Source organism: Mytilus californianus, unplaced genomic scaffold (genome assembly GCF_021869535.1).
Source record: "Mytilus californianus isolate M0D057914Y unplaced genomic scaffold, xbMytCali1.0.p SCAF_6, whole genome shotgun sequence".
Taxonomy (NCBI): Eukaryota; Metazoa; Mollusca; class Bivalvia; order Mytilida; family Mytilidae; genus Mytilus; species Mytilus californianus.
This window is the reverse complement of record NW_026262712.1, coordinates 78,719,311-78,781,939: the sequence shown is the minus strand read 5'-3', so window position 1 is coordinate 78,781,939 and position 62,629 is coordinate 78,719,311. Positions and strand designations below refer to the sequence as shown.

The following is a 62,629-nucleotide window of genomic DNA, read 5'->3' as shown; positions in this document are numbered from 1 at the left end:
AAAGAAAAACTATGTCGATGGTTGCTCTCCATCATATTTGTTTTTAGGTTTATGTTTTATCTCTTTATAATTTTTTTTTTTTTATTTTATTATACCGTGTATAGCCTAATCTAACGGGATTGGTTTTGCTTATTGTTAAATGTCGTTGGTTCTTATGGAAATGCTGAAACACTTTATCTTAACGTCAGAAATATGTTGTGAATAAAAATAATCATGCATCTTGACTGCATCTTGAATAAAATACAAAAATAAGTAAGCAATGAACGAGGTTGTTAAATGTGATATATGCTTTTTTGTGCTTCTTTGTTAAATATTTGTTTGTTTTTGTTGTGATTAAGATTGTGACACGGTGTTGACTGCTGTACCCCTATTTTGACATTTTTACCTATTATGTCTGTTTGTTTTATTCACGCATCAATGTCAATGGATGGAATTTGATGCGACTGTCATACAAGTGAGAGGTTTAGCGCTATAAAACCAGGTTCAATCCACCATTTTCGACATAAGAAAATGCCTGTACCAAGTCAGGAAAATGACAGTTGTTGTCCATTTGTTTGATGTGTTTGTGCTTTTGATTTTGCCATTGATTAGGGACTTTCCGTTTTGAATTTTCCTCGGAGTTCAGTATTTTTGTGATTTAACTTTTGACTATGCTAGATTTAGCTTGTTTTTTCAGATAAGAATTAATCCTTTTCTAAAACAAGAAATTTGTTTCTACTTTGGCCATTCTTTTTTATAAAAAAAATATTTAATTTGTATTTAGGTTTAGAATGAGGAATACTTTTGTAAAAGGAAGAGAGGTCAGATTTTTTATATATAGACAGAAGGAATGAGCGTGAGATTTATATATTCTAAATAAATCGTTCGATCTGTTTGTATCCACATCTGATTTACACCTTCCAATGAGTAGATAGTTTCACAGTTGTGATTGCTGATGAAACAGATGTTAACAATTTGGAAAGAGATTTCTTGGAGCATTTGGAATACCCAGCAAAATCAAGTCGTTCGTAACATGTATGTAATTTGACTATGCAGTGCAATGAACTTTCAAGATCAAGTTCTTTATCTTCGGTTGCAGTTCTAAACAACAATAATACAGACATTAATTATGATTGTTTACCACTGCCTCGTTAGTAGATGTCCCGAAAGTTTATGTTGGGGGCAAGAATATAATTCTCATGGAGGGTAGACAAGGTTTAAGCAACATTCGGGTCGCTTAAGATTGATGCAGTATGACTGATCATAGACCTATTACACGGTAGGTATAGCGCTGGTTTGCATCATATAGTGTCTAATTGAGATCGTATTTTTTTCTAGAGAATTATTCGTGTTTTTATCGAGTGTGACCAGGTTTTTTTCGTGTGAATAAGATGCGAAATTTAATCAAATCGACATCTTTTCTTATAAGGCGTGAAACCGAAATCTAAAATAAATAAAGGTCCTTAGAACATGTGCTAAAAAGTTCTTAACAACCACACATTATTTGAAGTTATATAAGTTGAATATATCTTTAGAATGCTTTTATTCCTAAATGGGAAATAAAGCCATTTTGATACGCATACGAATGTTCAAATAAAATAAAATTGCGTTCATAGAATTTATATATCCTTACATTTACACACACTTTACAGAAACACTTGTAATTTGATGAATAAGAGATTAAGGACATTTTGTGATTGATTACATTAATATCTATATTCCCGGGTTTCGTTCGAGAACAATTGGGGTTTTTAGTAGCATCCAGGTTTTATCGAGTTTATCTTTACGACGTTTGTCGTTTTGACCAGGGTGTTGTCAGTTTCTATTGGACTTATGATTTTTATTGACCCCTTGGTGTTTTCTTTTTTTCTAACAATTGAAAAGGATACATTTCTGTATTATTTTTTTTTAGAAATCAAACTTTAAGTGTGCGACAAACAATTTATAAGAAACATTAATGATAACAAGTTAAAAACAAAGCAAATTTACAACGAACTATGAGTTCCCGGTCGTTAGTTCTATTGACCGTTATGGCTTCATCATATTGATAGGTTATGGTAAAATGTACTCATGGACAGTTGGCATTACATTGAAAAGGGTTACATAACATAAGCAACACGACGGGTGCCACATGTGGAGCAGGATCTGCTTACCCTTCCGGAGCACCTGAGATCACCCCCAGTTTTTGGTGGGGTTCGTGTTGCTTAGTCTTTAGTTTTCTATGTTGTGTCATCTGTACTATTATTTGTCTGTTTGTCTTTTTATTTTTGGCCATGGCGTTGTCAGTTTGTTTTCGATCTATGAGTTTGACTGTCCCTCTGGTATCTTTCGTCCCTCTTTTACATTTGATGAACATTATAGATATATGTTTTAGGTTATTGTCCTTCACTTAATTACAGAAATGAAATGTAAAAAGGTCAGTTTTAAAGGTCAAGAAAGCCTTATTTCATGATCGTAGTCTAAAAAAAAAAACGCGGACCAGTTTTGAAACAAATCCGGAAAATATGACCTATAGTACTCCAAACAAACCGAAAGATGTAAAAAGCTTGAATGTAAATGAAATAGAAGACACTTACATGTATGCGTAGTTTGTGTTCAAAAATGGAACATTGATAAAGATAAGTTGGGAAATATTGAATAAAACTGATATATTTGCGAAAAAAGAGTACATCGATTTGACCGTTAGCAATTTTACTCGAAAAACACTGTTCTACACAAAAAAAGTGTCAAAATTCACAAACAAAAAAAAAACAAAATCCCAACCGCACACTATACGTACCGTGTATTAAGTTTTTGAATTATGATTTGTATTCCATTCTCAGTTTAATATATTATTACAGTTTGAAAACGTTCAATTTGTGTGTAGTTAGTTACCACCTAAACAATTATAAGTTGATGTATCAAGATGTATTTTTTGATAGTATTTATCCCTGTCCGACAACAGCATTTCCTCAATTTTATTCAGCACACGAAATTTATCAATACGAACATCATCATACAAGTTCAAAATTTCAGTGATTGCAAATTGGCAGTGTACTCTTTACTTCGAATTCTTACATATCTAATGCAATCAAAGTTGTCCCTTGCCCAGTTTTGAAATATACTATCGCATCAAATTTTATAATAAATAAGGTGTGTTCCCATTTCGCCATTTCTCAGGTAAAAACGTAAAAGAGCACTGAGGCTATACAGCAAGATTATAAACAAGTCTAAATTGAAAACAACGTTCAAACCTATGATTGCGTTGGATAAAAACCGCAATTTTTATACGTGTGCATGCAAAACAAATTTCTTGGTAGAGGGGTCTAAATACAGTACACACAACATTTTCCAAAAGACCAAAAAGTGAAAAAGTATATTTAACAAAACGCATTTGACTAGCAGGTCGAACAATGGATGTTCTTAAACCCTGCTGACTGCCATGGCGATTGCCAAATAAACAGATCACCAGATGTAACAAAATGGATCTTAATTATTAATTAAATACCAAACAGAAAACAATAAACTTGCGGAAAAGATGGTATACCCCAAACATGAGGTGCAAAAATTGGTACACCATATCCGGATTTCGACAATTAATGTCTCTTCTGTGATGTTAGGAATCGAAACAGTATTTGGAAGGCCATAAAATTTACCTCAATTTAGGATAGACTCTTGAATTTTGAAGAGTCAAAATAGGATGAACGGATTATATAAACCCGAAGGCAAACATAATACAAGCCGAAACGAAAAAATATAAACAAGTCTAAATTGAAAACAACGTTCACACCTATGATTGCGTTGGATAAAAACCGCAATTTTTATACGTGTGCATGCAAAACAAATTTCTTGGTAGAGGAGTATAAATACAGAACAAACAACATTTTCCAAAAGACCAAAAAAGTGAAAAAGTATATTTTAACAAAACGCATTTTACTAGCAGGTCGACCAACGGATGTTCTAAAACCCAACAAGATTATATATATATATATATATATATATAAACCTTTGCACCTTTTGTTTGCGGTATATCATCTTTTCCGCAAGTTTATCGTTTTCTGTTTAGTATGAAATTTATAATTAAGATCCATTTATTACATCGGTGATCCGTTTATTTGGCAATCGCCAATGGCAGTCAGCAGGGTTTAAGAACATTTGTTGTTCGACCTGTTAGTCAAATGCGTTTTGTTAAAATATACTTTTTCACTTTTTTGGTCTTTTGGAAAATGTTGTTTGTGCTGTATTTAGACCCCTCTAACAAGAAATTTGTTTTGCATGCACACGTATAAACATTGCGGTTTTTATCCAACGCAATCATAGGTTTGAACGTTGTTTTCAATTTAGACTTGTATATATATATATATATATATATATAACAACAGGGTTCGAGCAATTCCATCGTAGGCTTTGCAATAAATGATGAAATCCTAATACAAAGACTGAGTCAGATGTTTAAGCTTAACAAACACAAGGACAGTGGGCATACATGTGTCAGTGTTGATTAAGAATATGATATTTTTATTGCAACCCCCAATGATGGTATGTATCCATTCCTGTGAAACGCATAAATGCTATCTAATTCGTTAGGCGGTAAATGGTCCATAGTAAACAAACCTACAATTTTACATTTGACATCTTCTTAACAGTATGCAATGTAATATAGGAAACTATGGAATAATAAAGTTACCATACTAAACGTATCGAGAACTACTTGCCAGTGGTATTGGTATGTTGGATTCTTATAATATCAGAACTGCAGGACAGTAAGAAATCATTGGTGTAGTTGTACATGCTAATTTGTTATTAGTATCATATATCAACATCTGACAACTTGATAACATTGTATGTTTATAAATTATTACTTGAAGCCTCCGGGAATCCAATTGTGTTTTATTCGGACTTTGGTCCTTGGTAAAATATATAGAATGTGGTAATAAGTATATACAATGTATGGACCTGTAATCGAGTAAACCAAATAACTAATTAGAATGTAACTGTTTGAAACAAACAGTGCGAATATCTTTCGTTTTAAAGTAAAATTAGAAAACAACTCATCAAAGATACCAGGCTTATAATGTTGTACGCCAAACACGTGTTCCGTCTACAAAGATACCAGGCTTATAATGTTGTACGCCAAACACGTGTTCCGTCTACAAAGATACCAGGCTTATAATGATGTACGCCAAACACGTGTTCCGTCTACAAAGATACCAGGCTTATAATGTTGTACGCCAAACACGCGTTTCGTCTACAAAGATACCAGGCTTATAATGTTGTACGCCAAACACGTGTTCCGTCTACAAAGATACCAGGCTAATAATGATGTACGCCAAACACGTGTTCCGTCTACAAAGATACCAGGCTTATAATGTTGTACGCCAAACACGCGTTTCGTCTACATAGATACCAGGCTTATAATGATGTACGCCAAACACGTGTTCCGTCTACAAAGATACCAGGCTTATAATGTTGTACGCCAAACACGCGTTTCGTCTACATAGATACCAGGCTTATAATGATGTACGCCAAACACGTGTTCCGTCTACAAAGATACCAGGCTTATAATGTTGTACGCCAAACACGCGTTTCGTCTACATAGATACCAGGCTTATAATGATGTACGCCAGACACGCGTTTCGTCTACAAAGATAACAGGCTTATAATGTTGTACGCCAAACACGCGTTTCGTCTACAAAGATACCAGGCTTATAATGTTGTACGCCAGACACGCGTTTCGTCTACAAAGATAACAGGCTTATAATGTTGTACGCCAAACACGCGTTTCGTCTACAAAGATACCAGGCTTATAATGTTGTACGCCAGACACGCGTTTCGTCTACAAAGATAACAGGCTTATAACGTTGTACGCCAAACACGCGTTTCGTCTACAAAGATACCAGGCTTATAATGTTGTACGCCAGACACGCGTTTCATCTACAAAGATTCCAGGCATATAATGTTGTACCCCAAACACGCGTTTCGTCTACAAAGATACCAGGCTTATAATGTTGTACGCCAGACACGTGTTTCTTCTACAAAGGACACTATCAGTGACGCTCTAAAAAAAAAGTGTATCAGATAATCGAATTATATTTTTACATTGGAGGCGCTACGTTGCATCCCTCTTAGCTCCGAAAAAGATTTTTGATAATAAAATACCATACTTTTAAGGGTTAATTTGAATTTAGAAAATATGTAATGTTATGTTATAAGTTTCATGTACCGTCCAAATTTGAAATGGGAGGCAACTTGTGTGAAAATTTTATCAAGTTTTGCTGGCCTTATTTGTAGACTCAAAATACAACAAACTACATATTATGAAAAAACTAAATGTTTAAAAAAAGGGTGAGAAGACGTACGGGTATATAAAGGGGATAAACAATTTACGATTAATAAAATAAAAACTTAATATTTTGCTTTTTGTATTTAATTTGTACAGAAGATATATCATTTATCCATATAGAAATGATCAACTAAAACAAGTATAGTGTTATCCTTCGTGATATAAAATAACTAGTTGTTGCATAATTGCGATTGAGAACTATCCACTAGAGTTCAAATGACGCGGAAGTAAGCAATTAAGTGATAGTTAATGTTTCACCAAGTAAAATATTATCCATATTGAGATTTTCAGCCTCAATCAACCTTCCATTGTGAAAACACATTATACGGTCTATTTCACGCAATTTGTTTTTCTAATGTATTAGAACGTTGAAAAGATTACATAAAAATAGCAAGCAATGACCAAAAAGATCTGAACTCCCAGACATCCTCCTCTAGGAAGCATACAACGTAAATTACGAAATACAGTGTCGAAGACAACTAAAACATAACCCTTGGCTGTCTTAGATTTCTTTTTCAAATTCATTCTGATATCATATTTTTCATTTCTTATTCAGAGAAACTGGTCAATTTGTATGTGATAAAAAAGACGAATTGGATTAACTATCGATTGAAACTTTTCTCTTGTGGTAGTGAAAAAATAAAAGAAATGTTTATTGTTTTAGTTCTGGAAATATAAACGATATTTATATTGTAATTGAAATATACTTCAGTTCATACTCCTACAAAATCATCACTTTAAATGATTATTTTCTTTTAGAACAGACTCATTTTGATTTTCCATAGAAAGTTCTAATCCCCTAAAGTCAAAAAATAAATATAAAGTAATACATATTTCATCTTTGAACAAAAATGAATTTCTATAATTTATCTTTTGACGGAATCAGCAGAACTGAATATGACATGTATTTTGGAATCGGTTAGGCGTTATTATGATCCTATCACTGATGTTCAGTTCAATTTTCTAAATGGTTGTTCTTTCATAACGCTGGTTTGCTAAAAGTAAAATTTTGAATTCAGCTTATCAGCAGTTTTTGTATCAATAATTTCAATAAAGTGAGTAACGTTTCTGCTAAAAGGCCATGTCAGCGCTTCACAACAAATCTTAGTAATACTATAAAAATTGGTAGTACCTCATGATCAATTTAGTGTACTAACGATAAATTTCAGTCGTAAGATTTTGTGTTCAAACGTAGGCCAGGCATGAATCAGATGTTTGACACGTATAGGTAATTGAACACAAGTTTATAAATTCAGTCAAAGATTATGACAGGCAATGGGGCGAAACGAGAAAAAGATGACGTAGATACTCTTTCCGAATGAGTTTAGACAGTGAGGTCGTTGCTACAGAACTGTGAACTAAGTATTCTATTGCAACGGAGAGGATGATCAGTTAAGTTGCGTCTCTAATCTCTAATCACTAATGATTGTTTTATAGGTGATGCCAAGATCAAAATAGAGGAATATGTATTGACGGAATGTACGGTATATGATTATTTACGAGAACCTAAATTTTAATCTTTAAGCCAATTTTGAGAAGATGATCATTTATTTATTTAAAAATGACAATATTAACGCTGTTCAGAAGTGTGTCAAAACCTATTTTAAAGACCCTTAAAGTTATGTGTTTTTTATATGTAAATATTCCCTTTACGAACAAAACTGTTGTTTAGTTACTGTAAAAAATAATTAGCTCCTCATAATTCTGTTAGAATGACATTAAGAAATTTTAAAGATGTTTTTATTTCTATTGTCTTACTATAATGTATTATTAATGGCGATACGTAAATGAAATACCATGTTATGTTATGTTATGTCCGCTCATATAACTAATAAAGTAAAAGCGATTATATCTGTATAGCGTCAGCTATATAGTTGTTCGAGCTGTCCATTACTGGTTATTTCTTTTTGTTACTGAAAAGTAATTTTATCGACTACAACCGATATATCATACCTAGATATAGGAAGATGTGGTATGAGTGCCAATGAGACAACTCTCCATCCAAGTAACAATTTATAAAAGTAAACCATTATAGGTCAAGGTACGGCCTTCAACACAGAGCATTGGCTCACACCGAACATCAAGCTATAAAGGGCTTCAAAAATTACTAGTGTAAAACCGTTCAAACGGGAAAACCAACGGTCTAATCTATATAAAAAACGAGAAACGAGAAACACTTATGAACTACATAAACAGACGACAACTACTGTACATCAGATTCCTGACTTAGGACAGGTGCAAACATTTGCAGTGGAATTAAACGTTTTAATGGTACCAAACCTTCTCCATTTTTCTGAAACAATAGTATAACATCACAACATAGAAAGACACACTATAAAATATCAATTGGAAGGCTTAACTCAATCAAAAAACGTAAATTAACACACAATGAACGAAAAACTTTGATCTGTGATACCTGAATGCAAATACATAGTTAATAAAAATTATAAGGGATAAATAACTAAGGTCAAAAGTAAATAAACAGGTTGAAACAAAGTTAAAGTATGATACCACTGTGAAATGTTAAACAATATTTAGAAAATCATCACTGTTGAGAATACCTGCGTCATATTATACACAGGTAAATGAAAATAATTTTGTTGTTAAGTATACTTCTTCTTCTGTGTGTATAAAATCTTCCGTTTAGGAATACCAAGAAATTTCTTTAATATCAATAAAACTAATCTAACACTTGGTACATATGGGGTGAATATCAAAAATAAAACTATACAATTAGTGCTAGATAAAATTTCCTGTACAGGTGCAAGAACATTATTTAAGGAGAAATGAAATAATTTTGATGTTCATAGTACGAAGAAGTGAAAATTTGTAGTAATTCCAAATAATCACAGCTGGTATATAGACAAGATCCATGGTAACATTCAATCAAAAAAGCATTACAACTAGTATCAACAGGTCAAATTAACAAGAAAGTACGATTTGAGAGTGCTCGCAGAAACTGACAGATAGTTAAAAGCCAAAACAATTAATAATTAAAAATCATGCATCAGAGACTGAAATCAACTAAAACACATCACAGGGATTTCTTATTTTAACTGTATGTTTTACTTTTGACATACAATAAAACAGGGCCGTGGTGGCTATTTCACTGGTTGGTACGAATACAAAACACCTTCAAAGACCTTCAAATTTTTATATGAAAGAGTTTCAAACACTAATTGACAATAACAGCTCAGCAGAAAGACAAATATTCGTTGACAACTTTAGTATGACACTCTTTCAAGCTGAACACAGAATTTATGATTCTTAATAAGAACATTAAAAAAAAGATAAACTCTAACAAGACGCTTTGTCTCACATCTTCGACTGTCCCAACTTCTTGCTGCAAAAGTGAACCAGGGGATTAAATGAAGAATAGAAATCGTTTGAACGATTTTATCACCCGTTTTTATGAATACAGTCGAAGTTTTGGAAGTAACATAGCTTCTGTTTCACATTAGTGCTTAAAAGGCTTTCAAAAAATACAAACTCTGCACTGAAATAAAGAGTTATCGCCCTGAACTCAGGTCTACCTATTTGAATGAGTCAAGACTACATAAAAATAATTTCTCGGTAAAAATTACCTATAATAGTTGATTTTGGATAATCAATACGCATATTTGATAAGGTGTTTCAGTACGTCTGTATTACCAAGAGCATATGCAGTAAAGTGTGATAACATAAGGTAGAAACGTTTTGTTTGCAGAAAATTAAACATCAGTTATACTTTGGTTGCAGTTGTCTTCTAAATTTGGCAACAGTCCAACGAAACATATGTACTAGTATGTTGCGATATTGGATTCGTATCAGCATAAACATTACAAAAGTTGTAAATAGTAAATAATTCTCATATAATATCATTGCAAATCTATTGTGTTTAACCATGTACTTTCTATCTCTGAATTTTATTTTTGTTACTTTTAGAAGAATCTTTGAAAGCATTTTTTGGTACTGACATGATAGAGTAGTACATTTTGTCTGTAGATTTTTTGTTCATCAAGAAGGTGATTGTAATAACACTCACTAGTAGCAAGATTTGAGTCTGAAATAGTCATTTTGGTCTGATCAAGTCTTAATCGACTGTATTAACCTGAGGATTTCAAACCATAACATTATAAAATGAAATCGGACTCATTTTAAAAATTAGCTTAGCTGATACATCGAATTTTAAAAAATCAAATAAATACATATCAAACGAAATGACAAAAGCAATCATGTTATCTTAACAGGCTGATACATGTATATAGATTCAAATCTCAGAGGGTCAATTGAATTCCAATTTTCAATTTCTTTTTATTTATTCTAAAATAGTTATTATCAATTTTGGGATTTTTTTTTTGGAAGGGGGTTAATGCTGATTTTTTAATGTTTGAATATAGACATCACATATGTATTCCATCGTTTAAGAAGGTGGTATTTCAAAAAGTAATAATTTTATAAATAAAAAAATCCCATAGAACACATGTGTTCTCATTCATACCATTATTTGATGAACTTATAAACCAAAGCATTTTGTTTCAAGGAAGTTGACGCTTTCCCTAACTTCAGGTTAGATTTCACAATTTCCTAATAACCGATTATAATACATCTGGAATACCTATTTAGTAATTTCAGTAACCAATGAGCTTTTCCTTAAAACGACTGGAAAGTGCAAACAACGTCTTTCTTTTGATACTTTGGTATATGGTAGCATACATGATTGGTATTCCATAAACGCGGGCCTGAAGTTGTATTTTGACGGTTTCCATTAGCAGCAGTAAAATATTGGTGCGAAAACAATGAAAACTGGGAAATGTAAATATTAAATGTTTTGTAATATTTAAATAAACTGCCTATTACTCAGACTGTATAGATATGACAAATTTATTTGTTCAAATTGGTTTATAGCCATTACTGTAAATTCAGAAATTATTGCGAGGTTTTTCTTAATGCGAATAATGCGACTGGGTGAGTATCCTTAGAATAAGAATTCGATTACTAATATCTGATATATATATATATCTGTATGCGGTTTTTCATGGAATCGCAAAAATTGATCTCGCATTTTTGTCCATTCTTCAAAAATCGTAAGAAATAAATGCACGCAATCATTTCTGAATTTACATTTACATTATTAGGACCATTAGTATGTCAATACTACACCTTATAGCTACATTGTATTGTCTTTTTTTTAACTAATAAAACGGGGAAAACAACACAATGAATCATGGACATTTTTGATATGAAACGAAAAACTTAAAAGTTCATAAATAATTGTTGGTAGTCAGTCAGTGGAAAAGACATGATTTGATCCCAAGCATAGCGTTAGACCAGCATTTACGCGATACAAGTATTTCCCTTTGACGGAACTCGTCACCTATGAAAACCAGAAAGATTCACAGAACGATAAACAAAAATTAGCACCTTGCGTCTCGTACCATTTTAAGAAGTTGTGGTGTGGTTTAGGAGAAAGAAAGACTGAAGATGACAGCAAACAATAATTGGAAGTTACTAAGTTACTATTAAATGCACCTTTATGTCAAAATTCGCGAAAATAATTTCTTTTTTTAAATCGATGGCACTTTTGAACTTTGAATAATTTGCACATCTCTGCATATATCTTTTTATTAAAATGTGTGTCACAAAGTGTTCACGTAAGAGTTCAGTGGACATCTGTGTCGCTAGTACCTGCTCCAACATGGAACTAGTTCTCTTATACATAAAACTAAATGTCAGTGAAATGCTTTTTTCATTAAGGACCTGTTTAAGAAGGATACAGTTTCCATAGGATATGATGAAATTAAATTGAAAAGACAACAAAAACTTTAAAGTGTAGAAGCAACATACGAGGCCAAGAAGGGATTGCATTAGTGTTTACAAAGATGAGTCAACGTGTGCAGAATTCAATACAGATAACAAAAGATACACGAGCAAGTATTTTTTTTTATTTGAAAGAAATATATTACAATAATAATGGCAAACAATTGATATGTGAAGCCTATTTAAAAGCTAATAATGCCTAATTATCAGAAAATCAATTTAAGCTGCTTATGTCGGTTATTGCATTATGCAGTGCGCGACGGTAACTAATAAAACCTGGTATATTTTATTTCAAAACAAATATATTACTGACATTAAGTCAATTAAAATGCTACTGTTATAATTAAAATAGTTTGCCCCTTGAAATTTGAAGTTTCATTGTCAAAGACTTAAACTGGAAATTGTATAGCAGTATTTTAATTAAACATAGTGCAGATATGCAACAAAACTACAATTAATATTCATTCCTTGAATTAGAATTTGAAAAGAAAAAATTTAATTTGAAGGTTCCATACAATGTGCATTGCCTTTTAAACGAGAATAATTATACAGCAGGATAACTTAATCACAAATGAAAGGATATATTTTGGAATTTATTGTGTTCATCTATAATGTGAATCGGCAATTTATGTAATTGATTAAAATATACAATTCATTATAGACGATTCGGACAGATCCTTTTATTGAAATAGACACGCGTATAATAAATGTGAGTTCAAGTAATGTTAGCTCAATCCAGTGGCATTATTTTAAGGATTGTTTTATTCTTTAAATTCTTTTTTAACATGACACTATGCATACTTATATAAGGGGAGATACGTTATGATTTACTTATGGCTCATAGGTTTTTTGATTTTTTTTAAATGCCTGTACAAAATCATAAATAAAAAAAATAGATATGCAGTAATTAAACCTCTGTGTTCATAATTCTTAACTGCAATTTTGTATGTTAAGGTGCAGTTACTCTTTTGAGGAGACAATATTCATCAATCAATTCGAAAATCTAAAACATATTTTAGATTTACCAAATAACATCTTTCAGATGTCCATAAGATATTAGTCTGTCATACATCAGTATTTATATTGTTGAATTTTTTATTGCATATTGGTGATAGGGTTTCAAACTTCTCATATTTAGTGCAAAACAGAAAAAAACTGCCAAAGTAGCTTCATTGTAAGATCTTGTCATTATAATTAGATATTGTCAACAGCTTTACACAAAACGATATTTTGCTACAAAATGTATTTTACAAAGATGTTTGAAATTTATTTAAAATAGTTTTTTGGGTAAAGCTGTTACTCATATATATTTTGACCAAAACCTATGCGTTAAATGACCATTTGAGGCAACATACATACATTTCGATATGTTTTTGATGCTATAGTGATACCATAACTGACCTTTCTTCACTAAAGTGTCCAGATTATAGTAACCTTTTCGTTTATCGATGCAATTAACATATTTTTATCAGGCTTAAATAGGTAAACTATTCTTGAAATTTCAGGGGTCAAAAATGGGTCTTATTATACTTATACCTTTGTACTTGATTTGCCAGTGACATATTGATTGTTGTTATAACATACTAATGGTTGTCTTTAGAAAAACAGAAGATGGAACTCATAAGATATAATCCAATGATTTTAATATAAATCATAAATCTGATTTGTTTGCCTTCATACACAAGGACTACCTGTAATAAATACAGCTTAGATATGTATTGTGTCAAGTCTAAACTATTTGAAAATTCCGAAATTTTACTGAAAAATTTCAATAATAAACAATAATACGACGATAATAACAAACTGAAGAGAAGAGAAAAGATAAATTTAATTAAAATCCTCGCTCATCTTGGAATTTCAAATAAATTGAAATTTATTTGTGTCTGGCTTAAATTTCACATGTCAATTTGGACCATTAGTCATCTCATTCAACTCATGATTAAATCTTGCATTCAAAAAGCTGCATGTGATACTAACCTATCCTCTACTGATGAATAAACGGCCAACCTTTCTCAATTGATACAATTGTATTACTAAAAATTATATATTTGATGCTTAATAAATACAAATTTGCATTTCCAATTGATTATCTCATTGCACAAATTGGAATATTTTATATGCATAACCTTGGTAATTACCGTACAATTGTGAACTTGTTGAAAGTGCAAAGATCTATTCATACATGTGATCTTTTTGACTTGTCCCAGTATGGGTCAAATGTATTTTATTCAAGACTATGTAGTTATAAAATGATAAAATTTAGAGCAGTATGTAGCTTATGAAATAAAAACACAAGCAAACCATCAAGAAATGCTTATAAACTACACTGAAAAATCTCCATTCTTCCGTCTAAAGTGAGGATTGTTTTGAAAAAAAAACTGTATTAATTAAGTGACAGTTTTTTTCTCAGAATAAGGAACATAAATAAACACTACTGCGTCGTAACGGACATGGATTTAATTTCCTTTGCAACAAGTAATTGTCAGTGGATGTTTTTCTTCCGTTATGATACCTTCTTTTTCCAATTGAAAGGTTATCGATTCACACTTTCTTATTTGCTAAACACTATACTAAATATGTTTATGTTTCCAGAAATGTCTGTTGAACAATTGATGTTTAAAGTTAAGATATATTATACCACATTGAATGTGTTCTTGACCTTGACAAGCTATGAGGGACTCGCGCAGTCGCGAGATATGTTTCTTTTTTTTTGTAGTGAAATAAGTTGCATATATTGACGTATTTGTCAAAATTTATGATTCGCAACAGCTGTGTCTTCAAGGACATTGTCAAATCGTCGCCTGAAGATTGCCAAAAAGGCATGAAAGCGCTAGTGACATTATTTCAACGAACTTTAATTAATTGATGTTAAATGAAGTCATTGCGAATCATGAATTTTTTTTATACATTATGTGCACTGTTTGTATTGACGTATTTATATACACATTCGAACATTGAATACAATAACCGACACCGTGGAAGTAACGTGAACATATTTGTTTATGAAATCTGATAGTTAGATAGTTGTCTCATTGGCACTCATACTATGTCTCCTTATTTTATTCTTCGCATCATGGTGCAAAGGTATTAGTTTCATTCGATATTCACGCAATGAATTACTTAACAAACATCGATTCTAATTCTTTGATAAGGATAATCTAAATTTAGTAAATGTACAATGTTACGTTTATAAGATCCCTGTACCGTTTAATTTTTGAAATGGTAGGCAACTTGTGTGAAGATGTCATCAAATGTTTGCTGGCCTCATTTTGTGAAGTCACATAAAGAAAACTACATATTTGAAGAAAAATACTGTTTGAAAAGGATATAGATACGGAAGATGAGGACAACAATTACAGTATAGGTATTCAAGAATCAATCAACCATTATTGCTTTGTGTTGACGTAATCTATGATACCGAGAAGCACTCCGTACCTTTTTAAGATAACGCTTTAAAAAGGAACGTTCCAGACCAAACAATACATCAAATACTCAGGAGCATAATAAAATATAAAATACAAAACAGAACAAAAACATCTTTGACTAAACATTGCTAAAGGATTACTTTACCCGAGATAGTTGCAAAGTTAGCCACGGTCCGTCTTCTTAATTTGTAAACTAAGCATTTGTATACAATTGAAATGTCTCATTCAAATCATGACAGTGCCAAAGCAATGGATACTGCGTAGATGGTAGGGTTTATAATGTATACTTTATTGATATTACATGTATGATATTTCATTGAATTGTATTGTTTTGTTCTAGTATATAATTGCTCGAATGATAGATGAATGAACTTTGTTTTACTAAAGTATATGTTTACCATTTACCTGTGTATTAAATGTATGTACATTTGTAAGTGATTCCTAATGTGGAAGATGTCTTGCAGGTTAGAGATATACACTATTTGTTAATGCTAGAAAAAATACAGGTTTAAATTTTTCAACAAAGTGTTTCTAATTGCTTGAAATTAAATAAGCCAAATTTGTTGTTGTGACCATTAATCTATTATCTGTGAAAATTAGATCAAGTTATCTAGAGTCTTTGTCTTAAAGACAGAAAAAATCCATTGAACGACACAGTTTATCAGATAGATATGATCTATTATGCCAAGATGTTTCTTTTTGTTTTAGCATTAGATTGGAAAAAACTATTATAGCACTTTCAAGAAATCGGAACATTAACTGGACTTCCTGTTGAAATGTTACGGAATATTCGTTTTAATGCTGATATTTACCGGGAGGTGTATAGAGATATTTGGCGATTACCTTTAAAACAAAAGGTTCTGCAAGCAGAACTCAAAACAGCAGAACTCAAAACATCTTCCCCTACTGTCGCCATAGTAAAGTCCATGACTTGCTAAGGTAAACCTTAAAAATAATTCGTACAAAAAATAATCAAAAAAACAAAAACAAAAAATAGAAAGTGCACAAAAGAGTTCTATGGATAAAATTTTGAGGTAGTTTCAACAACTTGCGGGATAAGAAGGAGTTACGGATACAATGCGTACACCCACAAAAATATTGAGGACAATTCTATGATTTGGTAAGGGAAACCTTAAATGATTCTTTACTAAGGATATCCTAGGGTCACGCTGGTTGTATATAATATATAATTTTTAAATAGTTGAATCACATCTCACATTAACATATTCATAATAGGAATTCTTCATTTACATTTTAACAAACACATCATAAAAAAATATCATCGAAAAGTATGATCCTTATTTCCGTCCACATGACTCGTGTTTTTGGAATAAGTTCACTCTAAAAATATAAAAATTTGGGAAAATCAAAAGCCAAAGTAGCAGAAACAGACAACTCAATACTATAGGTTAATTGGAACTAAGCCTAGGTTGCATCCTTATTGTTTTGATTATAGCACAATTTACATATTATCATTTAAAACATGTTAACCTGAAGCATTGGGTACTATGGTGAAGGAACTATCGTGAACTTATACAGTCTGTATGTGGACCTCTAGATGTCTGTGTGTATCTTGGGGTTGCCGTCTCATTATGGTAACTTTATTGTACTAACAAAATCGTATTTGTTGATTTTATCGTTTTATTGATATTGAATACGGTCTGTGTACCTGTATGCTAATTAGTAGTATCCGATATTAGAGAATCGGTTGAGCGATGTTTGATGTTTCTGAAGAAACAAGACATTGATGAATAATTTGAATTAATGTATAGCTGAAGATTACATAAGATTTGGTTATTAGTTGGCAACATATCTACTTCGAAGAAAGATAGAGTAAAAGACATAATATCAAGCATTAATAAGGTTCAAAAGATATAGCAGTTCGTTCAGTAATAAATATAATAGTTCTTTAACTCTGTCTATTTGTTCCAAATGGCAAGGTACACCACAAATGATCCATAGAAAGTATTACATTTAAGATAAAAGTATTGGAAATAATGTTCATCTTGTAACACGAACATTTCAATATTGAATCTTACGTTAACAAGTTCATTTGGGAAAAGACATATCACCTATAGCAAAAGACATACATTGTCGCCTGAATCAATTATAGATCACTTAAGTCAAAGTCGTATTTTCTTTAGCATATTCTTCAAAAGAAAGAGCATGAAGATTAATGATATAGATATAAACAATCACCATGATGTTTTTTTACATTTTCTCTGTTTTTTTTTTCAGATAAATCCTTGAAGCTACGTAAGATCTATTTCTGTATTTCGAGAGGCATAAAACATGGCAATATATGATTTTAAACTGTCTGTATATCTTTTGGTAGTAATTTGATATGTCATTTTTTACTTCCATGAGACATTTGTTATTGGAATTGATACCGTTAGAGGAAGTTGTTTTGGAAGTATTTTTCTATAATTGCAATATCAATTACGTTAATTTCAGAATATTCATTTCTTTATCCTATGGTTATAAAATTGGTTGTCCAGAATTATTCACCGAAATAATTGTATATCTAAAATATAAAACGGAAATTAAGGTCGAGATGAAGCATTTCTTTTAGCATTTACGTTTGAAACATCCTTGTCAACGTTAATTAAGGCTGTACCTAAAGGGAAAACTGATTTATATCCATTTATATTTTTAATATAAATAAAGATAATTGTAATTGTGTATGTAAGAAAAGTTTATGCGAGTTGTTTGCCTAATTGCTTATTATTCCATTATAACCTATTTGCTTTTCTTAATAGAATTAGCCGCCGTGTTTGTCTCGTGGAAGCGTGTATTTGTGCGAAATATATTTGGTTCTATCAAACCAAAGACATTTAATTGGTTTGTGTTGCTTCTCTAAAAAGCATTCGGTATTTAAGAGTAAATATAAAAACTAACCGACTTGAAGACAGAATAACGTAACTGACTACGGTGATATATAGCCTTCTTTGACCTAGTATAACGTTAAAATAATGTCTAAGCGTATGCGTTTTTCTATAAAGTAAAGTATTTTCATATCTCAAAAATTATTATCGTCCTGAATGTATATTATATACATGTATCTGTCACTGGTCATTAGCAGCCATCAATCTATCAATTTTGACAGATTTATTATATTCTTGTCAACATATGTAAAGAGGATCAAACGTTTGCTAATTTTGTCAACATCTCGTCTTACGTTCTGGGTATTCTATTCGGAAATCTACATCATTTATTAAGTTATTTATGTCTAGAAACATTCGTTCTTTAGCGTTCACTATTAACAAATATAATCAGTTCATCTAACATATACATGCTTGTCGTCTATTGTACGTCTTTTCATTTTTAGTTTTACCGCGCGCTGTTTCCATACGACTAAGTATAACCGTAAAAACGGTTTGATCCAGATAAACAGTGATACAGTGATAGTATTGTAAAGATATGCTTTACTCACTCTAAACATACGTAAAAATCACAGATAACCAGATGACATATGAAATTCAAAATAAGATGATGTGGTATGATTGCCAATTAGACAACTATCCGTAGCGAACAAAGTATAAAGTAGTGAACAATTAAAGGTCACCTTACGTCCTTCAACAATAAGTAATACCCATGGCATTTGGTAAGCTATATCAGGCCAAGGGATGAAAAAAAATGTCAAAACCTGAGTAGAGAAAGCCAACAGCCTGATTTGAAAAAAAACACTACAAAAATAACATTAATAGCACATGGAAACCAACGATAACCACTGAATTACAGGCTTTTCAATTAGGACGGACATACACAGAATATGACCATGTTTGTGACCGATCAACCCTTTCCCTAACATGGGACAGTAATTTAGCAATAAAACATAAACACAAACTGTCAAAATCATTTGAAAAGGACTTGACTCATCAGAACAATTTTAAACACAAAAAACAAATAACAAAAAAGACAAAAGACACAAATACCCATCTAAGAGTACTCGCAGTAAGTGAAAGCTAGTGCAAAGTTATTTCAACTAACCATTTTTCTCAGACTAAAATGAGGGGCCTCGGTGGCCGAGTGGTCTAAGTAGTTACTACTGTAATCACTAGCCAGTCAACACTGAGGTTGTGAGTTCGAACCCCGCTCGTGCGGGTGCACTCGGCTCCAATCTTAATTGACTAGGATTGCCAGTTTTCCTATCGAAGGTCGGTGGTTTTCTCCGGGCACTCCGGCTTCCTCCACCAATAAAAACTGGCCGCCACGAAATAGCCCAAAAGCGGTGCTTAAAAGTGGCGTTAAAACACCAAAAATCAAATCAAATCAGACTAAAATGTCAATCAGTACACATACAACGGATTATATGTAAAGACGTCATAAGCAGTCTGAGTAAAGCGTGATCTTGTGCAGTTATCGACAGGACATATGATTATCGTACCAATAAAGACAATATCCACAGATCTTTCAACAATGCTTAATTGTTTGTTTTTTCTTTACATTTAACGTAATATTTACAAAAAAAAGTTTCGAGATACATATGCTGTCAAATATGTATAATCCAACTGGTCACATTGTAATTCCTGACTTAACATTGTCAATAAGAATGAATTGTTAAATAACTACAAAATCCTTTTGTATCCTACCCCCGATTATATCGAACAATATAAGATATATAGAAATAGAATATGTACTTTACACACATATCAAATATGTCATTGTCTAAACAAACAAGGAATCAAAAAATCAATATCGGTAAATGTAGTGAATATAGAGTAGAGAAATGAAATACGTATTTTACACACATAGCACATGTGTTATTGTCCACGCAAACAAGGATTCAAACAATTGTTCATGTGTCTGTGCGTGTGCGGATAGCATGGTTTAAACTGCTTCATAAAGGAATACGGCATTGACAATTCACTTGCAAACCGAACTTAGACATTGATTCAATCAAGGAAACCACATAATTGTTAGTGATCCTTTGTAGTTTCAACCGAAAAGTATATAGTCGGCTAGATCCCCTTCACTCAGGCAAATACCATAAGTATCATGGCATACAACTGTTTGTAATTCATCGAGTGTGTTTGAAAAGCTAGCACCTACCTAGTCAATAATCAAAAACGGGCTTCAATATTACTTTGTTACTGCAGATTATCTTTGAATTAATGTACAGCAGCCGACACTGGTGCGTAGAATGGAATAATTTCATTATAGTAGATTATTAAGTACTTTGAGTTTGATTACGGTAGCTAGGGCTCTTTTAAAGAAAAACATCTGTATACTGCATAGTATTGATGATACTTTTATCTGTTATCTTTATGTACGTATACCCTATAAACAGTCTTATTCAGAAGGGATATAGTTACGATGCTGTTGTCAAGTCATTAAAGATTGCATTTTTTTAGGATTAATATTGATTCACTCACAGGGTCTTTGCATCGGAAATAAACACATGTATTCTAAAACCAGTTGTTGGCATGATGCGGATTAAGTTCATCTCATTTAATTTATGATGGCATGATACTATATCCCATATAGGGAAGGATTGTGCTTGATTTTAATATGATGAAGACATAATTTTTTGATCAGTTTAATGTCAGTAACTGCTAGTAGTCCTATATTCATTTATGTTAATCATTGTCATTTTGCTTAGTTTCTTATGTTGCCTATTCCAACATCGGACTCGGACTTCCTTTTAACGGAGTTTTTTCTGTGCGTATTGCTTTGTGTTTGATTATTCTACATTGGCTAGATGTATAGGAAGAGGGTTGAGATCTCAGAAAATATGTTTAATCCCGCCGCGTTTATGCGCTTGTCCCAAGTAAGGAACCTTTAGCCTTTGTCTGTCTTGTGTGTGTGTGGTTTTTTTTTTTTATTAAATCTTACTTCATTTATGTGTTTCGGAGTTAAGTGTGGCGTCCATTTCGCCTAACTAGAGTACATTTTTGTTAAGGGGCCAGCTGAAACCCGCCTCCAGGTGCGGGATTTTCCTGCTGCGTTGAAGACCAATTGGTGGCCTTGGGCTGTTTTTTGCTCTTTGGTCGAGTTGTTGTCTCTTTGACACATTCCCCGTTTCCATTCTCAATTCCATCTTATTTTCATCATCTATTATATTACCATTATTTCAAAGCTAAGGGCTTTTCTGGTTCTGATTTACTGTTTGTATGATAGAAAAACAAAGGATATGGGGTATCCATCCATGTATGTACAAATGTACCTTTTTTTAAAAGAGGGGATTGAGATTTAAAAACACTAGTTTAACACAGTCAAATATTCATGTCCATGTCCCTGTCCTTTTTTTTTCTTTCTCCTTTATCGATTTGGAAATTTGTGATTGCCCCAGTAATATTCATTAGATCTATCTTTAATTTGTTTTTTAGCATATATCAAAAAGCTACACAAAGGAATAGATAAACAGCTATGTAGTTTTTTTTTATTTTTTAGAAGTAGCTATTACGAATATGTTTACACTTCTATATTGATGTAATCTGAGGCACATGTGTAACCGTTTTACAGCAGTATATGCAGCTTTGATTTATAGACAAATCAGTTCTGTTCAAAGCATTGTTTAAAATTCATCCACCTAGTAGCCAGTGCGTCGACACTAGCATTTTTTCAATTGCTAAAATTAACATCATCCTGTAATGGGTTATTTAAATGTTCTTAAAAAATGAAGTTGCAACTTTCCCGAAATGCTGTTTTTATACATTTTTGGAGTCTAATGGTCACAGAAGTTTAGTGCAATTGTTCTCTAATTTTTGGTTTCAATAGTACCATATGAAGCCTACTATTCCAGTACAATGCGTCGTGTGCAATAAAAATATATCATACTTTCTTCTTATGGTATTTCATCCGCATCTAAAGCCCACCGGTGGAGGTTTTCCCGGCACACATGTTGTGCGAAGGAAACTCATATCATTTGTTCTTAAGGATGTTTTATTTTCTTTTTCCTAAGCTATTCACAAAACGTTTATGCTCTGCAAGCCTTATATTTTTTTTTCAATATTTCAACCAAATGCAGAAATCTCAAGTACGCTTAAGCTTAAAAATATTTTGAAATTCTTATCATTTTTTTATATTTTTCCATACAGTTTTAAACTTTTTAAAATCTGGTGACATCTTTTTTCTACCCAATGTTTTTCATAGATTTTGAATTGTTATGATTGTCTAAAAACAACCACACAGGCCTATCTTTATTCTTTCAATATTTTAATGAATAGTGCATGTTCTATTGAAAGGACGTCACTTATGGACATTTTGTTATTCTGTATGTTATCCTTAAAAAATTTGCAAGATAATGCTATCTCATGCTATTAAAAGAGTTTATATAGTTCCACCAAAGAAATTTAAACCAGAGTTTAATTCCATTGCAAATTCTTTTTTCAATAACTACAAGGTCAGCAGTTCTCTTTCTTATAGATATTATGGTCTTTCGTTAGTATATATAAATCAAGTTCTTTCATAGAAATACGGAGTAACATAATGATGCATTGTGTATGATCACAAATGAAACCGTCGATACAAAATAATGAATAATTCGGATTGGTGATACAAATTGTGATTACATAAAATATTGAAGATTTGAGTAAGTCTTAAAACTGTTTACATCATAAACCTTCTGATGTTATGAAAATAACAACAATATGATTAAGAAAGTTAACATTATGTATTGTATTACAGTTGAAAAACCAATGATAATTGTGCAATTTGTTATTTTTTTAGGGGTCGTTTTTGCTAACAATGAACTCTGTCATATTTTCTTTGTATTATCACTATCATATCAGACTAAGGAATGATCTTTCTATTTGAAAGTTTTTGTCTATTAATTTCAAGGAGCCGAGTGGTCAACGAAGTTCAGCTATTGTATCACTAGCCTGTCATGATGAGATTGTGAGTTTGAATCCAGCACACGACTCCAATCTTAATTGACTAGTATAGTATTTTTTTCCAACCACAGGTTGGTGGTTCTTCCGGGCACTCCGGCTTCCTCCGCCAATAAAAATTTATCCCACGATATAGCGCGATAGTGCTGAAAGTGGCGTAAAACACCAATCAACCAATGTATTAATATCCAATTCATCAAATTACATAAATATTAAAAAGTAAGATTGTAATGATCTGATGCAAATATGACCTAAGACGGTTTTGGTTATTTTGATAAAGCCCCTTCCATTATTTTTTTAATATATTTTTCTTATTCAAGATTATAGTTTTAATAAATAACAAAATCACTGTACCCATGATGTTCCTTTTTATCCTTGTCCTCGATGAGAAATATATTTTCGAAATGCAAACTGTGTTATTTTTAATGGTCTTCTATTGGTCACTTTTGGTTTAAGTTTGTTTATATTAAGGTCAAGATCTTAGTTGACTGAATTGATTTAAGATTGCAAATAATAATTGATTTCCCAATTGGTGACAATTGTAGCCTTTTTCGAGATACAGACTTTAGAAAGTTGATTTTTAGAACGAAACTTTGCTAGAATTAAAGAAAAGTTATTCGGACAGTATTTATTTTGTAGTCCAAAAAATATATATGTTCCCGTTGCTTTTCTTAACGCAATTTGTACTTATCTCCCTTGCCTACCAATTCTGCACTTAAAAATACGTATCTCGTCACAGCGTTGAAAAATTTTTTAGGGCTAAGGAAATATATTATTTTGCCTTTGGTATAATACAGAGTGGATGAAGTATCTTGTAATAAAACATATCGGCTGGACACAACGACCAATCAGAATTAGCCATACTCCTTATTCGGAATACAATGCTATTTTCATAAAATGGCTGCACCCATAAAATATAATGGTTTATTGTAACCTATACAGTATTTAATATTTCTAGAATCATGCAATTCATAGTGCGTTAGATGCACAAACATATATGCCACACCTAGATCATCCTCAAAACGTTCTCTCATTACTAACTGAATTTTGACCCCAGTTTAAAAATGGAATATTTTTCCCCTGATTTTAGAGTAAATGCGGTACAGTTAAACAAGCTAAGAAGATAATGTTTATCTACTCCCGTGATTCTGTATAGGCCATCAAGTCCTGAATATATTGACCCCAAAACCGATTTTATAAGTAACTGCTACGATGAATTTTGAACAACAATTTTAAATGAAACTATTTTCTTATAAAAGTACATTTTTGAAACAGAGTCTGACTATAGAATTTTAAAATCTCAAAAATGTGGAAATATTTGTATTTTAACATTGAAAGCTATTCTTTAAATTCAAAATTTGATGGCTATTTTATTTTGTTCTACTTTTCAATTCAGGTGAATATCTTAATGTTTAAAGCTGGTCATTTCTGTCAATTATAACTAAATTTGGTAATTTCACTTGGGTCGATATCGTCATGTTTTAAAACCGATTTTTACATCCAAACTCTAGATGTGTACATGTTTTTTGCAAACAAATCAGCAGAAATTCAGAAAAAAACGTGATATTCTCTCCACAGTAATTCAAAAGTCGAGCCCACCCTTGTTCCAACTGTGAAACACAATACAAATATGAAATAGACTATAGTTTAAAAACTCGGTGATCAATAATTTATTTAACACAAAAAAAATACGGTTTCACATCATATAACCCCTACAATTACTGTTTTTTACACTTTTTGAGCATTATGATAAAGAAATGTCGACGCTGAATAGATTGCAAACAACAATTGAATCCCCCATTGGCGACATTTTCGAGATACAGACTTTAGAAAGTTGATTTTTAGAATAAAACTTTGCTAGAATTAAAGAAACATTATTCGGACATTATTTTTTGGTCCAAAATATAGGTTCCCGTTGCTTTTCTTAACGCAATTTTGTACTTATCTCCCTTGCTTTTCAATTCTGCACCTTAAAATACGTATCTCGTCACAGCGAAGAAAAAACTTCTCATGCCCTTTAGGGCTAAGGAAATTATATTATTTTGCCTTTGGTATAATGCAGAGTGGATGAAGTATCTAGTAATAAAACATATCGGCCGCACACAACGACCAATCAGCATTAGCCATACTCTTAATTCTGAATGCCATGTTATCTTCATAAAATGGCTGCGCCCATAAAATCTAATCATATATCATTGCATCAATTTCAGAATGAAAGTTCTCTTTATTTTCCATTGAATTTCTCCAATGCCTTCTAAAATTGAAGTCCATGTAATATTGCTAAGTGTCATGAATTTTAATTAATTTAACAGGCAGAAGGAATTATATATCAAATAAATGAATGCATGTCGTTAACTTGCACATTTGTCACACGGATATGTCATACCTTACCGAACAAGCAATTAAGAGCCAACGGTATTGAAAATTAAATGAAAGAAGTACAACACACATTTTAATACATAGATTCTATTTTTTGCTTCATACTTTATATTCTTTGAAATTACCATGATTCGAATGTAATATATGAGACTTTATCTGACCATTCAGTTCATTAGATGACGTTCTACGAAGTTTAAGTACGCTTGTGCCACAAGTAATTGAATGTCGTCTATCTTTCTGGAACTCGTTTGATTTTATTTTTGGGTCATCATTTTGGAGGTGGTCATGTTGACTATCATACCCCAAGTCTGTTGACAGGCTAAGCATTGATTTTCGAGGAGCGCTACCAAAAATACCACTGGAAAAGTCAAATTCTTCGAATGATCCGGGTTTCTGTACATCATATAAAGAAATACTATTTTTCCTCCTGACTGCTTTCTTCTGAAATAATAATTGGATTGTTCAAATATGTAACCGTAACTAAAACTCTTCAAATTGAACAGTAAAACTGCATAAAATCATTATTTTGTTTCTGCAGCTTACTTAAATATCTAAAGTTTTAAGATATGTAGTATAGATAACAAACTTACTAATATGCCATGGACATTTGTTCTCAATGTTCAAACTCGTAACAAACAAAAAAACACAATGTACCGTTAATCTGGTTACAATTCACATACTGTAGGGAATTGAGAATCTGAGTAATACTTAAACAAACGTGTCATAAAACGTATTGCGCCGATCAGATCGTAGCAAATAGAACCTTCATTAAAAAAGACATATTTTTTTTCAGAAAGTAGTGTAAAGGTAGTATTCTAATGTAGAAAAAACAAAATAAGCAAATCAGAATATAATGCATTCTAGAAAATATATTCAAAGATGTACATCAAAATGTTGTGATTGGTAAACAACGACCAATGACGTGACGTTCAATTGCATTTCGGGTACGACCAATGAACATTTCAATAGTCTTTAGATTTCGAAATGGCGATTTCGGATATACACAGAAAAATATTGAGAAAAAAAACAGTTCGAATTGCGTGAACTCAACACGGATTTAAAGACGACCCATATATATGTTATGCATGCAGGTATAATTAAAGATAAATTAATGTTTGAAATCTAAATTTTGGTGAATGGGAAGGCATTTGAAGATGACATGGATACTTTGTAAGACAAAGGTAAAATCTATATTATTATTATTATTATTATTTGTAGTGGTGGCTACATGAAGTTTATACATCTCAGAATGGGAAATGTAAGTTATAAAATTCAAGTGTTAATATTTGGAGATTATATACCTGGAGAGGCGAATCAAACTCACTGTCAGGTAAAACTTGAGACATTGTTTCTGTGTTTAAGTTTTCATTCTTGTACGGCAGGTTCCAGGATCTTCTGAAATATTAAATGCTTAATGGAACTATGTTATTTATTAAGCGGCAGTAGTCGACCGATGTTCAGATCGAGGAAATCGAGGAAATAGAGACAATTAAGGTAACAAACAAACTCCGGGAGAATTACATGAAGTCGAAAAGAAGAGAGACAAGCTACATTTGAATATCTAATATTTTTTTCAGCTATTATGTTTTATACACAAAGGTTTATTAGCAAATGCACTTAATACTCAGAAAATCAAATCAAGCAAATTATATTATTTAATTTGTGTCATTGTTAAACAATCATTTCCCTCCAATTATGTATTTGTTTAGCAATAATACACTCAAGCAAACATAAAAGTAATATAATGCCCTTATCATAAATAACATATTATAATGTAATAACACTAATAAAACCAATGATCCCTTATTACCGGTACCATATTATATCGTACAACAGAAGCTGATTATCAGTAAATTGGTTGTTATAATATTTATGCATATAAAAACATTACATCAACATTTTGATATGCGGAATTTTTTGTTGGTTAATATTACATCCATACCTATTTTTATACATACTAGCAATCCGAGTCACTGACTTCCGCTTAAAATTTTCTTTTGACTCTCCAGTTGATCTCTTGTCGTCATCACTCTCATTCTGATTATCGGTTTGCATAGATTCCTTATTTTTATCTTTGCTTGAGTTTTCTTTTGGAAAACAATCGATGCTTCTTTCCCTCGAATGCTTATGAAATATAATGTAAGATCCTGTATTTGCTTGCAAGCTTTGAGTGTCATCTCCCTGTTCACTGGTACATGCTGACGGGGATTGTCTTTCAGCAAAAGAATCATGCATCTTTTCGTTTGGCATAACTAGATGAGATGAGCCTCCATCTGCAACTGTTGAATCTATGCTTTCTTTTGAAGACATTTCGCTGGTTTCAGGAACATCGCTAAATTCATGCCCGTTTGTGATATATGCTCTACTTAAATGGTGATCGTTGGGGATATGAAACATGGACTTCGACTGATCTAATCTGTTTTGATCAGTGTTGAACGAATCTAAATCGATATCAAGAATATTATCAAGGGATCGACATAAACGTCGATTTAGCTCGGATATTTCTTCAGTAGGTTTTTTGTCTGTCACCGAACCTTTTCTTGATATCTTTTTTATGATTTTTGCAGACGGTGAAAAACGTCTTCGTGACATTTTTGGGAGATGAGTGCCATCATTATTATCTAATTCTAAATTAAGGATAAGTTCTGAGACATAGTGCAACTTTTTGTCACTGCTCATTGACCTTGAAGATGTCAACTTTTGAATAAACTGTACAACATTGTCAAGATCACTATTATTGACTAGTCGCGATGAATGGTTAAGAGAAAATTCACTTGAACATTTATATTTTGATTTCCCAAGCCCTTGGCTGTCAAAAGAATTTAGTAACTGTTTATCGGTATCAGCTGATGACGTTCGACGCAACATCTGATGCTGTCGCTGTGTTCTATTTTCCATTACAGAAGCTGCTTCACGTCGATGGAGTCGTGGCCTATCTAGATTACTATATACCTTGCCAGTTCGCCTTTTCGGCACAATATACCCATGCCGAAACTTTCTACTAGACATTAAGTTCACAGATTCCAGTTGGTCGTCCTCTTCTTCGGTTAAAGGTAGTTCACCAGTGTTTGACATACTCTCTATTTTCCAATCATACACGTGACACAGTAAATTAGCCTCAAGTCTGTTACCCCTTAATATTGATATCAATAAACGCAACCTTAAATGTAAAGAATTAATAACAATGGTTAATACTATATTCAACATACACATATATATGTCTATATAAAATAAGGGCAAAGCAATTGACATTGTAGATATTTGGGTAGTTTTATATTTTATGAGGAAATAGCTATGGTTATTTTTTCTGGTCTTGCAACAAGGATTTGACATGTACTTCATTCGGAAAGGTTTAGGCTGTTTTCAATAATTTTCTTGTCTGAAGGGAATTAATCATAATGGAATGCTTTAGATATGTATGTCTTTTGTGCATTTACATTTCCACAAACCTACAATACGATCGCTTGCTCTCGTTTCGTCGTACTTTTTTGTTAAATGATATTAACCGTTTTTATCCTTGGAACATGCAAACCAACCGTAATTTTCATCAAAATTAATGTCAAATTTAATGCTAATTTCAATGTTGAATACGGATCAGGACATTTGTCGAGACATTGCCCCTTTGAATTTCAGAAACCATGTCTTATTTAGGAAAACGTTTTTGAATGAATGATTTTTTAATTATAAAAAATCAAATTCCCTCTCATTCATCAGGATGTAAACATGTCATATTTAATCCTCTAATAATATAAATTAAGTTTTGTCCGAATAACAATTTAACAGATCAATCAAAATAACTGATATTGGATGGTCGTTATTCATTTATCTCGCAGACTATGTGTATGTCCTGTTGTGTGAGCGGACTACGGCAAAACACTACAACAGTAAATTTATCTGTCATTTCGAATATTGATTTTTACAATTAAATTGAACTTGAAACATGAAAGAAGCCTTTTCTTCAACTTGTGTCTTGGTGCAAGTTAATTGGATTATTCAAATATGATTCTCTTATTAATATTTATGATTTATTCAAAAGCATCGGTTTATTCATAAAATTGCCGACAAGAGCATGGATAGTCTATTGTTTTATACAATGCCTTGCGGAAATTTTCACATTAATTTCATTTGTTTGTGATCAAGATATAAAGTTCATATCGAATCTTATATTGGATGCTTCGCCACTTAATATCTAAAATCTGACCAGCGGGAAGATTTTCTCATAAGCAATTCTCAGCTTACACACAGGTATATTATATAATTGTCAATATAAACTGAATACAAATGAAAGATTGTTTTTGAAAACAAAAGAAAAACAGTTCATTCTGATAAATAAATTTCATTTTGCATACATTAGGCTCTCTGATGGTGGATTGGGAGACTTACTGAAAAACACTATTGACATTGGTGGATTGAGAGACTTACTAAAAAACACTATTGACATTGGTGGATTGGGAGACTTACTAAAACACTATTGACACTAAATACATTTAACAGTTATCGTCGAGTAAAAAAGATAGCAATGAACAATGAATTTAAGACATGGGCAGATGTAGTATGATCATCGTACTAGTCCATAGACAAAACCGTGTTCTGACTAATAGATATGCTTATAAATTCAAATTGTTTGTGTGTTGCTTCATCGGTAATGTTATAAACTAATGTAAGTGTAGGTATTTATTGACATAACATTTGAACTATTATGTTCAACCTATAAAGTTCTAAAGAAGACCGGGGATAAATATCAAAGGCAAATCGGCTAGGTTTATGGTCTGGTCATGCTTCTGTACGATAAAGGGATAGGGAGAATTCCCTGATTGTACGTTCATATGTAGTCATATTTATTGGTCACAACCCATGTGATATGCAGCTTTAAAATTTACACTTGATATAAAGATGTTCATCATAGTATTTAATTGTATGAAAAAACTTCGAATTTTAAAAAAATATGTAACGAAAGCCAATTAATTCAGACTCACTGATTCCCCTCCTCTAACCATACAAGGATTTGCAAAGTGTTTGCTAATGGAAATTCCTAAAATCTTCGAATCGAAAAGTAGAAGAAGATGTACAGTAACATTATGTTAGAACGACATTGTGAAAGATTTATTGAATTTCAGTATCTGGTTAAGGATAAGTTAAAGTAACCGTTTGTCTATTCATTTTTTACGTATATCAAAGAACAAAATAAACAAATCCAGATCAAATATTAAAATATGAAGGACACATTGCATGCATTGTGTAATAAAAATTTATATTTTAAAAGTTCATTAGAAATCCAGTATCTTTTAAGAAAAGTTTCGGATACTAGATGACCACCTTATTCTTTTTTTAATGCCATGCATTTTGCACGAAGACCAAAGATTGAATAAAAAACCCTGCGCAACGATAATAAGAACTCAAATATGCCGAAAATTGCATTGAAATATAGTTCCTGATAACGAGAAATTAGGAGATAGTGGGTAAATGAATGCATAGTTATGTATTAATCTTAGCTGATGCTCTATGTGATTACGTACGGAATTGACATTCAATAATTCATGTCAATTCTTTCACTTCATTTTCAAAATTTCTTGCTTGATTGTTTTCTTCAATGAAAATTTATTTCTTGCCATTACATGACAGCAGTTGTGTTATTTTAGGGAAGTGTTTTATCGATAAATATCAGTATCAAATGGTGGATTATTTGCATCGTTTGAGCAAGATGACTTGATGACTAAGTTTGCATACTTCGACCCATTACTCGAACTGTGCTATGTATTTTATACACACTTTTGTCTTGAGTATACCTGAGGAAGGTAATTAAAATAATCATGTCAATTTGACTGAAATTGAAATCATATTTTATCTCCGTTTCTGTAAGTATTTTGACAACATATGATTTATCAATCAAGAAAGTCTGCACGTCAACCCTACATATTAAATTTATGCAAGTTGAATGGATATCAAACAAGGAGACAACTATCCACCAAAGACCAATAAATAAGATATGTGCAGCCAACTGTCATTGTCCGGCCTGCAACAATGAGCGAAACTCGTTCAGAATGATAATTTATAACAGGCCTTTAAAGAAAAAGGAAAACAATTTGATAGAAAAAACCAACGTCCTGATATCAGGATATATTAGAAGTAAATCAATTGGCGAAGGCAGCAAACAATGACACAAATTGTAATATAATTATAGATAGGTCATTATAAAGTTCGACCACTCACTCGATCAAATCTTTAGAACTTTTAATTTAAAAGTTGTAAAATTTTAGACTTCTTTATGCCAGACGCGCGTATCGTTAACATCAGCCTTATGAAATGGCGCCCTCGACTCCTCATAGAACATTTTATTATTTTCAACTTTTTCTTATTCGTGACGCTAGCTCCGCATTTCGTAGACAATAAGAAGAGGAAATGAATGTCATGCCAGTAATTGTTTTGTAGACCGTATAATAGTTTCAACACACATATTTCAGCCGCACTTGCATGTCCCCGATTCGGACTACGACAGGCAATTTTCAGGAATTTCCTTAGGTTGTATAAAAATGATTTCATCAGAAGTAAAAACTCTTCATTGTCCAAGGTCAAAAAGAGGGGAGTGTTGAGCGTTCACAAACATGCTTAACATCGCCAAATTCTTTATATACATGTACCAAGTCAAGAGCTTGTATTTCAATGGTAGTTTTGGTTGCTGTCTGTCATATTTGTTTTTCACTATAATAACACCATTCTCTGGTTGTATTTTTGTTTTAAATTTGTTTACCCTTTTTGGAAACTTACAACCCAGAATATTTGAAATCATAAACAATTATACCTGTCAGCTAGTAGTTGTGTCTGGTTGACAGTTGTTCGATCGACAATGTCGGGTATGTTTACATCAATGTGAGCTATATGATCATCACGAGGTGCAGGATGCTTTCGGAGAAAAACCTGTACTGAATTTCTCCATCCAGGCGGCGTGCTTAAAATGTTGCTGTCACCATTAGCAGCTCGGCTACATAGCGATGTCGGAATAATGTCGATAGCTTTCTTGTACCATAAAAGTGCCTGTAGAATATATCAATTGTATTCTATAGACCTATTTCATTATGCCAATGGTAAAGCAATTGTTTGGCGGTATTGGCATCTATGAGCTTGCTTTGGGAGGAAAAAGATGCCTCAATGCAACAACTATAAAAACTTTGAAAGTAGGGATGATTATCGAATATCAATTTTAGAGAAATGGAAATGGTAATCGTATGAAAGGCACTAAATCATGCACGTTCTATGTTTATTTAGCTTAAAATAGAAATATCATAAGATAAGAAGTTTAAGATAAAAATATGAAGGTAAAATAATCGACGTATTGACCAGATGCTTAGTTGTTATCTCTCAACATAATACACAATAAACATATACTAGTCATATATGCATCATCAGACTACGTACATACTGTAAACCAACTTATTTTCAATTTTAGTTTCTTGTGTACAATTTGGAGTTTAGTATGGCGTTCATTATCACTGAACTTGTATATATATTTGTTTAGGGGCCAGCTGAAGGACGCCTCCGGGTGCGGGAATTTCTCGCTGCATTGAAGACCTGTTGGTGACCTTCTGCTGTTGTCTGTTCTATGGTCGGGTTGTTGTCTCTTTGACACATTCCCCATTTCCATTCTCAGTTTTATTATTTTCGCGGATACTTTATTTCGCGTTAAACCCTTTCTAGTATATTTCGCGGCTATTTAATTTCGCGATTTTCTAATTTACTTGATGAAGTTTAATAAGGAAAGATCTAAGTTTTACATATTTGCGTTATTTTTCTACTCGCGAAAGTCGCGAAAATAAATCGCTCGCAAAATTAAGTTGGTGTACAGTATTTGAAATTTGACTGTTTCATAGCAATATAAGAGTTATAATGGATATTTTCGTAGTTGTTATATTATATGCTTTCTAGACTAGTATAATCTCTAGTGTATTTAGTACATGTATACCTTAACTGAAACGTAACTATTTAATATATAACTTTTATTTGCCTAAATTTCTAATTCATTTTAAAGAAAAGAAGTTTTCAATAATACATGGAAATTTAAAGGTAGAGATAATAAAAAAACAAATACAAAGACCATTATTGTGTTAAATCAATGCACAGCTATTTTTAAAATTGAATTTGATGCCTAATTGGCAGAAGGGTATTTAATTATGAAATCTGTTAACAAAGTAGTTCATGTGTAAATTTGTCACATGATCTGCTTTAATCATTACTTTAAATGTTATCATATATCCAAATTACATCAAATGCTTTCATTCTGCAGTTGGAAGTTATGGCTTTGGTCATAATGTTATATTTGATTGTTTATAAAATATCAATTATTAAACAATAAAACAAAGTCCAAGCTCTCGTGTTAAAATTTAAATGTCAATCGCCATAAAAATCTCCCCAAAGAAGGAATTGATGGACAATTTATGGAAACAAATAAGTCAAAATGCTTAAAATAAATAATGAACGTGCATTCTTAAATGATGAATGAGAATTTGAAGCAATATCATGACGCACAACATAACGTAGTTTTTCAAATAGGAAGCAAAATAGAGGCGGAAGATACTAAAGTGGAATTTCTTTTAGTTTTCAATAAGTTAACTTTCTTAATAGTCTGCTTCAAAAGAAATCCAACAGTCTTAATTAAAGATAAACAGAGTGCAGCATGTAAGAATGCATAATATGTAAGAGTGCATCATGGAAACATTAGTGTCAGTAAGATTCTTTTCGGAGAAGTTGGAAAGGGACGAATATACACTTGAATTGCTTCGTTTTCCTTTGAACAAATAAATGTTTTTGTAACAATTAGATAATTTTGAGTAACTTTTCGATTGATTGATTGATTGATTGATTGATTGATTGATTGATTGGTGTTGCACGCCAATTTCAGTACTATTAGCTATTTCGTGGCGGCCGGTTTTTATTGGTGGAGGAAGCCGGTGTACCGGAGAAAACTGCCGACCTTCGGTAGGAAAACTAGCAATCTTAGTCAATTAAGATTGAAGTCGAACGCACCTGCCAAGTGAAGGACTCGAACTTACAACCTCAGTGTAGTCATTTTTCGACTCGTTTGCCATATCTCGAACATTTGTAACTTACCTCCTCACTTCGTGGTTTCAATCAAAACCAGCAGTTTGTTTTACATAATACCACATCAAAACAATATATTACCTTATTCAAATATAATTCAACTAAATCAACAAAAACTATCTTTTTTATTAACCTTAACATTACTTCGACAATATTAGTTATTCTTTCAGAAGTTGACAATGCCAAAATTAAAAAAAGATAAACATGCAATTATCCAATTTCAATATCGCTATTTGCGCGGGTGTCTGGAATAAATTTGAACTGTTCGACAAATATAAAAAAAACACGATTTAAACATTATTGTACTTGCTCTTAGTTAAGGACCTCGTAAGTGATTGTGTGCGGTAAATGTGTTTGTTGTAAATAGTTCGTATTGATGGCATATCTCTATTCGTCTTTAAATTATTAACAACTTGTTTCAAGTCGAGACGTTTTAAATGTTGCCATAGGGTTTTTACAGTTTTGCATCAATAAAGTCGTTTACCTTTAGTAGTAATATAATTGCATGTACCTAGTCAGGAATATGACAGGGTTTTATTCATTCGTTCCGTCGGTTGATATTGTGAAGCGTTTGATTTTGTCAGGTTTTATATTTTTATGGACTTTCCTCTTTTTGAATTTACCTAGGAGTTCGGTATTTTTGTTAATACTTTTTTATAATATGAATAAGTACATACCTTTTCATACACGAGAAAAAAGACGTGCATTTCTACATAAATCTGATTTATTTCATTAAGCTGAGTGGCAAAGGGGTGGATCGTATTTGTCAGTCTTTCGACAATAGTTTTGATGCCATCTTGTTGAGAAATATCTCTCACGTCCATTCGTTGCAGTGTTTCCAAAATTCCGGTAGCATCTGCTATTATTTCCTAAAGTAACATTTTGAATATTGTGTTAGATTATGGTAAAAATAATTTGTAATCAAAATTGCATGAACATATTCGTGTACCCATTATTGTTGATTATCTTTGGTTATTATTTATTTTTCATGTTCTTAGTTTACAGCTGTACTTCAATTGAGAACGCATCTTCTATTGTACAATCTTAAAAAGTGCATTTTAACTACCGTCATGTTTTCTTCTTTTTTTCCATATAGTTGTTTGCCATTGATAGTTGTTTTAACAAAATTCGGAATAGTAAAATACATGTAAGTACAGACAGCTGCTATAAATATGAGCAAATTTCAGAGCGAATAATTGAAAATGGTATATCAGTGGTGACGTATCATATCATTCCTCGACATTTTTGGGGATTCCTGTTGTCAGTTTTACGAATAATTTACTAAAAGATTTGAATTGTTTCCCTAAATAAGCCCTGATAAAAACTTCATTCGCAACAGAATGCAATTCAGTAGAAATTAATCTTTAATTGTAGCATCAAGTGAAGAATTTATTTGCCATTATGATTCTGGTCTATTCACAGTGTCTCTCATTACTTGATGTTGATACGTCATGTATCTTAGGATATATATTATCTTAAGCTTACGAATGATATTCATGCCTATCAAACGTACCTTCGCCGGGTCATACAGTAAGGATTTAAAATGAGTTCTGTAGAGTTCTGCTTGACTAAGATTTGTGCCTATGTTAGGATGTTGTACCATCAAAGGCCAGTACCTTTCTGTTATTTCCATACATAACTGAAACAAATCAAATATAGCATAATAGGTGTAATACCACCCACCATTGTTTCCCCTATTAGTCTTTGTTAAATTTGTACTTTTCAAAACATTGTGCAGAATTTATCTTTGTTTCAAATAAAGAAATACTGGGCATGAGTAAAGTTTTATCCTGTCCAGTACTACAAACAAAATTTCACATAACATTTCATTGCATATAAGAAAATAACTATCACTAGAAGTTAACCAATCAAATGTACACCCCTTTTTTCCTGTGTACAAGCTTGAGTAGCCATGTAACCTCAAGTTTCCAAAATATTCTATATAACACCAAATAAAAAAAGAATGGTGCTTTGAAACACCCCAGATATGTTTATGACTCATATTTTTTTTATTTCAATGAAATATAGGATTAATTTCCTAAAACTATCAAATACAAGGGAATATCTTTTTTCGATCCTTTTTCGTATGCAACCGGATGTGAGGTACAATGATTTGGTGGTATTACACCTATTACATATTATGTAATTTTTTTGCATTTTACAATTACACTTTCAAGCACTATGGTACAAAAGGTCACAAGATACCAAAGGAACAATAAAAACACGCAATGGCAAAACACATACAACGATGAAGACAGGACAACAATACACAAAACAATACATTACATTACTACGTTAATATTTTTGTTTTTTTGACTGTGTATTTGTCTTTCCCCGTATTGTCTCATGATTAACTCATATACCCCCGTGAACTTGAGAATAAGGGTATAACCGATACTAGAAGTTCTGCTTCATATGTTGATCTAGTCCTCAATATTGACATACTAGAAGATGGACGACTTCAAACTAAACTTTATGACAAAAGTGATGATTTCGACTTTCCAATTCTCACCTTCCTATTGCTCAGCGGTAACATACCCTCATCTCCATCATATGGCGTCAATTTATACGTTATGCTAGTGTATTTTCACACTGTGCGGACTTTATTAACAGGGATGTGCTCCACAAAAAATGATCCAACAGTATTATGAGGATAAAGGAGTGAAATCGCCACTAAATACGTTTTACAATCATCATCACGATTTGATTGACCGATGCGATATGTCTATAGAAATAAGAAGATGTGGTATGAGTTCCAGACTCTTTTAAGACATGTTTTCGCGGTTTTGGACTTTTGGATACCAAAAATGTCGTATGATTTGTAATTTTACCAATTTCTTTTTTATTGTTACATGTTGTGGATTCGCATGGCGGGTGATGCACGAATAGCAGAAAGGCTTACCATGTCGACACAACCGGTCACGCTTCATTTGGAGTTCTTTGTGTTTGATGTATCCACTTAATTTCGTAATTTTGAACATGAATAAACTACTGCTGCCTACATTTACATCAGAGTAGAATAAACTGTTTATTTTTATGTCGGTGCGTGCAGATGAATTTACCATGAGGTAAACGCTTTCAGAATCATGTATTGTAATGAGAACATGTGATTACATTAAACTATATTGTTAAAAACGATTTGAAATTGGAACAATTTTTAATGCTAAAGATTTAATTTATTTTAGTCTATAAATTTTATATATGTATACTTGTCATGTATATATGTATCAAACAGTGAAACCAGTAGGAGATTAGACAGAACATTTCCGATGATTCTAACAAACGAAAATTGGACGGACGGACGGAAAGACGGAAGGACGGTCAAGGGTAACACTTAATGTCCCGATAACTTACAGAGGGGGCATAAAAACTGGTCGGGGGAATTATCAATTAGCTAAAACAGAATTATTACCTTGTCTGCTTCTTCTTTCTTCTCCTTCAAGCTGATTTGTTTTCTTATTCCTTCATCAACTGACCTCCAAATAACCTCTAATTCTACTTGTGTTGAAGAGAGATCTGTAAATGCATTTCTGATCTGCGTTACTATTTGTGTTCTTAGTGTTGGGTGAACATTTGAGATTGGACTGTCCTCGTCTGGATCATCAAGGTGATGTAAAGTCTGTTTGCATTTTTCAACTGTTAAATCTATATCACTGTGTCTGCATATTCATGGAAAACACAAAGTTATGTACGTAAATGCATGAAAGTTAACCGTGATTTAATCAAATATCTATCAATAAAACTGCTATCCTATCCTGTGTTCGTTATAGTAGGCGAGGGAACAATAAAACACAAGAATTTGACCACCTTTTCTATATTCTTTAAATCCCCAAATTAATGACTTCCCATAGTGTAATTACTGAATCACACAGGCCAAATACAATATATCAAATATTTCTGCAAAACCTGCCAAAATAGCTTCATTTTGAGATCTCGATATTGATATATTTAGATATGAGACCATAAAAGATGTCTTATATAAAGATGTATGTTATCAGTAGCAAATTATCAAATTCTTCAAACTTCTGTTCTATTTTAATGCTATTGACACGAAGGAATATCCGGTTGTGACATTTGAACTAAAGGTATAGTTAACATATGGTGTTAAAATAAACCAACCTATATGTACTCCTCATTTATGACCACAAGTCCGTCACTCATCGGGTTTTTGACAAATGTAAGTATCATGCAGGACAAAACATAAAGCTTGGTGCGTTAAACAATTTGGTTTGGGTACGCTACTCCTAACTGTTTATTTTTACTTTTGCCAGACAATAATCGTATTCCATTCCCCTCTTGAAAGTTTCCTCGTACACATGGGGAAAAGTAATATGAAAAAAAAGGGTAATCAATAATCTAAAGTAAAAAGACACCATGTCGTAAACTCTTGAAAAAAGCATTACGATTCATCTGTTTGTGCCATACTGAGTGTCACGTTTTCATTTCTTTCAATTTAGTAATTCCTGTTATCCGAAGAAATATATCTTTAAAATATTGTGCACATATATGACATTTTCGTAACATTTTTGCAGCAACTATGAGTTATATCTTCTTGATATATGGCCCCATGCTTCATCTGTTCTTTCGTTGTTCTAAAACTAATGTATTTAGAATTCTAGATGTTTTACTGTAATATCAATATTATGAATGTATGAAGTGGTTTGGATTTATTAGTGCTGTGCGGTTTTTAATACTTTTTTAATACATTAAGTTTTCCTTTGTCCGTTAAAGAATCTGCTGTTACTTTCAGATCTGTGATAACCGCTATTGAGTTAATTCTCAATATGTCTAGACACGGGGATATTTTTTAATTGTTTATTTTTAATGTCTAATGGTGACCTTTTAAAATCTATTTTACATTCGTAAATAGTTTTTCATTGTTGTCTTGTTTACGTTAACGTTCTGTTAATTTGTAAAAGGCTTTTATAAATGTTTCATATTTTATATGGTATTCTATGAATCAGTATGACTAAACGTTCAGTAAAGTCAGTGTTTGATTGTACTCTATGAAAAAATGCATCAACAAATGGTATACAGAATGAATAACAAAATCAGCTTACGATAAAAACTGAAATACGCTTAATACATATAACGGATGCGGAGTCTTGTATTTAATTCATTTTTTGATGAATAGCGTTTAATTATTTGAAAATTAATCTACTTGATTCTTTTTATTGCTTTACTATGCCTGCATTGGATTGTTTTACAAGGATAGGCTTTGTCGACTCTCATCATTTATTTAGAGCAAAATGTGATAACATGGCACTGTGATGTAGAATTCATACAACACAGTCTTACATTTAATGTACAAACAAAAACGAAATTGGGGTCACGTTATTTCATAAAGCTAAATTGCTTGTTTCTTTATTATTATGAGGCTGACTTCATACAGGAACTTCTTAGGAAGAAAGATAAGAAGTTAGCAATATCCTTTAACTTTACGTTCCGCTATATTGATGATGTTCTCTCACTAAATAATACAAAATTTGGTGACTTTGTTGAACGAATCTATCCCATCGAACTAGAGATAAAAGATACTACAGATACAGTTAAGTCTGCCTCATATCTTGACTTACATCTAGAAATTGACCATGAGGGTCGGTTGAAAACAAAACTTTACGACGAAAGAGATGATTTCAGCTTCCCGATTGTGAACTTTCCATTTCTATGTAGCAACATTCCAGCAGCGCCTGCATACGGAGTATATATCTCCCAATTGATACGATATTCCCGGGCTTGTATTTCCTATCATGATTTCCTTGAAAGAGGATTGCTGCTCACAAGGAAGCTATTAAACCAAGAGTTCCAAATGGTGAAGTTGAAATCATCCCTTCGTAAATTTTACGGACTCCATCACGAGTTGGTTGACCGTTATGGAATAACCGTTTCACAGACGATATTGGATATGTTCCTTATGTCGTAACTACAAGACCCTTCCCTTTTCACGAATGTGACCTATCGAATTAGACTATTTACCGGATTTGTAATAACATAAGCAACACGACGGGTGCCACATGTGGAGCAGGATCTGCTTACCCTTCCGGAGCACCTGAGATCACCCCCAGTTTTTGGTGGGGTTCGTGTTGCTTAGTCTTTAGTTTTCTATGTTGTGTCATCTGTATTATTATTTGTCTGTTTGTCTTTTTATTTTTGGCCATGGCGTTGTCAGTTTGTTTTCGATCTTTGAGTTTGACTGTCCCTCTGGTATCTTTCGTCCCTCTTTTGTGTTAAATGAATTTGCATTTTTAGTTAGATATTGCAAAACAGTTTATACTAACAAAGTGTTATTCAATATATATTTTCCTTATAGGCATTCTTGTTTTACGGAGACTTTATTTGTTTCAAAATAAGATTTAAGGACTGTACTGGTGGAGGACCAGTCACTGTTACCTTTCATTGTAATACGATGCGTAAATACGATATGCTACTGGAATCTGCAGACACGTTTTTGTATTGCAATTTTTAAACCTTGTTTGGTCCGATTACGATAGTGAAATGTTTTAAGAGCTTTGAAAGCTTTGTGTCAATACATGCCTCTCATCGTGGTGACATACTAGTGCTCAATTTTCGGAAAACCTGCCTTTTTTACAAAGCAAATATTGGTTACCTCTGAAAACAAATTTCTGTCAAAAAGTTCGTGAATCTCAAAAAAACTTATTCGCCTTTTCAATACAAGTAACTTGTTTAATTTTAAGGGAAACAAATTCACAAATTCATACATTTTTGTAAAAAAGGGAAAATGAAATTCTGCGACTCTTTTCACAAAACATTTTAAGAGGAAAAATACTCGTAAGTCATACACAATTCAGTATAACTTACGATCAATTTTAATCGTAAGATTTTTGTGAAAAGAGTCGCTGAATAGTAATGATCGCAATGACGATGTTTTTAGTATTTCACCTCCTTCTATTCTTTCGTGACTTTAGCAAAACATGTAATGGTGAATACTATGGCAAAAACCGAAAATGGTGTCAAATGCTAAATTATCGAGTTGCTCAATGTTCTGTAATTACAGCTGTATGTCTTCTGTGTTACTAAGTTTACTCCTAACAGAGTTGATATACTACATAAAAAAATAAAGAGCTAGTATTGTTCATCCGACTACTAAGTTGTCGAATTTATAGTAATGTGCAGAATTCTATGAATATCAATTTTATGTGCTTTCTATACAAATGAGCATCTATTTTGAAAGAATTAATTCGGTAATATTTCAGAGTATAAAAGAATTTAATGCTTTATTTTTTCGATTTTCGTTTATATTTCAACGAGCCAAAGTTGTATGCAAACTTGTACCAAAATCTGTGACATAGCCAATTTACTGTACATTGACCTTCATTATTTGTTTATTTTAATAGTTAGTATCTTAGACAAGTAATAATAAGCCTCCCAACTAAACTAGCTTGATCAGAGAATGACTATGTTAAAGACAATGACATGAAAATTGTCTGTTTTTTTAAAAAGATTACACCACTTCTTCACAAAAATCATGCATTTTGCCCTCTTATGTCAGTTTTTACCGTCTCCCTTAAAGTAAGGGAAAAAGAAGCGCATGATGATTGATTGATTTATTGATTTGTAGATAGTTGTTTGCTTAACGCCGAGTTGCGACTTTTTCTGGCAGATTGAGGTCCAAAATAAATTAAAACATAAATCCATAATATAGGTTATGTAAAGCGAGTTCACCTAAATGAAGAGCAGGACATTGGACTTGTCAAAGAGGGTATGTTTCGGAGGAGCAGACATTTTGCAGTGCAACACCTACGGACAAATCAAAGGACGTTTGAAAAGATTCTTAAACGCTCAGGAAGCGTGGTACTTTACCGACACGAGGCATCAGATATAACTTCCCCGTTTAGATCGTACCTGGGTGCGTATTTTTCCTTCCCGCATTTTCTTGAAAATTCTATGCAAGTCGTATAATTTGTTTTCTTTCTTTTATGGTTAGAATATGAAAACTTAATCACAACTTTATCAATTATTGCCATTTGTATTTTTGAATGATTGAATTGTGTATATACTAGTAATATATATTGTATTTTAATGTATGAATGTTAACTGTATACATTTATTTTGTTTGAGGGCCTCAATGAAAATTAGACTAGTTCTAATTGAGTTACCCTCTTTAAATAAAGAATTTATTATTATTATTATTATTATTATTATTATTATTATTATTATTATTATACCCTGAAGTTCTTGCTGCTAGAAGACGTTTGCAGTTTTACGACTTTAAACAGCTCACACGTTTTTGACGACAAATTACGACAAATCCGTTAGTGAAGAGACGTGTTGAAATGACATGTATTGATTAATATGTATACATTGTGGGAAATGTATTGATCATCATTACAATAAAAGTTTCCTTAGTAAAACGCTTCAAATGCATAAAATTTATAAAGTGTTCTTTTAATTTTTAATCTACGTACAAGATCAGAAAAAAACAATGTGCTAACATGAGACGAAATAAATAAGGAAAATATATAGCAATGAGAGTGATACGAAACATAAAGGAACTGCGTTTCTCGTTTTTATATAGATTAGACCGTTGGTTTTTCCGTCTGAATGGTTTTACACTAGTAATTTTTTGGGGCCCTTTATAGTTTGCTGTTCGGTGTGAGCCAATGCTCCGTGTTGAAGGCCGTACCTTGACCTATAATGGTTTACTTTTATAAATTGTAACTTGGATGGAGAGTTGTCTCATTGGCACTCATACCACATCTTCCTATATCTACCGGTATACGAGACAAAAGCAACACGCACAACAATTAAACTACTAATGAATGAAATGACCATGCAGACGTTTTACAATTTGCTTACGAATAGAGAAATGCTATGAAAGAAAGATGAAAGTAAAAAGGGATATGAATCTTAGCTAAGTTTAACTGAAACAAATTTTATATAGTTGAATGTGCAATTGACCACCAATTGAAATTAAAAGTTTCTTTTTTTTTATTTTTCAAAAATGTTATATATTTACAAACTATTTTGTCATCTTACAGAAATCAGGAAACCCCACGAAAATGGCTATTGGAACTACTCACTAAATATAACACTATCTTTTATTCTGAAAATTTGCAACAACACCACTTACCGTATCAATGAATTGAACTGCTCTTCAAGTTCACAGTGGAGTGTCTTTAGCAGATCAGCTGTGTGACTGATTGTATCATAATCTGCCATTAACAGAGCCTTGTCTTTGACACCATAAAGTCTGTCCTTAACATCTTCAGACTGGGCGAGTGTGGGTAGAATTTTCTACAAAATGTTATTGTCCATGAAATCAAACAAAATTAAGACAGGTACTAATTATCTGTAGACAAGCCAACGGAATTATTTTATTATTACTTGAGAAGTCAGTTGTACTACAGTTAAATGTTTATATATGTTTTATTATTGTCGACCAATTAACCAATTTCACTTCTATAAGAGACTGAGTGCAAAATCTGAAGAGTTGACAGTTAAGGAGCAGAGGGTTTCTATTCGTTCACGGTTTGTTTTAGTAAACAGCAATAATCCTAACTTAAATGGGGTTCTATTTTCATTATTTTACAGTTACACTTATTAGTCTAATGGATAAATTTATTTCGGTGCTGGTATACATAGTTTACTAAAGATAATAACAAATCGACATATGATACTGTCCACATTCTTTTCTGGAGGTAAATATACATTAATGATAAAAGGATAAATCAATATATCTGAAAACAATAAAAAAAAAACTCAGTGGTACATGCATGTCTTTCATAGAACAAAAACAAATCACCAATACGTAGGTGGTACTCTTCCGGAAAAACAAGGAAACTGACAACGGAAGTTCGGGCGGACAACTAAAAAAGACATAAACAGAATAACGTAATGTTTTTACTTAAAAATTACATTCCAACTCTGTGTTTAACTACTTTGTAACTGAAAAAATAAAGAAAATTCAGTAGAGAAAAAGTAAAAATAGTACGTCGGAGAACAACCTTCATGCCAATAAAAAAAAATAAGGAAACACAAGGCCTCAATATATTCCACAGGAAACATACGATTGAGTAACATTGACCGAATAAAACTTAATACAATGTGGGAGTCGTATGAATGAAAGACGATTAAGATACAAAGGAATGATTGTTTTGACATTTATTTGCACTTACTACAGTGTAGTATCCTGTTGCTAATATCTATCCTAGGTCATTAGCATTGTCTCTTGCACATGCACGTGAGTTAATACGAGGCTATCGTGACTCAAACTGCGATTTTGGAGATTACTCGATAATTTCCAATTCAGAAAGATCACTGTTTGGGGATATTTAATTTATTGTAACACAGTTCTGATACACTCCTACCTTGTCATTTCTTAAATGAAAAACGTGTTTTGATATCTTAACATTGCAAGTTAAATGTTGTTTCTTCAAGTGAACATGATTGCGACTTTGCAATTCACACAGTTTAGTAATACAGAATTACCTTGTGAAGAAAGATCCAAGCATCATGGTCGTATGTAAGGTGGCCTCCATAATCTGTAGTTAATTCCTTTGGTTCAATTTGTGTAGAAAGCTCAACAAGTGTTTTTACAACAACAGTCTATAAAATAGAACAGTGCAAACTAAGATGAACTATGATACAATGTGCTTTGTAATATTTGTATCCTGTAGTTCTTTGTCGGTGACCCTATGATTATTTTATATCAATAAAAAAGAAATTTATGAAGCAACAATGTATCAAAAATATATACATGTACAATGTTTGTATTGGATTTTGAGATTTTATGAGTTAAGGCAATTTTAATCGATTTTACGTGCTTTCTTTACAAATGTACATGTATATTGAAAAAGTTCATTAAATAATAATAATGTCTTTAAAAAATGGACACTATATATTTTTTTTTCGATATTTAGTTTTAGTTTGACATATCGCAGTTACTGAAGTGTGCAAAATCTTATAAAAATCTGAGACTTGAACCTTTTACCGTTGTTTATTGTAATTTGACCTTAAGTTATCAACTCTTTCAATCACAGTTGATATAAGACGATGTTTTTGTAAGAACCATTTTGATTTTGATATTTTTTGAATATTTTATGTTTTTGTATTTTTAAACTTTTGGTCTCCAGCACACTGGAGTTATTCAAGAAAAAACTCGCATCGTTAACAACAACATTGACATAAAACATCTGTATTACAATGATCCGGATGACCAGCTACACAACAACTAAAACTTCTTGATATATATATATATATGTGTGTGTATACATGTAATTAAAGACCAAACAGCCTATTCAGTTCTACCAGTGATTTTTCCTTAAAATTTTGTGTGAAGGTATTTCATGATTTGAGGAACAAAATATGAGAAAAAAAATTGGGGGTCACCGACTTAGTTTTGTCACTATAGCAACCTCAGTTTCGTGTTTACCCGAATATTAACATGATATTTGCTTGTTATTTAAACTCTCAAAAAATCCCATTATATCAAACCTACAAGCATAATTCTTGTTTCATGTTAAACAGTAGATTTGTGTCTATCAAATACAGGTTCAAGAGTTTAAGACTCTTATTGTTTTGATCTTAAAAAATATGATTTATTTCATTCCCGCCAAAAATAAAACGCAAGAATGAAAAACGTTTCAAGTATTAAAAAATATCTACCAGTGATTTTTTCATAAAAATTTCAAGAAAGAAAGTGCCATGTGTACTCTTCAAAATAAAGCAAAAAAATGTATATGTCACCGACCTTTCAAAAAAGTTATGATTAATTTTCATGTTTTTTTCTCGTTCGTTTTGAAGAAAAGAGTTGTCTTTCTTCAGAACATCGAATCTGACGTCATAGTACAAGTTTTCCTTGCTGGCGCACTGTTTGAAAAAAATTGCAAATTGGACTTTTGAAACCCACATTTAAATTTTCAAGAATCAATAATAACAACTTTATTCACCTACTTTATTATCCGGTAATACGAGAGATCACATGTATGTATCAGTATCAGATCTCATGATGTTGTTGCCGCACAAAATTAACCTTCAGAAACACCATCCGTCGGAATAAAAAAAAATGTTCGAAATAACCTTTTACGACGCTTTAGAAAGGAAAGTATGTTGTTGTCCTCTCTCTCTCTCTCATTAGCAAAATCATTGAAAATAAAAAGAGAAATGAAAGATGACACTGGCTAACTTACAGACTATTTGACTATATTAGACTAGATGTGTGGGTTTTTTTGTCGCGTCAATTTCAGAACTTCGCTCTAGCTCACTCTTTCGCTACTGTTGACAGACGGACAGACATTAGCACGGACGGACTTCTTTATACCATTATGTGTCCCGACTAAGACGAGCGTATGCAAATTATTCCATCTAGTTTGTGGATTCATTATTACTGAATATTTAAAATATAAGAAAATTAAAATTATAGGTATAAAATTTTTAATATATAAATTAAAGTTTTTGATTCTAAAACGTTTTACATCCATTTAACCTATCATAAAATACGATCCCCGTTATTACTACCTCACGTGTTTTGAATAAACGAGACAGTAGATATAAAATACAAATAAGTTTTTATTTCAACAATTGATTTAGAATCTAAGAAATAATTTTCCGTTGAAAACTATAAAGTATTTCTCAAAACAGGATGAAATATTATGAATCTAAATAGCTCATTTTGGAAATTAAAACAAAGACAAGGTTGTATGTATAGATTGCCGGCATTGAAAATCGAAATTTGTTTTCAATCTTTCCGGTCATTGTAGCTTTTTGAAATTGAGAAATTTTATGTTGGATCTTATTCTTGAAGCAATTGTTTTTGTCATAAGTTAAATTTACAACAAGTTTAGTTTTAAAAACCGTAAATTTTTATTTTAATTCACATTCACTGAGTATATTAATTTCTTATATTTTTTGCCGTAAGCTTCTGTGAGATCAGGCGAAATCTTTATCATTTCTCCTTGAGACAATTTGAAATGAATCGAATGACAAAAGACAATGAACCTTTATCATTTTATTTTTACTATAAGATTTTGTCAATTAAGCAGTAAAGATAAAATTTAACTTCATTGCAAGATCACCATTATTTTACGAGAATCTTAAAGAAATAAGTTAATCTCAACATGCATACGTTGCCAGTATATCGAAACTTCTTGAAAGTATTGTTTATCGGCCTAACCTTCTGAAAACTCAGTTTTGAAAATCACATATTAAGTTAAAATTCTAAGCGTAAGTCATATAAATCTACCAGTGTAAAGTTACACGGGCGTACGAGATTTGCGCCGATTTAAAAAAAAATTTCAATCTTTAATTTGCGCCGATTTGATTCTTTCATTAGCGCCTATTTTATTTTTTTATCACTAGCCCCGATACTTTATTTGCTATACGAGTAAACACATGTACATGTAGTAAACCTAGAATGTATATTGCATGGTAATATATGGATATAAATAGTGTTCCCTTATGTTTAAGAAAATTTTGGTCATATTGTTCGAGAACTTCGTTTTGACACAAGAAAGAAAAGATGGACTTCGTTATTGGCAAGTACAACAAGTATAGAAAAGATAAAATGACAAGAAAAAAATATATCAGATGTGTGGCATATAAATTCTCGACAAAATAATAATTCATTGTACTAGTATTACATTTTTATGGATTTTATTGTGGTGCTTTGAAATGCTGTAAATAGAATTTTACTCCGTGATTTTAGTGGATGTAAACAGAGTGCACAAATATCTCTTAAATTGACTTATCCTGCTCGAAATTCTACTCCCACCTCCCCTTTGTGAGCAGGGGACAACAGTTATATACATGTTATAATTGACAATTCATAACATATGTACAACTTGCTAACGGAAGAGGTGTATATGATAAATATGCTTTCACCTATAATCTACCTGTACACAATCGGCGCAAATGAAAGACAAAATCGGCGCAAGTGATGAAAGAAAAATATGAAATGCAGATCGGCGCAAATGCAAAAAGCCGAGTTCAAAATTTATATTTTTATTATTATTTTTATTAGAACGGAGGTTACAGATAGTGTAGTATCTTTTGTGTTCATTTGTATTTAATTTCTTCTAGGTATCAGTGCGACGCTTAATTCCACTTTTCTTGGCAGACGTAGTTTTTTAAGCGTACACCATGTTGAAATCCGTGAAAAACGCGAAATAGGACGTTATAATTTGACGTTTTTTTCATGGCTAGAAACAACGTCATAGAGCTTTTATGTCACTACCAAGTTGCGTTAGTTGATGCGCATCAACAATAGGCTGTTTGGTCTTTAACTTCAAACTTGAATTTTACTACATACAGTTAACTTTGTGTTATCTAGAATATTAATGTAATTTCCATTTAAAACTTTAACGTTTTGACTGTATTTAGTGTAACACAAGAATATTGAACTAAAGATAATACACATGTTAATTAAAATGATAAGTTTTGACACAGTTCTACTTCCGACTAGAAGCTACAACAAAATAAAAAATGAAGCAATTAGGAGTAGTCATGCAAATACCATTAACTGGAAATATATCAGAACTTTAGATAGGATATAGTACACTTTGAGTGTTCATAGATTGTAAAACGAACTATGACATTTCCAACATGGAAGTATAGGCGTCCAATAAACTATGTAAAATACCAAAGTATCAAAGAATGAAATATAAAGTTGCACTATTATAAAGAAAACCGAATTTATTATTGCTTCTCTCTCCAGTACTTTCAAACGACAGACATATTATAAAAATTAAGCCATGTAAGATGTAAGGTCAATTCCTATATTTAAATTTAATCTAAAAGATACATATTCTCTATGATATTATAATCGAAGTTAAACACGAACAAGTAAGGAAATGTTATTTTATTCTCTGACGAAGCGAGTTAACTCCAGATAAACCCAGATACTAAGTTTAAAGTATTATAATTGCTAAGTTGATTAAGATGTTTTGGATGATGTTGCTTAAGTATCCTGGAATCTAGTCTCCACGTATCTCATAAAGTTTTCTACAATTGTACATAATAATTGAAATATTTTTGTAGAATATACGTTTATCATAATTTGTTTAGCCGTCTGTCATTCTGGACTTGAAGTTACTTCCACAGAGTTAAAAAAGTAACCCATCATATCATTTTCTTAGGTCTTTAATGAAGAATCTAGTTATATCAAAGCTATACATGCACTACACATACTCCTGAGGTGCACAATTCTTTATAATTACATCGGGGAAATGATATAAAAGGAAGGGTCTACCGTTTAATTTGAACAGGAGTATCTTGAAATAACGTAAGGAATCTTTATTCTGACCACATTATACATAATTCATGACCACACTAACCATAAATAACTCCACATATCAAAGGGGGGACTCCACATATCAAAGGGGGAAACTTAATTATTGCTTAGAATTATGGAAATGTTTCATTATACGTTTCTGTTCAATTTGTTGCCTGTGTATTGAGATGATATGTGATCTTCTTATTCCTGAATATCTATGATATACATATGAAGTGTGTTTATTGCATTAATTTTGTATGATAAAACATAACACGGTGCAGTCTCTTAAGAATGTTCTATACTTTGCCTTTCTACGTTACATGTTAATCATCGATCAGTTTATTTTTGTTAATACTGCAGATCAGTTTATTTCATTATACATGTACCTAATACTTTCTTATATCCCGATGTAATACAACATAAAATCTTACTTTAAACTGATTTCCAAACGTAACTATATCCTTCCGCTGTGATTTCAGACCTAGTAGTCTTTTCAGAAGTCTTGTCTTGCTTCGTGACTTTGGTTTGACAACATAGAAGGCTGCTACAGCTCCTCGGCGTTCAATCTGTAAAATTAAAGAACCTTTGTGAGCACGCTCACATACCCCATACCCCCACATTGTCACTGGGCAAACAAAATCTCACAAGATTCAGAAGTTCAAAGACTCATCACTTATACAAAAATGTCAACTGATAAGAATTTTTTGTGGACATGCACATCTATTGTCTTTATTGTCTACAAAGTTTCATGAAATTCTGTTGTGTGGTTTCAAAGAAGTTGCGATGACAAACTGTTATGGTAGTTTATTTCGTCCAATATTCTATGTTCAAAGGGGCATAACTCCTAGATGAAAGTTGAATCATAATTTCCTGTCGATATGCACATGTACATAGTATGTCCTTATTATCTACAAAGTTTCATGAAATTCTGTTTTGTGGTTTCAGAGGAATTGCGATGACAAGAACAGGACTGACGGACAGACTGACGGACGGACCGACTGACGGACGGACGGACGGACGAGTCTAAAACATTATACCAAACGGACTTTTGTTGCGTGGGGTAAAATAAACTATAACTACACGACTACAGGAATATCAACTCTTCTGCTATTTAGTTTGAAACTTTATCATGCACTTGACATATTTTAGTACGAAACAAATATTAAAGTCTTTAGCTCGAAATCTGTAGTGATCAAATTGGTTAACGATATGTAAACAATGTCAAAAACTATATATCACAATGTTATCATTTGTAGTTACGTGGAATAGATGCATCCAAAATGAAGTACTGTTTCTTAGGTAACTATATTGGAATATAATTCTATTTCATTTACAATTTTTTTAATAAACAAACTTTCATTTTCCTTTATATATGTGTACAAAGTGCATGTGTATCTCTTTATATTTCTTAAGATAAGTTGTCGAAGTAGACCAACGCAATAGGTAATCCATGTCCAATAGATAAGACAGATTACAGAATGAAAAATATTTAGGTTCAAAAACAATTATTATGATATTCACCTCTAGATGTTCCAAAGCTTTAACCACCTCAGTTATAACATTCTCATTACATCCCTGTCTAAAATTTGCCACAAAAGCAGCACTTTTCCTCTTCATAACTAAGAAAATGACATCCTGTAGATATACAAGGTATTTACATGCGCCCTCAAGTTCCCAGTCTTTGTTTTCTATTGCACTATGTAAAGGAAATGTAACTAAAGGATTCCCAGCTAAGTCTGTACCACCTTTAATACAAATAAGAGTGAATAACAACATAGGTTAGTATACATGTAGATCAATAAAACAGCAATCCAACACACAAAAAAACAAACAAAAAGACATTTGGAGGTCAATATTATATGGCAAACAATAGATTAGTGTCAATAGTATATTTATGTAAAGTTCTAAATTGTCGCAAGTCGAGACGATTTGTAAATAAATTATAACACTCCTTAGGTAGGGGTTCGAGTCTTACTCTGGTCATTTGCAAAAATATGTTCCCTGGACAGAAAAAGGTCCTCTTATTTGCATTGAATACGTTGACATTACTTACATCGTCTGACTGTATTCTTTTTTTCAATTTTTAACTATTGTTTTAGTGTAATTGCGTTTTGCCGTGTGTATTAAAAGGACCTTGCCATTATGGGTAATTATTGTGCGTTTATCGTGTAGATTCTGTTCCTCTCCAACGCAAGAACATACATTAAGGGGGTTGATGTCTCACAAAACTTTAAATGATAACAAATAAACATAGCAAAATTATGTATCTATTCGTAAAACGGGAACCTCGCAAGTGGTTGCCCTTGTTTAATGCATTTTGTTAATTTAGGACTTTGGTGTCTAATATAAAATTTTAGTTATTTCTGTTGAATTCTTTCACAAGTTGTCTGCACTCAGTTGTTTTACAATCTGGCATATTGTCTGGAAGTTTGGCTACCTTGAGTACCGTGTATTGACTTTTAGATGTTATTTAGGCTTGCTTTCATGTTGGGCTTTCGTATCACTGACTTTCTTTCGTGATTATCAAAATAAGTCTGGTACCTAAAGCAGAGGAAACATATAGATGTGTGCAAAAACAAAATATTAATTGCATTTACTGCAGACAGAAACTTTTGGTATTTAACATACTAGTATTACTTATGATAATTAAATAAATTAAAAAATATCAAAACGCTGTTAAAATCGTCACTGTAAGTTATTGTCAAAAAATTGTTGTGCAAAATAAATTCCAGTTAAATAAATTTATAAATATATATAATTAGAAAGTCCTGTAAACTGTATGTACTGAGTAATCTTAATAATTTGACCTTGGTCCACTACTATTAACATATTTCAGTTGAAGATGTTGTTATCATAATCATATAAAATAGTCGTTATCAATCATCCAATTTGGATAACTAGACAAGACTTTACCGAGGAATGAATAAATATTTACTTGTTTTCAACTTATTTCACCTAAATGGGGAAATAAATATATATATCAGATTCAAATATTTATACATCTATTCTTCTTACATAAGTAATTACATCCCGGATAAGAAAGTAAAAATTCTAAATTCCAATTATATAACTAGAAGATAAATCTAAATATTGTTGCACACATACTTAGAAATGGCGAATATGTACATGTTTACATCTTTTTCGATACCATTTTGGTTGTCGATTATGAAAAGGGTTATGGTTTAAACAGACATTTTTATGAACTATGTGAATATGCATGGCACAAAGGCTGCAGTAGTTCTTCAAATTTGAAAATGATTATTTAATTGTTTTTTTTGTTTAACTTATATTGTTGGGTTGATCTCTTATTGATATTTAACTAACATCTCATTATATTCATATACATAAAATTAGTGCCGATACAAGTAATTATGATAGAAAAGTAATAAAAAAAATGCAAACAATCGATAAAAAAATCTAACTTTTACCTGAAAGAATGGCGATCTGAGAATTGAGTAGTCCCGGTTCTATTGCTCCGTTCTCACGCTGCATCCTCTTGGTGGAGGCTTTCCTGTAGAAGAAATTGTTGTTTACACTAGTTAACCATGAATCATGTATTTCATAGCAATTAATTAAACACCTTTGTGCAATTTATTTACATGGTATTTGATATATTTTGTAGGGATATAATTCATTTGCACAATGATCTGGGTTTATTGTTATTCTGACTGTCTTTGATTAATAAAATATTCTAAAATTGTAAAAGACAACCAGAATCATGACGAGAACAAGTCATATTATTATATACATGCAATACTGGCAAGCGTTTCTGGAAGGCATAAGTTGCACCTAAATGTTGCTTTTAAAGGACGCGGGAAATACCCAAGAGACAATCAAATATCTTAAGTCGAATAGAGACCAACAACACATGCCGAAAAACTTCAAAACGACAAACATCATTCTGCAATACACAACCTAGTAAATAAAGACTGAACAACACAATTCCTACCACACCGGGGATGATATCATGTGCTTCGGAAGGGTAAACAGATTCTATCGAACATGTGCCATCCGTCGTGTTGCTCATGGTAAGTTAAAAAAAGGAAAAGATTCGGTGAAAAGTCTTATTATGTGATGTAACAATCGATGAAAAATTAACATTTAAAATCTGTTGTTGATAACAGATCTGGGTTGGTCCTTGATAAATGTAATAACAACTTTTCCATATTCGGGACGATTTAACTTCACGTTCTGCTATTTAGATAATGTCCACTCATTAAATAATTCAAAGTTTGGTGACTATGTTGAACGCATCTATCCAATTGAACTTGAAATAAAGGGGATACCACAGAAACTGTTAAATTTAGTCTGTCTCATATCTAAACTTACATCTAGAAATTGACAATGAGGGTAAAACTTTACGACAAAAGAGATGAGTTCAGCTTCCCAATTGTGAACTTTTCATTTCTATGTAGCAACTTTCCAGCAGCGCCTGCATATGGAGAATATCCCCTTGGTATCTTTCGCTTCTCTTTTAAAGCTTGACAAACGTGTCTAATGTTGTAGGCCGTATGTTGACCTCTAACTCTCTTTTTTTGTTTGATCGTTTTGTGACTGTCCCATTGACGTATTTTCCACATTTCTTTTTAGTCATTCGTGATTGTAGAATCTATCCATAGTTTTGTTATATATTCTACATTCGGGGTAATATTTTACGAATATATTGCCTACCCATGGTGATATTTACAACAAACCATGTGCAGTTATGCACTACAATGTATTTTCTAACTGATTAGATATCTGTTGATAAGTCAAATTGTATATGCAGCTTTTTCTTGTGTAACAAGAGAAATACAAAAACGGCATTGTATCCACAAACAATTATATAATTCTATAATGAATGTGACAGAATATGAACATTTTATCAATTCATAAAATTTATGTTGCCCCCTAGTACGTCTATCAGATTTTGTTAAATTGTCCTTTGGAACTTCTACTAACCCCAATTAATTTTATATAGCATTGTTAATATAGCTTTTTTTCGTCTATTATGTAAACTTTCCCATTGTAAAGAATTTATCATGTTGGAAACTGCTCCCGGTGTTCTGCCTTTATAATCGTTATAGACAAATATGGCTGCTTTACGCTGGATCTGCTCAACCTGAGTGATGTGGTGCTTTTTGTACGGATCCCAGACAGGGGAAGAGTATTCGACGACTGGACGGACAAGTGACCTGTACGTAATGTTTTTAACCTTACGTGTGCAGTTTTTCTACGAAGAAAACCTAAGGTTTTATTTGCCTAGCAGGTAATATTATTTATAAGTGTTCCCCAGTCAAGATCAGGGCTTATAGTTACACCTAAGTATTTACTGTCTTTTACTGATTCTAAAACATGATTATGCAACATATAATCAAAAGCAGAAGGTTTATTTTTTTCAGAAATATGTATTACATAACATTTTTCAGGATTAAAATTCATTTGCCAGTCCTGTTTCCATTGCACTAAACTAGATAAATCTTTTTGAAGTAATTGTGCATCAGAGTTATTATTCACATTTCTATACAATAAGCAGTCATCTGCAAAAAGTCTTGCATTGCAAGTTACATGTTCTGGTAAGTCATTAATACATAGTAAAAATAACGTCGGGCCTAATACTGTTTCCTGAGGAACACCAGGGTCAACAGCTAATTTAGAAGATTTTTACACCATTTAAAAGTACCTGATGTTGCCTGTCAGATAAAAAATCTGTTATCCAATTTAAGTTTTGATTCCTAATACCGTAAAAATCTAATTTTTGAGCTAATCTTTGATGGGGGGCTTTATTAAATGCTTTAGAAAAATCTAAAAGTATAACATCTATTTGATTGCCATTTGCCAATGATTTTGCTAGATCAGCCTGGGTGTAAATTTATGGCTAGTTTACTTTCGCTCGTTACACACATATGCAAAACCTATCATATTAATGCTAAGTATATGATAAATTTATTTATAAAAGTAAGTAAGTAAGTAGATCATTTATTATAGTGACATGTGTATATATTACATATTGATAAATTAATACAATAATTATTATAAATTACACCGGCCTATTGGACCTATAAGTCACTTTAAACTTAATGTTCATATTTTCAATAAGCAATCTATATATAATATTGTTTTTTTATACATAACAACGTATAAATAAACCTATACATTTCAAAATTTTGATATCGAGTATAGTAAATGAATATGTACTTATTTTGTACGTAATGTTTTGGCCTCAAGGATCACTGAAGATAACTTAAGCATGCACCGAAATGCGCATCTGGTGCAGTAAAGTTGGTACCGTTAATGTTATATCAAAGACTCACGAAAACTAAGTTCAACACTCTGACACATTTATAATTAAAGTGCTTTGGGTGTTTTATAATGTGCGTTATAAAAATAAGAAGATGTGGTATTGTTGCCAATAAGACAACTCTCCACCAGAGACCAAATGACGTAGAAGGTTAGCATCTAGATGAAATTTACCTAGATACTTACACTCAACAGGATCATGATACTCAGTACCAATATCATTATGTTCGATACACTACAATCATGTCAACCATTTGACCAATTATGGCTTACCAAAAACCCTCTCTCTAAACAATTATTGTACTTTTAAGATAACAGTTAACTTGGTCACCCTATCTTTCAGCATATAAATAAATGGAGATATTAAGTATACGCCAAGCAAAATATATTTAGAGAGCAATATGCTGTCTTCAACAATATCAGGTGTCTTTTACATTAGGTCAATCTGTAATTCGTTCAGAGTCTATAATAGATGTCAATAAATTGAACAGACGCTATAGAATACCTGCAATCAATCAAATTCCCCAAATAACAAAACAATAAGACAGATATAAGAAAACCACTGACAAGGTTTCTTACTTTGCCCGGTATCTTAACCATTGGCTAGCAAAGATGATAAATGAATATGTGATGGGGTTAGTCTTTTTTCATTTCGATCCTCTCCATTTTATCTCAGTTAGTAGACCAATAATGCTATAAGATTTACATGCCTATGAAATTATATGCAGATGTGTTGCTGCACTGTTTACCGTTTTACAGTGTCAGTTTTGCAACATGAGGGTGTAACTAGATTGATGTTTAAGATACTATTGGAAGTGTATCTTTTAAGCCACCAGTCCTTCTTTATCCGTCACCTTTTATTATAATAACTGCTTTTTTCACAAGTTTTAAGTACCGGTACTCTATATAATACTAGTAAGCCATGAACTAAGGACATTAGATTTTATTCGGGATCTTGAGTGTTTATATTCCCTGTAGAGCCCGAATAACAATTGCATTATACTGGAGTGTCCTGATTTCAACATTTATTGGTCTTCGGGTTTGTTTTTTTTTTTTGTAACAGGGATATGGGCTCATATACCCTGTCAACGGAACCAATCATATTACCAGATTAGCCGGGATATTTCACTCCAGTATAATATATTATTAAGTATAATGGTTTAAAGGTTTCTCTTTTCGTGATTCATAAAGTACTGGCTATTTGTTGAAATATCGTGTTTAACCTTTGGCAATCATTGTCATAGATGTATATATTTGTTTAGGGGCCAGCTGAAGGACGCCTCCGGGTGCGGGAATTTCTCGCTGCATTGAAGACCTGTTGGTGACCTTCTGCTGTTGTCTGTTCTATGGTCGGGTTGTTGTCTCTTTGACACATTCCCCATTTCCATTCTCAATTTTATTTGGTGCCAAATAAAAAAAATCAATTTGTATTACCTGTAGGCTTAAAATGCTGTTTCTCATATTTGCCAGGGTTTTATTTCTTAGGGAGATGTTGGAGGGTGGCTTATGAATTTAGAAATTACCAAATGTATAAGTATATCATTATTATTACTTTTGTTGTTGATGATGTTGTTCAAGTGGTCTCCCAATATATCATTTTTATATGCGCTTTCTTCGTTATATTTTCGAGACGCATATTGTGTATTTCACTCTTATTCAAAGGATAATAAAACTTTGACGTTATGATCTCGTTTTGTTTAAAACGACAAATGATTAATTAAATCGTTTAACATAATTCCCTGAAGGATAGGTCACAAAAATTCTTCTTTCTTTTTAAGAAATATATTTATGTGTGACGTCAAACTGTAAACTATTTTGACAATTTCTGTATTCATTCATATTATCTGTCAAATACCAATTTAATAGACACGTTAGGCTTACCAATTTTGTGTAGAAGGTGTAAGAAATGATTAATAAGGTTGCATTTAAACTTCTTGAAAAAATAAGAATTTTACACATTTGCATAAAACTAAAAATTCAGAGGTATTTCTTAACATTTAGATAAAATATGCAACTTGGTAAAATCAACATACTACCACATGTAACAGCAACCAACATGGAAGCTGTCAAATACTCATTATGGAAGGCGTGCTTCGATGATCGCCATATTCCTTTCTATATGTTTATGGAATAATTACTTCCTTTACGAGAAAACGAAACCCATTTGAAGATCAGCGCAATGTTAAAGACTTCAGTGCATTGAGTTTACTATATAATTTATATATATATAAGTTCGACCTGTATTGTCAAGGTTTGATAAACAGTTTTAAAAAATGTTGTATTTAACAATATACGATTTACTTGATGAATGCGTAGCCATCTATTATAAGTTGTTTTTTAGATGCATCATCATGAAATTTAGTGATTTCAAAACTGATGGCGAGAATATCTAATATAAAGGGTAAGAGCTGGGAACTGTCATGTCCTATAGATTACAGTGAATTCTAAATAAGTCTCGTTTTTAATTTTTAATGTTAAAATCATATTAGTGGATTAAATTCCAGGAAAATCAAATTACTAATATTTAAAAGTCCATACCTGCTTCCACGTTTCATATCTGTCCTATTTTATTTCCACTAAATATTTGATATCTTCCTGATCAAAATTTTACGTAGTACAACACCACCACAAACATGACAAAAATCGCCCCATTGGTTACAGATTATTATTTGATGGTAGTAAATAATTGTCCCTACGGGCACCTGTAGTTATTACCTGTAAACACTAATTTTATTACCTGCTAAGACAATATACATGTGTATATGATGTGTATTAGCACAAACAAAAATGACCACAATAATTTTTACAATAGATCTCATGAAAATAATTGTGACAGAGAAACAAGAGCTTCTTTGAATAGGCTGTCTTATGTTGCTATATATATAAGAGTAAGGAGATGTGGTATGATTGTCCAAACTTTTCACCAGAGTCCAAATAACGTGGGTGAAAGCAACAATAGGTCACTGTATATATAATCCTTAGACAAGTTTTCTTTGTTAAATATTTGATATTTCCTTGTACTCCCTAAAACATACAGATTATAGTCAAAGACTACTGAGTACCAGTGCCGCTTCATTATTTGATGTTTTTTTAATAAATAATGATTATTAAGACACTAAGGTTCCAACTCGCTGAGACAAAATTGACCTTAGATGAATTAAGCCCCTTTTCATTATATCACTCCTTATGTTTCTACGTATTTATACATACCTGGCTTTTACATGTTTAGGGTTGAGCGTTCCTGGTGAAGGTACATTTGGAAAAGAGCTTCGGACGCACGAAATTTATAAAATATAATTTTTATTTAATAGCAAAATTGAAGTATTATTTTTTTTTACAAAGTTGAGAAATAACTAGAATGTTTTGCATTTTTAGTAAGGTCAGTGAGAAGAAACAAAAAAAAAACCAGCTGATAAGAGATTTTTCTTAACCTAAAACAGAAATGGGGGACAAAAAGATCTCAGGTTTACTTATAAACGTTTTCTCAAGGCCTGTTAGCATTAGGTCCTGAATTGATAATTATTCGATTCGTACTCGCAATCACCAGTTATTTGCGAAGTGCGAATCAAGATATTATTGTTAAATGACCCATTGCAATTGGTCAATTCCTTGCTTCACACTTGGTAAGCAGTGTGACTTATGAGTTTGACAACTTGAAAACTATAATAGGCAAGAGAAAAGGTAAGCCGTTGTGAGTCGGAAAAAAGTCGAAATTGTATTGCATGTAAATCAATATGTTCTAAAAACGCCAACGGGTAATTAGAAAACTTCAGATAACTTGTTTACAAATGTCTCGACAAGTTTAGGTGTTTTTACATAATTGTTATTGCCTGAATATTCAGAAATCTTAAAAAAAAATGCAATATCAATAAAAATTTTATGACACAAATTACTCAATGTTCTAAAAAGATGTCGTCAAAGGCTAATACAAGGATTTGATTACTTTACCTTTTGTATTCTTGTAAATATTGCACATTTTTGATAATGCATGGTAATGCTACAGTAACTGTTACAAATCTGTTATGCATATTGTGAAAAAATATTAATTCAGTTAATAATTAACCTAATAATACATTTACAAGACCCACGCCAATCGGATGACAAGAGATCGAACACCGATCTGTCATGTGTCAATTTTATGTTTATAGAAGTTGTTAATGTGATATATTGACAAATTCCATCATATTTTATGTTTTCACTTAGCAAATCAGGTCATTTACGTTGATTTCATGTGGTTGTTGGAAAATGTATCTTCGTAAGCAGGGTAGTAGCTGCATCTTGTTTCATTTTACTGTGGTTATCATACAAAAGTCAGACAATAAAGCGCGAGAATATATTCTAGTAAGTACAATGTTGATACATGTACATCAATCTGATTAAAATTCATATCTATCGTAACTCGCGTGCTCTTATATATAAGGATAATTATATGAGGATAACGAAATCAAAGATCAATATTTTAATAAGATTGCATGTACATGTACAATTGATATTCAAATTGAATTTCAAAGATTGAGAGGTGTCAGTGCAATTTGAAATGTTTTTAATAGAGTGATATGATATGATGAGATCTCATGATACAGATGATTGGCCCATAAAATTGAGTTATGCGTTTTTTTAAGAATTCAGGGCTATTTAAAAATGCAGTGACATGTACCAGTAGACTACCATCAGAAACCGTCACACATTACATTTATGGAATCTACCAAATTATTTGGTAACTAGTTTTCTTTTTATGAAAATATCATTACAAACAGCTAAGATTTCCACTCGCTAAAATGATGATCATATATAGAAATAGGACTAGACGTCAGTACCCGCTGGTGCAAATGTACCTCATTCAACATGTTCAATATTATGTTTATTATGTTGAATCAGGTTCGTTTAGCTTGATTTTTGATGATTTGCTGCTTGTTAATTGATTTACTTGAATCAACTCAAAGAAAAAATGCATAACTGCAAACAAAAATTGTATTCACTTAAAAAAAAAGTTTCTAAAATGCTAGTTTTCACTGTTCTCACACTTTTCTATTTCTCAATCTAATTAAAATATTCATCTCTGATTTCGTTATCCTCATCTTATACATACGAGAACGCAAGTTAAGATAGATCATATTGTTTTATTTCTATGAGATTCGAGGCTATGCATTAATAAAACAACCCACTCACTTTAAATAGTAAAAATAAAATAAACAAGCGTCCACATCATTTGAAAATAAGGAGATGCGGTATGATTGTCAATCAGACAACTGGCCAACAGAGTAGCTATAACTAGTCCCAAGTCTATAAACAACTTAAATATGTAATTCAAATTACAGAGATTAAAAAAAATATTTAATAGAAATTAATACTTAAGTCTCAAACAAAATATGAAAGTACTCAATGTACGTATATTTGTAGTGTAACTACACAAGACTTTTTTTCTAATTTGTTCAATTTTGTCCTCAACACATATAGACTATACTGTAAGGCGACTAGTTGTACGTGTAGATAAAGGCCATGTAAAACGACATCAAGATGTTCAATATGGGTTTAATATTTCTATAGTAGCATGGTATAATATAGCTAGTGTCTGTCATAAAATTGTCATATGTTGAAGCGTATATTATAAGAATTAAAAATTTGATGTGGCGGCATGGTAAGTAACATTATCATCCTAAATTTACGTCATTAACTGTGTTACCACCCTTGATAAAGCCGACTAGGAAAGGCATTACTGGACAAACGAAAGATATATTTTTAAATAACATAGTTGGTTGAGTGTTCTAGGGCGCTGGACCCAATGCAGGCGGTGTTGCTACGATATCACAGAAGCAAGGGGTTCGAATCCCGCTGAGGAAGAAAAAACAAAAAATTTGCAAACGCAAATTTGCATATCTAACATTGTTGATCTAAATTTGAGAAGTATTATATGTATTTATGTCTTTATCATTTTAAGATAGAACTTAACCTTCACTCTATTATCTTCATTAAACTGATTGTGACAAGTGAAGTTGACTTCGACACGTTTTGTGCCAAAATGAATTTATTTTGGCAGATTTGTTTTATGTGCTTACTTTTAAAGACTGTAAAATCTACATTCAAAAGTGAAGACCTGAAGAGCCGACTGAGCGACCCAAATAGTACAATACTATTGGAGCAAGTAAGGCAGTTAGATGAAATATTAACGACTAAATTTCATTCAAAATTCAAGCCGGAAATGGAAGATAAACACCACCTTCAGTCACAGAAAATCAATGAAGTCGAGGAAACTCTTCTACAGCAAAAGAAAGAAATCAATCGTTTGAAACAC

At 32.0% G+C, this 62,629-nt stretch overlaps 1 protein-coding gene across 5 annotated transcripts; it reads right to left on the bottom strand.

Annotated features, from left to right (window-relative positions):
- Window positions 1-24,940: 24,940 nt before the first annotated feature.
- Window positions 24,941-59,020, bottom strand: LOC127705300 (uncharacterized). Of its 5 annotated transcripts, none has more exons than XM_052209615.1 (13): window positions 58,876-59,020; window positions 53,487-53,569; window positions 51,580-51,803; window positions 50,490-50,624; window positions 45,279-45,395; window positions 43,921-44,084; window positions 38,242-38,488; window positions 36,343-36,468; window positions 35,507-35,698; window positions 32,536-32,768; window positions 27,679-28,896; window positions 27,038-27,131; window positions 24,941-26,177 (listed from the first exon to the last, which is right to left on the bottom strand). In XM_052209615.1, exons 1-13 carry the CDS (start codon window positions 58,890-58,892, stop codon window positions 25,836-25,838), a joined length of 3,192 nt encoding a protein of 1,063 aa, XP_052065575.1. In that variant the 5' UTR covers window positions 58,893-59,020; the 3' UTR covers window positions 24,941-25,835. The 5 variants fall into 5 exon arrangements, with proteins under 5 accessions (XP_052065575.1, XP_052065580.1, XP_052065576.1 ...); XM_052209616.1 differs by having other exon boundaries at window positions 26,024-26,177; window positions 27,061-27,131; XM_052209619.1 differs by having other exon boundaries at window positions 26,085-26,177; window positions 27,061-27,131; window positions 27,695-28,896.
- Window positions 59,021-62,629: the final 3,609 nt, after the last annotated feature.

Excerpts from the sequence above, each read along its gene's own strand:
- LOC127705300 (XM_052209615.1), bottom strand. Across the intron at positions 28,897-32,535 it reads ACACAACTACTAGCTGACAG|GTTGCGTTTATTGATATCAA; the intron begins GTATAATTGTTT and ends TTTACATTTAAG. Across the intron at positions 27,132-27,678 it reads GCTAGTATGTATAAAAATAG|AAGATCCTGGAACCTGCCGT; the intron begins GTATGGATGTAA and ends TTAATATTTCAG.